Here is a 63,047-nt window from a genome sequence, read left to right on the forward strand (position 1 = left end):
GCCATCGGCCCAGCCCAGCCTTGTGGCCCAATTCGGCCTCAATCCAGCCCCAATCTCGGCCCAGTTCGGCCCTGTCCAGTCAACAGCCCATTTCGGCCCAGTCCGCCCATATCGGCCCAGTCCAGCCCATCGGCCCAGTCCGGCCCAATTCGGCCAATCACTCAGCAGCCCAATTCGTCCGAAATTTCTTCTATTTACGTAACTGCCCCCGTTCTTTTCCGGACTAGGTAAATTCTTGACTTAGTGGCATGATTAGGACTCCTTTCCTGAATATTAATGCTTGCCTGATGGATATAATGTGAAATGAGTGTTATTGGGTCGCGTGGGTGATCGAATTTGTCCCGAACTAGATTTTACGAACTTTCCATTTTGTCACATTTCAGTCCAGAGGACGCATTTTATTTTTTTCAGATCAGCCCCGAATTCTAAAAATTATTTTCAATCAAGTCTCGGTCATTTTTCTATTTTCCAATCAGTCCTTGGATTTTTCAGAATTTTCTAAGCATCCCAAAGAACTTTTCAAGTTGTTTCAGTTTAGTCCTGGGGCCATTTTTCACCCTTTTCAGATCTGCCCCGAATTTCAAAAATTCTTTTCAATAAAGTCCCAGTCATTCTTCTATTTTCCAATCAGCCCTGGAATTCCCATAATTTTTCAAGAATCCCTATGAACTTTCGAGTTGTTTCAGTTTAGTCCTGGGGCCATTTTTTGTTTTCAGATCAGTCCCGATTTTCAAATTCATTTCAAATAAGTCCTAGGACATTTTCAGTAATTTTTTTACACAGTCCCCATTTTTTTGAATTTTCAGACCAGTCCCCTATTTTTTAGAATTTTCAAATCAGTCCCCAATTTTTTCAGAACTTTCAAATCAGTCCCAGCTCTTTTAAAATCGTTCAATTCAGTCCCCTTGATATTTTCTAAAAATATCCGGCCCTTTTCTACTTGGATCACCCACCGACAATGTATGTGCCATATTTAAATATTTCATTTTTGTAATTATGTGACCATGTCGGAAATTAGAACTTATCGGGCGGTCAACTAATGGCCATCTCGACGGCTCGAAATTCGTAGACTAAAGTATTCGGTAAGTTTTTAATTAACCTAAAATTCTACATACGGGATAATCGAGACGTTAAATTTGGCTAAATTAAATCACTTGATTTCTTTAAATGGATTGCACGAATTGATTAATAATTTGTAATCGCGTCGACAGTTCAAGAACTGTTAGTCATGCCCTTTTCAAAATTCACAATTTTAAAAGCACCGAGATACGTACAACGTAATCTTGATTTTCATGCACACACATATTTACCGATTCAAGGGCATGATTACCGGTTCTTGTCCTGCCGTAATCCTAGTATATGTTTGTGTTCAGAACGGGTTAAAACATGAAAAACATATTAATCTCAAACTCGGCTTAAATCAAACATGGGCAATAGTCAATTAGAGGGTTAGGTTTTTGGGTTTTAGGTGAAAATACTTTTAATCTGTAAAAGCCATATTGTCACGATATAGAATGATCTAAAAACAACCCACACATTCGAGACTTGACTATGAACATCACGTATGTCGGGTCCGTTAAAATAATGTCAAATGCTACATACCCTATCCATCACCCCTTTTGTTTGTTTTAGGGTAGGATTTGTATGCCAAGATACCCCGGATGATAATTGATTAACTCACGTAAATTCGGCAATAACAAAATCTCATTGTTTGTTTATTTGCGCTTACTTGTTACATTTTTACACTTATTTGTTATGCGGGTCGAGCCCGATCCTTTAGGATACGATTCACATGGGATCCAACGCCATAATCGTAGATTACGGGATCTAATCCCCTAAACACCGAGTGCGCACCTTAATTTCAATTTCAGTCTTTTCAAATCACACGGTGAGCACGAGTGGGATAATGACCGAACGCGAACCGACTGGGATTCAGTTGTTGTAATTTGTATTTTATTTATTTGAGAGGACAATGTAAGGATTTATGTTGTACGTTTATTCATGTAAGAATCCCGGTCGGAGAGCGGACGGTCGGAGTGTTTCTTCGAATTTATGGTGTTAAAACGCGTAAGATGAGCGGAACTTAATTAAGCGGTAATTAAATAAAAAAAGGCAAGCCTAGACAAGGTAGAGTACCAATAAGGCATGCGGGATATAGGCTCCCATGTAACAGAACTCCCGAATTCGGAATCTCGGGTTTCGCAGACCATATGTCTTAGCAATTAGGTGTACCCCGTACCCCTAGACCCGGGCAACTCACCGGCCCTCGACCTTCGGGTCGTAAACAGGTAGTGGCGACTCCTTCTCACGTGCGTCCGTCGCGCGTCCCTGGAAAGGTGGACACTCCCAAGCCGCGTTGCATTTAGGCGCGCGCATGCGTGCCCCGACGAGACGAAATTCGGGTGCGCACAGCTTGGCGACTCCACTGGGGACACTTAGAGGGTTTGAGCTCGTTCTCGCTTGCTTTGTTTGCTTGTTTATATATCGCTTTTTGCAATTTTCCGCTTATCTACTTTACGCATTTTTATTTCTCGCACACACATTGCATATCATACTAGCTTCAGGTACCTACGGGTCGCGTCCCACGACCGATTTTAGAAAACACAGGTTAGATAAGGGTTCCGAGTAAGGGTACGTTGCACGGTTGGACCATCGATTAGGCCCCCAAAGATTCCCGCTCGATTTCAAGGAATTGACACCCTTGAGTCGGGAGCCCCCATCCTTACGTAGCATGGTCCCTGTAGTACTAAAACCATGTATTCTGCAGGAGCTCCACGCCATCCTCCAACCCGACTCCAACAACAGTCCTTGAGTCGGCTTGCGCGCCAATTTGAATCTTTTCTGTTCTTGAGAGAGATGTGCGATGTATACTATTCATTAAGCCGTGGGCATTTTTTATTTTTTACATGCATGCATCATCCAATTTCAAAATTAGGGTGTCATTTGTATTGACTAGCGTTAAGTCGATTTTCTTTTCATCTTGGTAAGGGATGTCACGCCCGGTCTCCTGCCTGCGCCTCGACAGAGTCACACCACCGCTCAAGGAGATTACCCGTATATGGAGAGCATTACGCCCAGTCAACTGCCGTTACATCTCTGCGTTCGTAGGGTATATCCCTTTGCTGGCTACCCGGCACGTTGATTGGAATTTCCTCGAAGCCGCCATCGCATTCTGGAACCCAAGTCACGCCGTCTTCGACATACAGGGTACTGAGCTCACGCCAACCATCGAGGAGTACCGATCACTCATCGGTCGAACCGCAGTTGTCCACGGCATTGTAGAACCCAATTTCCACACCGCCCGACCAACCCTAGTCTCACGCCTACTTGGGGTTCCTACGACTCGTTTAAATGCTGAACTCGCATACTCCGGCAGCACGGAGATTGCAATCGAGAAACTCCTCTTTTTTATTGAGTCCCGAGTGCATAGGGTCCAGGGGGATTTTCTTCGAAAGGATTTATGTCATGCTGTTCTATTGCTAATCTTTGGGACCCTCTTATTCCCTCGCTCGCATAGTCTCATCGATGCGGCCTTGGCCAGTGTTGTCCTCCAAGTGGTCGGAGGGCGTGGTTATGAGGTAGCCCTTGTTGTTGAGACCATCTGGTCCCTTGACCGCGTCTTGAGAACATGCGACCGAAGGATAAGAGGATCCCCTATGCATTTACAAATTTGGCTCCAAAGTCACGCAAACCCTCTGCGTCTGGTGCGCTCGATTATGTATTTTAATGGTCCAGAGTCAATTATTTCTCGATTGCTACCCCTCCTGCGTGTGGAAGAACGCAAGGTCTCTGAGTGGATCAAAATTTTTCGTGAAATAGTACCTAGGGGCTTCAAGTGGTGTGCCGTGTGGATGCCACCCGGACCCATGGCCGTTAGGTGTCCTGATTTTTATAGAGTCCCACTCATGAGTCATGCGGGGTCCACCACTTATTTTCAGGCGCTAGTAGTGAGGCAGCTCGGTGGCTTACAGACGGTCCCCGAGGACACGGCGCGAACTAGATTTGAACATACTTGGCGGGAAGATCAGACACCCGCAGATCGCCAAAGTAACGTCGAACAGATCCTGGATGCGTGGCGAACTGTGATTACCGAGCTTCCATACTTCCCCGAGCATCCGACCCTTGATGAGAGAGATTTCCAGGCTACAGAAGAATACATCCTTCGCTTCTACCGATGGGGTACAGCAGCACACGAGGATCTCGTCAACTCTCCACGAGTCGGAGATGGCGGGTCACCCGGCGCAACTCCCACTCCGAATATGGCCATCCAAGCCGAGCTCACTAATCTCAGAGCCGAAAGAGATCGTCTTCATCGAGAAGTCGCAGAGAGGGACGAGCAACTTGTTGATCAGCGCCAACTACATAAAGAGCTCGCCCAGACTCGTGTTGAGCTACAGAGGCGCGATCAGGAATTGGCATGAGCAAACGCCGCTTTGGAGAGATCCAGGAAAAGGGCCCGCGGGGGTCCATAGACACCCTAGGATAGACACCCCTGCCAGACCCTCGAACTAGGACTTTCCATGGTGATGGTTGCTTGCTCCCCGAGCGCAATGGAAAATCGACTTAGGACTTCAATTTCAAAACTTGCATTGTACTTTGAACCGTCCTAGTCAATATGAATGACCGCATTAGTATTTTCAAAACTCATGCATCGCATGTATTCTGTTTATTTATTATTTTGCAGCTACCACGCAATCCCACATGACAGGTGAGTCGTGCCAAATTTCGCTGGTAGACAACTTACAGTCTTTACCATTCCTCTACGCCTCCACGTGTTCCAACACGTTTCTTGGCCTGTCCTGTGCACCTCCCTCAATGCAACAGATCGCGTCACTAGGCGTCGTGCGAGCACATCTCTCCCTGCCCGTGCCGAATCTTCAGCATACGTCCCTCGATGCGCTCGCACGACGCCCACCAGGCCAGTTCGCTTCCCTACACTCTTGCATTGAAATCCTGAACAGTTTATGCTCTTTCATTGTTTTCTTTTCCCATTGCAGGAAATTCCGAACAAGAAGACAGCCTGAATACTGAGCGATCACAATTGAGACAACAAACGTCTCTCATCCAGCTCCTTGGGATTTCAACACTAAGTCCCCATCCTTGCTCCACAAAGCAAGACCGCAAGAAAAATCAGAGTCACCGCTTTGCAGTGCCCTGCACTTTTCCTCAGCATTGACCTTTGCTTTTGCATCTCTTGCACTTTCTTATCGAGCATGCATTTACTGCATTGGGCTTCGGCCCCGCATCGGCCTCCGGCCCCGCATTTACTGCATCGGGTTTCGGGCCCGCTTTTGGGTTTTGGCCCTGCATCGGGCTTCGGCCCCACTTTTGGGCTTCGGCCCCACCTTTGAGCTTCGGCCCCGTATCGGGCCTTGGTCCTGCATTTACTGCTTTCGGGCCCCGGCCCAGCATTTACTGCTTTTGGGCTCCAGCCTAGCATTTATTACATTCAGGTTTTGATACCTCGCATTTACTGCTTTCAGGCTCATCTGAAATCCAAAATTGACTTGGATTCAAATTCATCCAAGCGATACTCCGAGGAGCAAGTCTAATCCTTTCGCTGTAAAAATCGGAAGTGACAGCTCCACAAGCAGAGCATGACCCAACTCTTGATCGCAGGAGATACCAGCAAGATCATGCCTCTGATCAAAGAATGGATCTCATCCACCACTGTTGTGGTCGCCGATTGAATACGGGGGCAATATGCACAGTCTTCTTTAAACTCTCTTTTGCTTTAATGCATTCCCACAAATAGGCTCTCGACATGATCAAATCCTTCAATGGAGCATTAGGACAGTCTTTGCGACACCTTATTAGTTCTGTTGGACCTGTTCGACTCGCCTGTCCTTATGGGACCCGACTCCTCGAGCCTTCCCTAGGACGACTGCGCATGCTTACTCGCAACTAGGGAAAATATGCTTATGTGACCTTTAGTCACGGTCTAACCACTCCGGAGTAGTGATGACTAGATTCCCAGAAACAAATGCCACCTACACGTGGCACCCCATGGGTCGCGCGCGGGATGAAAAGGGATTTTCCTATGGGACCACCTCATATTTCTTACCACATATTCCCCGCATAATCGCCTAATGCATTGTCTTCTTTGTCATCCTTCATAGGGGCACATTGACCACAGGCGAAGAGCGATGCACGAGTTCACGCTTCCTTGAGAACTTGTCTCGGACCCTTTCCTTATACTTTGACGAGGGAAGTGTCCGACGATGAGGTACCCCCCTATAAAGTCGAAAACAAGGACAATCGAGCGAATCACTCAGCATTGATGCAACCGTCTTCCTCGAACATCCAGTGGCTTCAATAGCGTGCACTCTCCAAGAGGCATGCGCTGGAAAGAACAACAAGAGGTGGTCGGAGACATTACACCATACGCCTACCACGGGCCACTTCAATAAGGGAAGACCGGGGCATCCCCGTTCAACATTCGCGTCGAGACAACCTCGGTTCCCTATTCCACATGGGGCAATATTTTCTTTTCTTAGACAACAGGGGAAATTCACATGTAATACTTGCAAGGGCAAATGACACGGAGTTCGACTTCCGAGTGCACGAGAGTCAAACCTCCAAGAAAGCCGGTCCTCACAAAACAAGGCTAGTAACACACAACAAGTCTCCACGAGGCGAAGTACACCAAAGCGGCCTCGGCGATGTAAATCGTGGAGTTTCAAACAAAGACATGGGGCACAAAACAAACCCCAGCTGCAAGGAAAAAAACATAGCAAAAAGAAGCGGGAAAAACCCGCCAATGAAGAGAGAGAAAAGACGCGGAAAAAAATCGCCAATGAATAAAACAAGGCACCGCCGAGATTGGAAACTCCGGCTTTGCCAATCTTGAAAAATCAACAAACCCCGACAAAAGGGGAGCAGCAGACACAACTCATCGACGGAGATAGAAAACAATGCACTCGGAGGTTGAATCCTTCGAAACCTTCGCCCTTGCAAACTCGAGAGATAAAAGAATCGAGCCCGCTAGGTCGAAAACCCCTTTTGGGGCGGCCTAGGCAAAAGTTAGGGTAAAAGAGAGGCATAACCGGAAACCCTTTGGGGCGGTCGTGGCAAAAGGAGAGCTCTTCCCCTTTAGGTTGAGAGGTGCGGTCCCGAGGTGGGTGACCGTAACAAAAGGAGAGCAAAATGAGAGATAGATAAAATTGACCCCCTAGTCTCACACACATCGTGCGAACTAGGGATCCTCAACGAAAGTGGTCAGATTATCTACTCCAACATGATCCTCGATCAGCCCTCCAACACAGCTCAACCGTCCAGCGTGGATTCCTCCTCAAGTACAGTGGGCAAATCGAGCATGCTATCCAAGCAATTTGATACAGCCTACACAACAGAAGAACAAAGGAAAAAGGGTACATCTCGCTACAGGCGTGAACTCGTGTATCCTTTTAACCTGGGGCAACGCGATCCCCCCAAGCTTTCTCTTTTCTGTTCGTCTTTGCATAACTCCAGAATGGGTCACAGCCACCCTTCAACAGGCTACCACAAAGTCGAAATCCCAGACATTCCTTTCCGGGATCTAGTCATAGCATTCTGGAAATGGATAGACTGAGTCTGATCAAATCTAGGCAAAAAAATCCCCACGTGAGTCATAAGCGCAGCCGCCCTACGGTACCTTGACGAGAAGGATCCTAAGCCGACGGGCGCGTCGAATAATCGACAGAGCCGCTAGGGCATCATTAAGAATGTCTCGATATGCTCGTGCATGGCCAACAGGAGCCTTGGAGGCCTCACATTGAGGCATTCGAAAATGGGATCTCATTCGCATCGCCAAAGCAAAAACTCTCTCCGGGTCGCCCGGGCGACCCGAAACTGAAGAAAATACTTCGCGAACACATCCTTTTACCTGTGCTTATAAATTGCTAGTAATCCTATGATTTACTAATGATGTTAGGATCGCAGGTACAACAAACGCAAGAACTACGGCAGACTCTGATCCCCGGTCCAAGAGGGTACGTAGGCGCTCTCAGAGCTCGAGTCCCGCATCGCTAGACGCCGGTCCCTAGCAAATGAACAACCGCCTAACCAGCAACGAGCAACCGCCTCGCAAGCAAAAATCCCATTGGCGAGACCAGGGCATTCCCAGCAAGCAATCGCTTCAGCGGCGAGACCAGCTGCCAGTAAGAGTAATAAACAATTGATCCAACAGCAGGGTCGGCTTCTGGCAGATCAGACGCACAACCGCCCGAGGGGCAAAGCGGGCCTCCAGCAAAGCACAACCACCTCGGCGGCAATGCAAGCCACGCCTACCACTACACCATTCCAACAAAGCCACGACCCAATGCCAAGCGCCCCTCTTCGGCGCCCCGCGCCATTCCCTAACACTAGTCGCTGCTTCTACAGTCCCTGCATTTTCGCATCATGCCCACCTTTACTACTTTCTGGATTTCGGGTCCATCTTTACTGCTTTTCGGACTTCGCGTCCATCTTTACTGCTTTTCGGACTTCGCGTCCATCTTTACTGCTTTTTGGACGCGATCTTTACTGCTTTTCGGATTTCGCGTCCATCTTTACAGCTTTTCGGACTTCGCGTCTAGGACTTCGTGTCCATCTTTACCGCTTTTCGGACTTCGCGTCTAGGACATCGCGTCCGCATCTTTACTGCATTTTGGACTTCGTGTCCACATTCATTGCATTCCGGACTTCGTGTCCGTGTCTACTGCTTTCCGGACTTCGTGTTCTCATTTACTGCTTTTCGGACTTCGTGTCCGCATTCACTGCATTTTGGACTTTGCGTCCGCATCTACTGCATTTTGGACTTTGTGTCCACATTCATTGCATTCCGGACTTCGTGTCCGAGTCTGCTGCATTCCGGACTTCGGGTCCTCATTTATTGCTTTCCGGACTTCGTGTCCGCATTCACTGCATTTTGGACTTCGCGTCCGCATCTATTGCATTTTTGACTTCGTGTCCATATTCATTGCATTCCGGACTTCGTGTCCGAGTCTACTGCATTCCGGACTTCGTGTCCTCATTTACTACTTTCCAAACTTCGTGTCCGCATTTACAACATTTCGGACTTCGTGTCCTCATTTATTACTTTCCGGACTTCGTGTCCGCACCTACTGCATTTCGGACTTCGTGTCCACATTTACTGCTTTTCGGACTTCGTGTCCGCACCTACTGCATTTCGGACTTCGTGTCCTCATTTACTGATTTCCGTACTTCGTGTCATCATTCACTGTTCTTCGGACTTCGTGTCCTCATTTACTGCTTTCCAGACTTCGTGTCCGCATCTACTGCATATCGGACTTCGTGTCCGCATTCACTGTTTTTCGGACTTCGTGTCCGCACCTACTGCATTTCGGATTTCGTGTCCTCATTTACTGCTTTCCGGATTTCGTGTCCGCATTTACTGCATTTGGACTTCGTGTCCGCATTCACTGTTTTTTCGGATTTCGTGTCCTCATTTACTGTTTTCCAGACTTCGTGTCTGCATTCACTGCATCTCGGACCTCGTGTCCACATTTACGACTTTTCGGACTTCGTGTCCGCATATACTGCTTTCCGGACTTCGTGTCCGCATTTACAACTTTTCGGACTTCGTGTCCTCATTTGCTTCTTCCCGGACTTCGTGTCGATATCTACTGTTTTTCGGATTTCGTGTCCTCATTTACTGCTTTTAGGACTTCGTGTCCGCACCTACTTCGTTTCGGGCTTCATATCCTCATTTACTACGTTTCAGATTTCGTGCCCGCATTTACTGCATTTTGGACTTCGTGTCTACTTTTACTACTTTTCGGACTTCGTGTCCATATCGCTTTCTGGACTTCTTGTCCACATTTAATGTCTTTCAAGTATGCGTCCACATTTACCAACTTATGTTTTTTTGCTATTTTGCAACAGGCCAGACGATCGCCAGGACCAAACGAGGTGTTTCTCATAGTCTTTGGCTGCATCCTCTATCCGAGCACGCAACCAAAGAGGGACAAGCTGTCAGCACCCAATTTCGGTCCATCGGCTCCAGGGGGCAAAATTGTCATTTCCTAATTTATTACCTTTTTTTTTAAAAAAAAAAGGGTCAAGTCGGTCAGAACCGGTCAGAGCCGGTCTGATCGACAGGACGGATGGGCAGGGTCGGTCAGAGCTGGTCTGACCGACCGTTGCCCACACACAAAAAAGAAAAAGTCGGTCAAAACCGGTCAGAGCCGGTCTGACCGACAGGATGGACTTTTCATTTCTTTCCTTCCCGCCCACTTCTTTTCCTTTTCTTCCTCTTTCCTCCTTCCTTTTTCCTTCCTTTCATTTTGGTCCCTGCAATCGAAAAACCGGGATTTTCGTTCCTGCTTTCGCAAATTTCCGGCGAAAATCTTGCCCGATCTCGGTTCCGTTTCCTTCTTCTTCTTCCTGGTGAAACCTAACGAGGGGGGGGGGGACTCCGAAAAAAAAAAAAGACCGAGCTCTCTCTCTCTCTCTCTCTCTCTCTCCCGGGAGCTCGGATCCGAAAAAAGAAGGGTAGCTCAGCTCACGCTTCCCCTCACGACACTCTCCCTCAGTTGGTGCTCGTCCTTCAACTCAGGTTTCTCGGCCCCCAGCTCCCGTGGTCCCCCTAGCTCGGACGCCGCAATTTTTCCCGATTAAAGTCTCGGACCGAACCACAGGATTCGATTCCTCTCCTCGGCTCCTCCTTCACACAGATAGACCCGAGCCTCCCCTATCACGCAAGCCTCCAGTGGATCACAGAGCCGTCACAACCAGACCAGCTCTCCAGATCTCCTCGTTTTTTTTTCTTTCTTCTCTTTTTTCTCTGCTAATCGGGTCCAGATCTCCGGGTTGAACAGGCATGCCGCCAGCAGCCCAGCTCACACCATCGGCCCAGCCCAGCCTTGCGACCCAATTCGGCCTCAATCCAGCCCGAATCTCGGCCCAGTTCGGCCCGGTCCAGTCAACAACCCATTTCGGCCCAGTCCGCCCATATCGGCCCAGTCCAGCCCATCGGCCCAGTCCGGCCCAATTCGGCCAATCACTCAGCAGCCCAATTCGTCCGAAATTTCTTCTATATACATAACTGCCCCCGTTCTTTTTCGGACTAGGGAAATTCTCGACTTAGTGGCATGATTAGGACTCCTTTCCTGAATATTAATGCTTTCTTGATGGATATAATGTGAAATGAGTGTTCTTGGGTCGTGTGTGTGATCGGATTTGTCCCGAACTCGATTTTACGAACTTTCTGTTTTGTCACATTTCAGTCCAGAGGACGCATTTTATTTTTTTAAGAGCTGCCCCGAATTTCAAAATTATTTTCAATCAAGCCCCAGCCATTTTTATTATTTTCCAATCAGTCCTTGGATTTTTTAGAATTTTTCTAAGAATCCCAAAGAACTTTTCAAATTGTTTCAGTTTAGTCCCGGGACCATTTTTCACTCTTATCAGATCTGCCCCTAATTTCAAAAATTCTTTTCAATAAACTCCCAGTCATTTTACTATTTTCCATTCAGCCCTGGAATTCCTAGAATTTTTCAAGAATCCCTAGGAACTTTTCGAGTTGTTTCAGTTTAGTCCTGGGGCCATTTTTTTGTTTTCAGATCAGTCCCGATTTTCAAATTCATTTCAAATAAGTCCTAGGACATTTTCAGTAATTTTGTTACACAGTCCCCATTTTTTAGAATTTTCAGATCAGTCCCCAATTTTTTAGAATTTTCAAATCAGTCCCTGCTCTTTTAAAATCGTTCAATTCAGTCCCCTGGACATTTTCTAAAAATATCCGGCCCTTTTCTACTTGGATCACCCACCGACAATGTATGTGCCCTATTTAAATATTTCATTTTTGTAATTATGTGACCATGTCGGAAATTAGAGCTTATCGGGCGGTCAACTAATGGCTATCTCGACGGTTGGAAATCCGTAAACTAAAGCATTCGGCAAGTTTTTAATTAACCTAAAATTCTACATACGGGATAATCGGGACGTTAAATTTGGCTAAATTAAATCACTTGATTTCTTTAAATGGATTGCACGAATTGATTAATAATTTGTAATCGCGTCGACAGTTCAAAAACTGTTAGTCATGCCCTTTTCAAAATTCACAATTTCAAAAGCACCGATAATCTTGAATGCACACACATATTTACCGATTCAATGGCATGATTACCGGTTCTTGTCCTGCCGTAATCCTAGTATAGGTTTGTGTTTAGAACGGGTTAAAACATGAAAAACATATTAATCTCAAACTCGGCTTAAATCAAACATGGGCAATAGTCAATTAGAGGGTTAGGTTTTAGGATTTTAGGTGAAAATACTTTTAATCTGTAAAAGCCATATTGTCACGATATAGAATGATCTAAAAATAACCCACACATTCGAGACTTGACTATGGACATCACGTCTGTCGGGTCCGTTAAAATAATGTCAAATGCTACATACCCTATCCATCACCCCTTTTGTTTGTTTTATAGTAGGATTTGTATGCCAAGATACCCCGGATGATAATTGATTAACTCACGTAAATTCGGCAATAACAAAATCTCATTGTTTGTTTATTTGCGCTTACTTGTTACATTTTTACACTTATTTATTATGCGGGTCGAGCCCGATCCTTTAGGATACGATTCACATGGGTTCCAACTCCCCAATCGTAGATTACGGGATCTAATCCCCTAAACACCGAGTGCGCACCTTAATTTCAATTTCAGACTTTTCAAACCACACGGTGAGTACGAGTGGGATAATGACCGAACGCGAACCGACCGGGATTTAGTTGTTGTAATTTGTATTTTATTTATTTGAGAGGACAATGTAAGGATTTATGTTGTACGTTTATTCATGTAAGAATCCCGGTCGGAGAGCGGACGGTCGGAGTGTTTCTTCGAATTTACGGTGTCAAAACGCGTAAGATGAGCGGAACTTAATTAAGCGGTAATTAAATAAAAAATGGCAAGCCTAGACAAGCTAGAGTACCAATAGGGCATGTGGGATATAGGCTCGCATGTAACAGAACCCCCGAATTCGGAATCTCGGGTTTCGCAGACCATATGCCTTAGCAATTAGGTGTACCCCGGACCCCTAGACCCGGGCAACTCACCGGCCCTCGACCTTCGGGTCGTAAACAAGTAGTGGCGACTCCTTCTCACGTGCGTCCGTCGCGCGTCCCTGGGAAGGTGGACACTCTCAAGCCGCGTTGCATTTAGGCGCGTGCATGCGTGCCCCGACGAGACGAAATTCGGGTGCGCACAACACCAATACCACGAAACTTAAGATTCATTCATAATTGAAGAAGTACAAGAACGAGACAAGGTCTCATCGAATTTATGGAGCACGTAGGACATCATATAACTTCCTTATAACTTCACTTTGGAGTTATTCCCTACGTGAATCCAACATGATCTGGGGCTTCTTGATGATTTTCTACATACGTCTCATGGTCTCTAGATACTTGTCGGGTTGCTTCTAAATCTACGGTCCACGTTGGACAAGATTCAAATACCATGAAGCAGCTAGAAACATAAACATTTTTTTTTGGGTAAAGAAAAACATAAACATTATTTAACTTATAAGTTTGTAAATGAACTTTTTGCTCAGTGCACTCACAAGCAAAATGGCCTAGCTTGCCACATACGGAGCATTCAATCTAGGTCTTTCCCTTCTACCTTCGCGTCTAACTTTTTTTATTCGGGTAAGTGTGTGTTTGTTTCAACTTAATTTTAAGTACTAAAAATTAAGTGCTGAATTTTTAAGTGTTTAGTGAAGTGCTTATTCAATTCAGTTGATTTTATTTGGAGTGCTAAAAAATTTTACATTATTACATCCTAATTACATAGTGGCCACAATATTTTCCTTGTTTCAACTTTAGCCTCCGATTAACTTTTTTTAAAAAATAAATTAAAAAAAAAAAGAGTCAGGATAGTGGAGAAGTGGAATGGGGTGATGGGATTCCCAATCCCGGCCACCACCGTCCTAGACAAGGTCGCTGGCAACCTTTCGGGCAGCCGATGACCTTGTCTAGGGCAGTAGCGGCCGGGATCAGGGCCACCACCGCCCTCGATCTCCCAATCTCTTTGTTTTAGATCAAACTGAGAGATAGGGAGATCAGGGGTGGTGGTGGCCCCGATCTCGGCCACCACCGCCCAAGACGAGATAACAGGCTACCCGTGAGTTCGCCGGCGACTTTGTCTGTGGCGGTGGTGTTTGGGATTGGAACTATCCCCCCAAAAAAAAAAAACTATAAGAAAAGGGTTGAACCAAGACGAAATGGCTCATTGGCAGCACTGATTTGGCATGCAACATGCGACTATGATCCGCATGGTATACAGCAATTATTACTTTAGGCTTTACAGAACAAGTTTACTTACTGTTCTCAGAGGATAAAAGGAAAAAAGGCATTTCAAAGGCAAAATGGCATTTCAAAAGCCTATCTAAGAAAGGTGGTGGTAAAAGAAAGATTATGCCCTGCCTAAGACCTTAAAAATCGCAAGTATTAGCAGGACATATTCTAATCTAGCATGTCAGCATGTTAAATAAATATAGTAAGAATAGTAATTCTCTATTTCAATCTAGAGGCCCCATTACATTCTGTGGTTTTCAAATGGCCCTCAAGCATTTTACTTTGCTCAGGCCATTTGGTTCCCCAAAAATAGTTTTCTTAGTCTTAATGTTTTTAATGTTATCGCATATTAGTCGTTTTTTTCCTCCTTGAATGACGGGGCGGACTTTGGGTTTTCACACTTGGAACAGGCCTTTTTGTTTTTCCTCTGGTATTGCATACTCACAGAATCGGTACCTGTATATCCATGGCCTGTAAAACAGCCGGAGACAGAAACAAGGAAAAGAACCTGTGGATATAAAAGGACAAAGTAATCCAATACCGTCCCAGCATAGAAATCAGAATACTAGATCAATCCAATTAAGTATCTGGAACTCCAAAACGAGAAAAGGAAAAAAAAAGTTTAATCTTAAGATTGAATAAGTCATATTTTTCCCTCGAAAAAATTACACTACTACAATTATGCAAATATAGGTTCAACATTTAATTAGTAGATTGTTGGGGCATCACTTTCATCCATACTACAGGAGATGGTATGGCTCAACAAAGACTTTCCAGATGTCCAATTGATGGCTAACTGCAACAATTCCCCTTTCATTCCAAGAGGTAACAATAAATAGTCAAGCTATGTGATTATTTGCTTATCATTTTGTATATTTATTTAAGGTTCTATACAAATTTGTATAGAAACTCACCATAACCCTATATAATTCACCTCTCCATAACCCGCAATCCAAACAAACACTAAGAGTGAAATAAAAGGGAAATGCATCTACAAACTCGATTCCTACGCCAAAGCAATAGGCGTTATGGAGGGTATACCTTATACGGGAGGCTATCATTTTATCACAGTGCACTTAACCGTCAGTAACCATCTTGGATTTGCAGGCGTCGGCGGGAGCAAAGAAACTGTCATGGGCATTTTGCAGTGCACTTTATAGGCGTTAAGATTTGAATGCAAAAGAAAGAAAACGAACAGGGCCGACCCGGAGAAAGCAAAGCAAAGGGAGCCTCATGTTTTGGTGGATTTAACAAGCCGGTGGAGGCATGTGAAATTCCATAGTGGCACGACCGGACAACTGGATGCATGAGCTTTCGGGGGAGATGATCGATCGGATCGATGAGGGAGGACATAACTTCAAGGGCCAAAGGTGAAAGCTCTGCACTGTGGAGGTTGGAATATAAAATGGATTGATCTCTAAGAGCTATCCAAAAATTTCTATATATAGTGATTTGGTCAAGTTATAGAGGTTTGGCTCCATCAATGGAGTAAGCGGCAGGGGAAGAAAAAAAGAAGAGCACCCGCTAGGCGCTAAATTTCTTTTCCATTTATTGGATTGGGCTCAACCGGCCCACCATCGGTGGACCGGGCAAAAAATCAGCCCAATTAATGAACAGACCGAAGCAGACTATGCCCTAGGGATATGCATGGATGCCGGGTATATCCGGAACCGATCAAAACCTATAGGATCCAGGTAACTCGTATTGAAAATAGGGTAGGGTCTGGGTATTGGGGCCGTCTGGATTCAGAGTTAAAAATACTTTGATTTTGATTGTGGAAAATGGCAAATGAGATGTGATTATAAATTTGACTTGAAAAACGTGTGTTTTTGTTGTGTAGTGTGTTGAATTAAAGTTAAAGTTAAAATTTTTGAATTAGAAAACGTATATTTTTGTTATGTAGTGTGTTGAGTTAAAGTTAAAGTTAAAGTTAAAATCAGTTAACTTTCAATCCAAACGTGGCCGAAACCAATACCCGAATCCGGATAATAATTGTCCCCATTATATATATATATATAGTAATATTCAGATATTCCTATATTTAAAAAATATAGTCACTAATTTTAAAAAAATCTAAATCTATATCGACATACTATTTTGTATGATTACTGATTGTGGATGAAATATTTTCAGTTTTATTTTGCGAGACAAAAATTTACAAATTCCAACAAAGTACTCGAAACCTGTGGTATAATTAGATTCCGGGTAGGTTCCGGTTCCAATACTCAACAAGGTAGGATCCGATTCCAAAATTTTGGAACATGTTCTTTACAGGATAGGGTTCGGGTATCATGAAAAAAAACAGGGTACGCGGACCCGTACACTCCTACTATTTCCACTTCGAGTATGATGAATTACCAGCTACAAATAAATACGCGATTTATTATGTATTACCGAGAAGTCGAATATGATTACGGATCGATAACATGACATAGATGTTTTCTTATTCCGAGTTAGAGATTGAGAGTGCGTTTGGATTTAGAGTTGAGTTGAGTTGAGTTTTGGTTTTAATTGGTTTGTAATGATTGTATTGTTGAATTATGAGAAAAAGTGTGAAAAAGTAATAAATAATTAAGAGAAAGTAATGATTAAGTAATGATTGTGTTGTTGAATTATGAAAAATTAATGAATAGTTGAGAGAATTTAATATTAAAAATTAAATTGAATGGTTAAAAAAATTTAAAAAATGAAAAAAAGTAATGATTGTGATGTTGAATTGAAGATAAGTGGAGTTGAGTTGAGTTGAGTTGAAAAATTTTTAAAAAACAAATGCACCCTGAAAATCCGTGAAGCAAGGAGACCTGTAGAAGGAAGGAGACAATGTGGCATTTGGTGGCATTTGGACCCAGTCAACACAGTTGGCTGTGCCAGAAAAGCAGCCTCGCAACTCACCAGTACCCTCCATCTCCATCCAGCCTGTGATTTATTACTTGCAAATTAATATCTCAAAAAAACCTAATTTTTAATCTGAGAAACATTTCTCACTCATTTGCCTTTTATTTCTAATATATTCATTTTTTCCTCTAAAAAGTAAACTTAATAGAATAACCTGAATGAAGGGTCGTATAAACACCCCAATTGGACTATGACCGTTTATAGCTAATTTTAATATATAATGTCTGAAACAGTTAATCATATTACGTAACGTGTAATGTTTGACCTATCCAGTTTCCGCCATGAGTTGCCATGTGTGTAAGTTCCCATGTGAGTTCCCCCAACCGCATGTTGCCATTTGTTCAAGTGTCTTCTTAATTACAAAATTAAAATTATTTGATCGAAACTATATATAAGATCAAATGGAAAAAATTATTTTAATAAAACATATATCCTATCGAATTTAACTTTCAAATTAGTAGAATTGCAGTAATTTTAATATGAAAAAATACGCGTGGTAAAGTCATATAAGATTAAGCGGAAAATTTGCTTCAATAAAAAATATTTTCAATCAAATTTAACTTTGATTGGTAGAATTGTTGGAATTATAGCACCAAAATAATTGCTTTAATTTTATTGCGAATAGATATGCATAACTTTAATTAGCTGAAAAAATTATTTCAATTAAATTTAACATTCGAATTTGTAAAATTGGTACAAACTTAATTAAACAAAAAAAATTAATTTAATCGAATTGGTAGAATTGCATTGTAGATTGAAATTCATATAAGATCAATCGAATCTATATCTAAGATTTGATTTGGTAGAATGGCAGCGTTGTATACTGCGCCAAAACAATTATTTTAGTCAAATAAAAAACTATTTAATCGAATATATATATAAGATTAAACAGAGAAAATATTTCAGTAAAAATAATTTTGGCTAGAAAAGTTGATCAGGTTCCGCCATGTGTCGCTAAGCATCGCCCTATGTGCAAGTTCACATGTGGGTTCGACGAACCAAGTGTTTCCATATGTTACATATACGTAAAAACTTAATTAATTTAGACTAAAAAAATTATTGTAATATAGAAAATTTAAACTGAATAAATTATTTTAATCGAATTTAACATTTGAATTGGTGGAATTCTATGATTGCACATTGTAATTTTTTGTTAATAATTTCATGTATATCAATTTAATTAAGTAGGAAGAAATTATTTTAATCAAATTTAACATTCGAATTGGTAGAATTGCTGCAGTGTTTTATGAATACCAACTTTTATACGAATATGCATTTAATTAAACATAAAACAAATTATTTTAATCAAATGTAACATTTAATTGATAGAATTCCACTGCCGTACAAAGAATACCAATTTTTATATGAATATGTATGTATAAACTTAATTGAATGAAAAGATTATTTTAATCGAATCGTAGAATTACACTAATGTATATTGAATACCAATAAATTGCATATCTCTCTATATATAAAATTGTATCCCATGCAATAAATAAGTTAGAAAAGCAAACGTAAAGATTTTATAGGGTCACAAATGTAAATGTCTAAATAAGATTTAGGGTTAAATTAATGTAAATACTTATATAATTAATTCATATAAATAAAATTACATCTATTTCAATATATATACAGTTAATTATAATATGTAAATTCTACCCAACAAGTAGAATTATAAGTGTCTGCATAATTATTTAATATAAGCATATTTTACATTAATATATTTTAGCGTGATAAATAAATTATTTTAAACAAAAGCTACTACTACATTCATATAAATATAATTATATATTTCAATATATAACCAATTAATTATGCATATAATAATTTTACAGGATAAGTAGAATATATAGAATAATTGGTAAGTATATTAATTTCCAATATATAAATAAAATTTTCAAACAAAAATTACTACTTAAAATAAATAAAATATATCTTTAAAAACCATTTAAAATAACACATGTATTATACTCAAATTGAAAAGAAGTTTAGAGGGAATTCAAAGAGAAGTTTGTTCATCAAACTACAACTTATGTACATCAATTTTCAGTTTGCCATATAACGATCAAGTGTGACATACATGAATGGATATCTAAAAGTTCAATTTAATAAATTTATGATTTTATTTAAAATTGATTGAAAAAACTAAGAATTTCATAAATTTAACTTTGATCTTAGTTCCATGCTTTTTTATTTCATAATCAATTATAGAAATTGATTTCTAAAAGTGATACCTACATTATTACCATATATCACTACTCAAAAAATAATAAGGAACATTAATAAGAGGTGATAAATATCCTATTGAAATCTTTCCATATATATCGGTGATATGTACCATCACTCGGATTTGCACATACATATCTATATTGACGGTCATTACTCAAGACCAAAACGATGGTTCATATCCTTTGGGATTCTCTCCAAACTACTGATGGTAGTCATCTATAAAATGGAGATTACGATAATATGAGATAAAGATCACATGATGAGCATTCTCATCATCAATGCAAATGTGTTTTTCCTACTTTTTACTCTGAAAATCATGGATTTCATATACTATTCATATGCACGCATAAGTATAGCTCCTTTTTTCATGTTTGAATTTAGGTTGAGACCATCCTCTATGAAGGTAAGGTGCACATTATTTTGATTTTCTTATTGTCTAGATATAGATTTATATGTCGAACGTATGGACAACTGAAGCATCTTTTAATGTATAATATCAAATTCACTTACAATATTAGAAGAGCATATTGTAAATTAATCTCTTCTAAAGCATCCTTTTATCTATTTTGCCAATATTTATACGTTCAATTTTTTTTATTCTCCTTTTTTTGTGAAGTTATTTAAGAGAAAGATACTTTGTCAAATTCTGAATCAATTATTATATGTAAATCAGTGCTATAAGAAATAAAATTTCTTCTATATATAAACAATGGTTTCCTATATTATGAAGATTAATCCTAAAATGTAGGATATATAAAATTTTTTATGAATTTATTAGATTGTGTAGAAGAGTTCAAGCAAATATAAATTAGATATGAAATTGCTCCTATGAAACTAATTTATGATTTGGAAATGATATAAAATATAAATCACGCTACATAAACTTTAATGATTTTTTTATTTATATATTTTATTAGATATATTTCAAATATACTGTAGGAACGTATGATTTAATCTTACTAAGAGTTTAAAGTTATAACTTAAATAAATCTTTATATAGATTTTCTTAGAAGAGTTTATGTTTATGTCGAAAAGAGTAATGATATATGAAATTATACATTAGATAGAAAAACTCATAGAACTAAAACTATGAATTAACTTTTAACAATATTCAAATAAATTTTACCATTACAATTACTAAATATTAGAATGATTAATGCTATGATTTATGAGAGGTATCCAATTCCCCCGCCATAATAGAGATAGAGATCCTAAATTTTTGCTAAAATTATTACGTCCTCTTTTTTTACAGTTATTATATCATTTATTTTATTTAATTTCAAATATCGTTTTTCAGAATTAATTGATTTTAATGATAAATACGTATTTAATTTTACAACAATAAACAATCATGATCATAGCTGGCTTCACTAAGTTGTCGTTTCCAATTTTTAATACATGTAGGATATTAATTAACATACTAAGCAAACAATATTATTATTAATTAATTTTGAATCCAAACATATCATACATAATTTCCTTCTAATTTTTTTTCTAAAAACTTATTCAGAAAGTCACGTGCTATAATCACATTCTCGATTCATTTATTTAAAAATGAAAAGAATATAAATTAATTTTTAATAGTTAGTTTATAAAATAAATTTCATTTAATCAACCCGTGCAAAGCACAGGCAAATAATTAGTTTTAATTAAAACGCTCAGGAGCAAATGATACTGATAGTCCTTTTTTTTTTTTTAATTAGTGATGAATGATACTTTAGTGTCGCTATACGAGACAGGTGTTAATGGTAGCTGCTGGGAAGAATTGAAATCAAGGCCAATCCATAAATTGAATAGTCCAAACTCTGGATAGCTAGTCATCGCTGTTGACACATGATGTCATTCATTAGAAACACGTGCATGTGTGTATATCTAAACCTCATTTTTCGTATTGTCCCACGAAGGGACACTGCCTTATATGTTTTCAAACCTGATGCCACCGATTATGCCCTTTCGCTTGGGGATACTTCAGTCCATTATCGCCTGCCCTCAACCGCCTTCCCCTTATCGCCTATCGTCTTTTCTGCTTCCCGCCAACGGTGCTCTCCTCAAACGCCGTCTCCCTTCCCACTGTCTCCCATCACCGACTCCCTACCACCGCTCCTCCTCCTCCCATCTTTCTGCCACCATCTCATTCTGCTTTTAATAACAGCCTGCTCGTTCATACCCTCTCCTGTGCCAACTTCTCACAAGGACTGTTGCCTCTGGTCAGGGACGAAGCTAAAAATAATGTTCAGGGGGTAAATTAAAAATTTTGGGACAAAAGTCAAATAATAAAATAATTGAGGGGGGCATTGATATTTTCTTGGGGTAAAAGTTAAAATTTTTACAAATTTGTATGAGAAATCTTCAACAAATGGAAAAGTCAGGGGGGACAATTGCCCCCCTTGGAGCCTTAATGGCTCCGCCCCTACCTTTGATTTACTTGGTGTATTTGGTTTTAGAGTTAAGTAGATATGAATTTTGATTTTAATTGAGTTGTTGAATTATGAGAAAAAATGTGAAAAAATAATGAATAATCGAGAGAGAAAGTAATGATTATGTAGTTGAATTTTGAAAAAAAAGTAATAAATAGTCGAAAGAAAGTAATGATTGTATTGTTGAATCGAAGATAATTGGATTGTATTGTTGAATCGAAGATAATTGAAGTTAAGTGGAGTATAGTTAAACTAAAGTTAAAATACCAAATAAGGCATGAGGTTGCTCGCCTTGCATCAGCACCCTGTTTTCCTGGAAACCCATACGCCCAACCGCATAAATTTACAGGTAAATTATTGGCGCTACCCTGTGGTCCCGTCTGCACAGAAATGCCCAATCTAATTTTCCTTGTTAGTTGTCCTGCGATCCATGCTTAATTTGTTGTTCTGTCCACTGAATCCTGGTATGTGCACATTACATGTTCGATAGATTGCTTACGTTGACTGCCTGTTTAGAATTTCTACCTTCTGATCTCTTTTCGCCTTCAGAATATTGTCCATATTATCTCCGCTTATATTACTTTGTTGTTACTTGTTTGTTCTTATTACCATTCAGTTTCAATGTATTGTACAATGCCCATGACAATGTTGTCTTTGCATTTTCAGGCTTGAATCTATGCATAAAATATGCTACGGTGACAAACATGAAGTTTTAACTTAACTTGGCTAGTGATTAATCAAACTGATATAATATGACCTCTTTAAAAAATATGGGTTTTTGAACATTATACTAATGGTCTGCTTTCCGGGTCAAGTTTAAAAGAGAATGGTTATGAGCAATAATGGAAATGCTCCATAAGGACATTTATCAGTAAAATAAATTCATAATTAAAAATGGCGTTTTTACTAATGATTGTGTATTATGTTACAATTTTGCTCTGTTCAAAGTTGGATAGAATGGATACGTTTTACTTTAGGAGAAAGATCATACCACTAATGGATAGCAAATTAGCTCCATCTGCATGTTTATTCTTATCCTTAAATTTGCTTATTTTTCTTTAGCTTCTACATATTGTTTAGCATTAGTTTACTTATTGATCAATTTAGAGTGTATTTCTTTTTAAATTCTTCCACATTCTGCAGTGATGCCACTTTTAAAAGTTAGTTTAAGCTTGTTGGTTTTCTTCTCTATTATTTACAGTGGAAATAATTTTAGTGCATCACTCATCTTCTTCATAGTAATTTCCTTTTCTTTCAAGTATAATAATTTAAGATATAAACCATCCTTCTGGCACATTTATTTGCACTTTGAAGGAGATTGTCTTGTGTGCAGGATTGCGAGAGATAGATCTTATTTAATCGCTTTTTCTTGTATTTACTAAGGCAAGGTATCATCTATAACGAAGAAAGGTAATTCTAATTCAGAGATTGGGCATATGTTATATCTTACTTTCAATAGTACAATGACAACCTAACTACTCGATTTAAACACTTGTTTGGAGGATGACTTCAGATTTCAACACCATATCGCACCTGAAAGGTCTATTTGCAGAGCTGGAATTTGTTCATATCCTTTGTGAGGCGAACAACATCGTGGACGCACTCGCTAAGCAAGGAACGAGCAGGAAAACTGAGTTTGTCGCATGGATCGGTTCTCTAGATTGAGATGTCAGGTTTCTCTCCTCTTCAATCATTTTGCCCGTTGATGTCGTTTGTTACAGAAGTATATCTGAACTTTTTATCCCTGGCTTTATTTATTTACAGCTGGGGGAGTTTTTTGTGAGTTGATGTGCTTTCCTTAACAATAGCTTTGAGTTACAGATTGTTGGGATGATATCGGAGATAATCTTCATTGCATTTTTATACTTCTCTCCCTCTCTTGGTAATCATAATTCTCATCTCATAATAAAATCAACCCAGCGTATCAAAAAAAAAACTCTACTTGAAAAGATACAAAGGACTTTTTTGCTATCTAAATTACTTCAACATGTTTGGAAGAGACTTCCTATAGGTGGCAATTTGTAATAGTATGAATTCATAGAAGTGAAATTAGATATTGGTTTGCTTACAAATCTATTCCAGGTATTTCTTCAATTTACAGAGAAGGTTCTCTTTATTTCATAAATTATATGAGTACATGTTGCAATAGGAATGCGTGTGAATAGAATTACCATTTAAGGCAATTTCATTAATGCAACCAAATGTAGTAGAAATCGTGTCTGTGTTGTGCTGCTATTATGTACATGCACAATGTACAACATAGCTTATTAATCACGAACGCGTTTGTTCTATTACAATAAATTTCTTTCCACAGCCAGTCTTGCTCAATTAATAGACTTGGATTCGCCCTATAAATTTGTACCTTCAACAGTTTTTGTTTGCACACTTTCTTTCATGCTCTTCAAACTGCAGTGCTGCGTATGAGTTAATTTGGCCCATGTTTATTTACCAAATGTACTATTGAAGTGAACTATAGTTTTCAAGCTAAGAAATACTGAAGTAGAAATAATTATTTTAAGCCTATTTAAAGGAAATTGAAAAGTTGGACAACACCCGAAGATGCAAACCACGTGGAACTTTAGTTGTGTACTCAATGGAAGGCGAATGCAAAAACTATGGGAGTCTACGAACAAATTACGGCAACAAGCATCGATTTCAGTATTTTGGAGTGAGGAAAATGAATTTTGGTTGAATTTCAGTTGGAATTTGGTTGATGAAAGAAATCGATATGTAATTACATGCTTGATCACAACATTATAACTTTGACTTGTGATATATGCTACAGGAGATAAGATTTGCTTGTTGGTTAAATATTTTATGTAATAATTGCAAATTCTCCCAAATCCTTTTGTAACTAAGTATCTTTCTAAAACCAACTAAAAGCGGAGAGACTAGGTGATTTTGTTTCTTTCTTTTCTATATTTCATACTTGCACAGATATATTAGTGATGTCCATCTGCCAAATTTAAGTAATTGAGCAAAGCCAATTTCGATTATTTTCTATATGACTATAGGAACGCTTTTCTTTTGTAATAATCGTAGGATTATGCTTTATAATTGAACGCCAATGAACTCTTTTCTTTGGAGTCTGCAAGAGTACACCAAGCCATTGAAAGGGCAATCTCGATCTGCCTCATTGGTCTACATTGATCAACTCATTGGCCTGCATTGATCAGGTCGTATCATCCTTATATGAGAAAGGGATAATAAAGCCAATTTCAATTATTTTCTATATGATTATAGGAACCCTTTTCTTTTATGATAATTGTAGGATTCTGCTTTACAGTTGAACGCCAATGAACTCTTTTCTTTGGAGTCTGCAAGAGCACACCAAGCCATTCTTTGGAGTCTGCGAGAGCACACCAAGCCATTGAAAGGGCAATCTCGATCTGCCTCATTGATCTACATTGATCAACTCAATGGCCTGCATTGATCAGGTCGTATCATCCTTATATGAGAAAGGGATGATAAAGCCAATTTCGATTATTTTCTATATGATTATAGGAACCCTTTTCTTTTATGATAATTGTAGGATTCTGCTTTACAGTTGAACGCCAATGAACCCTTTTCTTTGGAGTCTGCAAGAGTACCTTTTTTGCACTAAGTCATTGAAAGGGTAATCTCGAATTGCCTCTTTGGTCTACATTGATCATCTCATTAGCCTATATTGATCAGGTCGAATCATCCCTTTATGAAGGTAAAGATCACAACCAGTTTGTCGTCAAGGCTCCATAAACTGTATACGGACTGTTAATGTCGATAAGTCATGTAATTTTTCCTGTGTATATCAACGTTGGATGCATGTGTCACTCTGTCGTTCCTAGATATCAACCAGTTTCCCCTCAACGCCAGGACAGTTCAATGCCACCAATTCATAGATCTTAAGGAGTATAAATACATATTCAAGCAAAAATTAGAGAACTGGGTGGTTATTATCCCCTTTTTTACTTTTAACTTTTCATGAGCCCGAACTAAAGAGAATAAATTCTTTCTGGTTGAATGATCAGTTTATTCTACCTCTACTGTAAGGGAACGTTCTTTTATGAAGGACACAGTTATGGATGTACTTTGTGAAAAAATTCTGTTCATTTAAGGTATGTTCCGGTGACATAGGCAAAGCAACTGCACCTTTAAATATTAATGGAAGTAATTGAGGTCTTTGGTCATAGTAGAAGTGCTGCACATTTATCTATAGTTGTATATTTGTATAAGAAGGTTCATATCCAGTCTTAGTTATCTAATCTGATTGAATTATTTGTATGCCTAATGAGGAGGAAGATAATGGATGCAAAGTTAGAACAACTACTTCCAATCCTGCTTGTGCCAGAAATGTAAATGCTTAGAAGAGTAAGGGAATTATGATCAGATATATGAAATATATATTCTCATTTATAACTTTTTATTCGTATTCTTTTTCACATCAGGTGTATCTCTTGGATTTTGAGGTAATTCTTCGAGAGAACTGATTCTCGATGTGTCTCCATGCAAAGTTCATACAATTTGATAAATCCTTACAGAGAAAATATCGACGCCCATTTCAGAGAAATCTAAATATCGACGATGTGTCTCATAATTTGCTTCAGATAACATCTCAGCAACTTTCATTTAATTGCAATTCAAAACTCAATCTTTAGAGATATATTAGCTATAATTTTGCAATGATCTAAACTTTATTCCAGGAGCTCCTTATTTTTTCTTTTGCCCCTTGAAGGACAAAGTTGGATATTTTGTTACATGTTCGTGTGAAGATTGTGAGAGTTCTTTGGTATAAAAGGTTAGTGTCATGCACCCTCAAGATGCCTTCCTATTAAATCGAAAGACCAAACAAAGACCTTAGCTACTCAAAGCGTTTTGTGTTTCTTAATCTTTGGTGGTTACTTTTAGCGGGAATAAATTTATATAAAATTATTATTTTTAAAGAAAATCATAACCATGGACAATTCATGGAGATGCAAATCACGTGCAATGCTCGTGGCATCAGACTAATATATATATATATATATATATGTATGTATATACATATATATTTATATATTTATATATATGAATATATATGTATAGCAGTGCAAATTGAATGCTCGCAGCATCAGACTAATATATATATATATATATATATATATATATATTTATATATATGTATAGCAGAGCAAATAGAATTTTTAAACAGAACTTACGCCAAATATTTTGTGCGAAAGACGGATCATCTTTTAATGTATATACGAATGAAGATGAAGAATACTAAAGACAAGATTAGTGTGGATCTTTCTCCATCAAAAGGAGCAATTTCACGTGATTAATTCTTAAAGTCCAAATTGAAAAGATCTTCCTTTCACTCTTCTAGAGTGCTTTCATCTTCCAAAATGGTGGCCGTTCCTCATTAAATCCAAGACTAGCTTCGATAAATCCAAGGCCAAAGCCCATAATGAGTCAAACTAACGTAACCCCAAAAAAGAATTAAAAAAAATAAAAAGAGAATATATACGGTTATGTTTCTTGCCGAATAGGAGTTTTTATTTTTTTTCAGGTTTTGTTGAGTTTTAAGGGATTTTGGTTGGGCTTTAAATGAGTTGTAAGACCATTATATAAAGGAATATTCCAATTACAATGAATTTTTCAATTTAGCTATAAGAGGCTCATGAACTTTGTGGGAAATAAGGACAGTGAAAACGAAGACAACAAGAGGAATTTCACTTATAAAAATCAAACTAAAAAAGGGCTCGATTTCATAAATTGAGCAAGCTATGAACAATATGAATAGATCATGTTGCGTAAGTGAGGTAACCTAATATCTTTTAAGCAGCAACAATACTTTTTTCGGTGTGTATCTTGGCATCATGAAGCCAAACGGGCTCCGACTAATCTAATTAGAGTCGTGTCGGCCTACTAAAAGGTAAAACTCTCATAGCATGAATTCTTTCCATTCATAAGACCCGAATCCGAGATCTTACTTAAGAGGGATAAATAACGAACCGCTTGAACTAACTCATATTGGTAAGCAGTAATAATATTTTAAAGCAAAGCACATTCTTTAGATTTATTATAAATTTTATTGCATTGAGAAAACTATTTTTCCCTTAAATTTTACGATGCAATCAACAAAAATAATTGCCTGATACTACCAAATAAATAAAACAGGATATGAAATTCGGTCCTATTATGGGACCAGAAGGCGAATGGGGACATTATCAGCCTTCTTTTAAATTCCATTTTTTAAAAATTTCCACATTTTCATTTAAATTTCCCTTTTATCTAATGCTTTTATTTTTAAACCCCACCCAAATAAGGTGGCAGGTAATCAGTTTGACCCATGGAGCCAAATGATCCAGTTACTATGGCTGGATCAATTATTTTTAGAATTACTTTTTTCTTCAACTTTCATCTAGAAAAATTAAAAGAAATTTCATATCGAAACGCGAAATATACAAATAAGATATATATTCAACTTTTTTTGAAATTTTAAATTTCCAGTGAAAAACCTTTTCTTACTCTATTGTTTCTCTTTCTTTTTTTTCCACTTTGTTTTCAATTTCCCCGTTCATCCGATTCCAATGTTTTTAAACTTGGTCCGATTGGTCCGATAATATAGTGAGTAACTTGACAAAGTATCTGATTGGACCTCACATGGGGGAGGCCCCCCCACCGCCCCCCCACCGGTGAGCCACAGCTGGCCCTCCCCCTCCTTCAATTGGGTTATTTCATTTTTTATTTTTTAGTTTTTGTAATTTTTTAAAAACTAGCCACGTCTGTAGATATGTTGGGTGACGACTCATAAGCTACCATTTCATCCAAGTTAAGTTAGGGATTTATTATCTTAAATTGTAGGAGGCATTTTATTAGCACGGAATGTACGTGGAATTTACCCTTTTGAATTTGATCAAATCTCGAATTATTGACCGACAACATCATGTGGGGCAATGGCTTTAGTTACTAAAATTTAAAAACAAATGATGTATTTTACTAAACAGCTAAGTAAATCTCTTTAAAAACTTGTAAGTTATTTTCGAAATTTGTGAACTTTTACTTCGAAATTTATGTAATTTACTTCTAATGTGTATAATTTTCTCAATTGATTAGTAATTTACTTGAAGTGATTGTACCATGAATTATTCTCCTTCTTTTAATTTTTGGCTTGCATTTTTGTATTTGAAAGCTCAATGGCTATCGATAAATCCAATTCGAGTTGAGTTAACTCATAAATGTGTAAAAGTCTCACATCGTGTATTTTCTCATTGTAAAAAATCTATGGGCTTAGTAAGTACATAGAAAAAGAAAAAAGAAAAAAAAAAGATATACAGAAGTTGTAGGAAAAATAGCCCAAAAATGCACAAAGTTTCAAATTTGTTTCAAATCTACATTTTTTTAAAAAAAATTTGACCGGAAAATTCAAAAAGTTTTATTCCGTTACCTCATCTACCAAATCGTTAATTGCTTTGTTAAATATGCTGACATGGCAGATAATGGTGTACGTGGCAGAAGATTTCTTATATGGTTCTCCTGGATGAAAGATAGCCTAAAAATTCACAAAATTTCGTGTTAGTTTCAAATCTACCAATCTTTTTTTTTAACTTGAAAATTCACAAAATTTCATTCAGTTACCACATATACTGAATTGTTAATTGCTCCGTTAAATATGCTTACATGGCCTCTCTCCTACACGAAAAAATAAATAAAATAACAAATAAAAAAAGGAATACCGATGAAAGGAAAAGAAGAAAGGAGGAAGGACATGAGAAAGGGAAATGGTGGTTGTGGTCTACTGCCTTCTCCGGTTGCGCGTCCACACTCCGATTTCCTCGTCGTCAAGTTGGCTGATCTGGTTGGTTTTTCTTGTTCCTACCTGGTAAATTTTGTTGGCATTGGCAATCATTGTAGGGAAGAGTTTTAGACGAGGACTTTATATGGGTTTATTCATTTTGTTCTGCAGCTTGTTATTGGTTTTGTCAATTTCGCAGTCGTTTCTCCTCCAATCATATTCAAGGGGAAATTTTTAAGTTAATACTTCTTCAGATATAGTTATCATATTCTAAAACATTTATATTTCCTCTGCAATTTTCTATTTCCTTTTTTGTTTTGGGCATCGAAGCTACTATATTAATCAGCAAGGTTTTACCATTTCAATTGCAAGAGGGAGAGAGACAAGCAGTGAGGTTGAGAGAGGGAGAGACCAGGCATTGAGATTGAGAAAGAGAGAGAATGATGAGAGAGAGAGAGGGGGGAGAAGGTGATTTAACTCGAGTTGGTGAAGCTGGGCTCGGCTACGAGTTAAAGAGGGAGAGGAGGAGGCAAAGTTGGAGCTAAGGGAAGTGCATGCGCCATCGGGCAGAGAAGGAGCTTGAGCTACCACTGCAATCCTCTTCTCCTTTCTCGATGCGGAGAAAGTCGACGGTGAGGCGATCAGAGCATGGATGGGCAACTGGAGAAGGCGGTAAACCATAGCCGCCACTGCCTTCCTCTTCTCCACCTCCTTTCCTCATGTTTTCCTTTTATTTTGTTTATTTTTTCGGCTTGGAGAGAGGTCATATAAGCATATTTAACGGAGCAATTAATGATTTGGTAGATGTGGTAGCAAAATGAAAATTTGTAAATTTTCAAGTCAAAATCCAAAAAGAATTGATAGATCTAAAACAAACATGAAACTCTGTAAATTTCAAGGTTATTTTTTATCTAGGAGATCGGCCATGTAGGAATCTGTCTGCCATGTGTACACCATTATCTGTCACGTCAACATATCTAACGGAGCAATTAACAATTTGGTAGATGTGATAACGGAATGAAACTATTTGAATTTTCAGGTCAAGATTTAAAAACTTGGTATATTTGTAATAAACTTAAAACTTTGTGAGTTTCTACGTTATTTTCCCGAAGTTTTAGTGATAATAATCGTTTCTTGAGAATCGTACTGCTTTCATGCTAAGAAATGCACAAAAGTACTCGCTATTACAAGCTGCCCATGTTGTAGCTCATTCCAACTGCAACTGCACTGATTTAAGATTCCTCGGTAACGTAGTTGATCATCAAGGTCGACATTGGTGCCACTTGATCGACATGCAACATGGCATCTGGCATTACTCATGACTTGACTGCCATAATCAAGTCTTGGGAGGACAAAAAAACCCAGCCGTTCAATTTATACACATACTTTATTTGAAGAAGATGAAGCTGCATTTTGTTGTTGTCTTTTTAGGTCCGGATCTCGGGTGGAATAAAATTTTGTATCGGATTGGATGTCCTTATTTTTGTTGAAGCCATCAACAAGCCCACCGTAATCCCATATGATTTTAGATTTTTTCTTTTATAATTTCTTTAAATAAGTGACTCCAACAAGGTTCACGTTTAAAGGAATTAAAACGAACAATATCATGTACTATCCAGACACGTATATACGTCCTATTCATATGCACTGATACTTAAAGGTGAATTTAGAAGTACAAATTCAATTTAGTCATACTTTCTTGTCAAAATTGCCTCCCGTATAAAGGTCATGTTTATTTTGTCCGTGAGTTCTTTCCATGAAATATTTTGCAATTGACTTAGGTCGAATGCCTTTTCCATTCTACGCATGATAGCTTTGCATAGATGGGCCACGAATCTTTTCTTTTTTCAGTAAAAAAAAATGAGCCTGACAAAGATACATAAAATTCAAATAAAGATACTGAAAATTCCACTAATAAAAATTAAACTTGAAATATCTTGATTTTAAGCGAAAGTGTATGTTACGTTACGCACCTCATTTTTTAATTTCTTTTAATATAATGAAACCGGTTTTTAGCTGAATATATAATGAAACCGGTTATTTAGTTATATGGGATAAAGAAGAAGTGCTACTTTTAGCGAAGATGAAGATATATTAACCGAATCTAATTTTATACCACAACGCATGACCTCGTACATGTGGAAAGTACCATTAACACATAAAAATGATTCTATTTCATTGACTTGTCATGGCTTGGAAACTTATTTTAAAATTATAGTATTATCAATTATGGTTGATTCAAGTACATCGATGTTTATTTCTCTTAAATAAAATTTTTGATTTGATTAGACTGCATTAGTCGAACTCAATTGACCTTCTAAATATCATGATTCACACAAAAAAAATCTTGATTTTAAGTCTTGTGAATGGAAAAAATCATTGATTGAAAGATGTTTACCTTCTAATGAATCGATCCAATTCAAATTAGATTAAACGGGGTCCATTAAAATTTCAAATATAATGATATACACTAAAAAAGAATTATGAAATTATATGATTTTTTTTGTTTTCTAATGGAGTAACAAAATGATTCCCCATCGCACACGCCATCTGAGGGTTCAAGACTCCCAAAGTCGTCGCTCAAAATACATAGCAATAAATAAATGATGTTAACAACCTTAGCATGCTCAATCTGGGACCCAGCTCCAACCCTTTATTCCTATTCTTTGCGGTAATTGCACTTCGCCCTCAAGGTTCACATTCCTTCTATCTATACCCGTTAAAACTTTTCTTTGTTTCTTTTTTTTTTCGGGAATCTTTACGTTAGAAACTATGAGAATTAACTTCTCGCCGAATATATATGTATGGTAATTGGTAAGTCAGGTACCTTTTTTTGATATTTTTTGGTGGAAAATAAATATGTATTCAAGTTAATTAAGCAAGTGTTTAAAAGTTACTAACGATTTAAACGGTTTGATACTTATTTTTTTCAGTGAGATCTAGGATTTAAGTCTTGTAAATAGAAAAAATTCTTGATTGTGAGAGTTTTACTCCTTAGTAGACTGATCCGGTTGAAATTGAATTAATCGAGACTCCATTGGACTTTTCGGATATCATGATATAGACTGAAAAGATTGTTGAAAAATTAATTAAAAGTTAATTATAATGAAAAATGAATGAGAGGAAGAAAAAAAATGAAAGATAAGAATCTAATCTATTCAAGTATTGAGTATAAAATAACTTAACAATTAATTTTTTTTATTACTTACTCATTAAGTGAATTTTCACTCAATAATTAAATAGATCAGACCCTTATCTTTCTTCTTTTCTTCTATTTCTTATTCATATTCTATTATAACTTATTTGTAAGAACTTTTTAAACCCTTTAGATCTCTTTTGGTTGTGAAGTCCGATTACACTCAATTTTATTCCGTTTAGTTCCCCAACGCAATTGCTACATCTGGACAAAAAAAATTAAACAACCTTTTTGACCGTTCAAAAGGCACGCTCTAACGAACAAACAAAACAATTCCCAAGTCAAGTTGTGATCTATCTTTTCTGTTAGTTATTTATGTTTTAGAATTTGCTTCTACTTTCACGTAGATTATTACTTCATGAAAACATAAAAGAGGAAAACTTATGAGGGCACAAGTAGAAGGAACAGAAAACTTCAGGGTAGCAAAGAGCAAATTCCCATATCCTCCTTTGACTCCACCATCGCCTCCGGTCAAGATCAGGAGCCCAAAAGGACCGAGAAACAGCAGACCGCCATAGATATACAAAATCACGGAGCAGAGCTCTAAGCTCCTCTTCCTCCTTCCAAAACCGAAAATGGGGTCGGAATACGACAGATCAAGGTCCTACTCTCACTCCAACGCCCGTGGAAGCCACAGCCACAGCTACAGCTACAGCTACAGCAACGGCAACGGATACAGCAGCAACAGCAACAACATGCAGCTGCAGCCCTACTACGGAGGCGGCCGCGGAGGAGGCCAGCCGCCTCGGCCGCAGCACGAGCTCCGGTGCTACAGCGCCTCCTACGCCCAGACCCAGGTGGGATATCCGTACAGCAACAACAATAACAACTCGGGGCCGGGGGGCAGCAAGGACATGAAGCTGAAGAAGGGGAAGAGCACGTCCGGGTCGGGCTCGAAGTCGTGGAGCCTCGGGGACCCGGAGTTCCAGAGGAAGAAGAGGGTGGCGAGCTACAAGATGTACGGCGTGGAGGGGAAGGCCAAGAGCACCTTCCGGAAGAGCCTCCGGTGGATCAAGGACCGCTACTCTCAGGTCGCCTATGGCTGGTGGTGACGATGATGTTCTCTTCGACTTCTCCTCACTCAATTGGGTATTCGATACCTCCATCCTCCTCCTCCTCCTTCTCCTTCTTGCTGCTGCTGCTTCTGGTTAAGTTTTCATCGGAGAATGTCGGATTTAGATAGTGATCAGGACGTCGAAGGAGAAATCGATCCGTGGTTCAACTTCTCGGGTTGCGACTGATTCCATGGACGACAGCACAGGACATGCCCTGTAAATTGTCGACACAAATTAAGTAATTCTTTTTCTTCTGTGCTGAAGAATTTTATCCATTATTAAGCTGCTGTTGTGAATAACATCCCCAATCCCATCTCTTTCTCTTATTAATTAAGCCCATTGTCTCTTCTTGTTGTGTATTGTCCTCATCGTGGACTTGTTGCTGTATCCACCCAGACTTGTCGTCCGCAACGATTTTCCATCATCGAACTTAGTAGTACTTAGCGGATGCTGCAGTCAATGACTTCTTCCTATGTTCCCATGTCTTGGCATTCTTTCTGTTTGCTTTCATTTGTTGCTGCAATTCTGTCCCAGTGCAGCAGTCGTCTCGCAAACCTCTCGTCAGACGAGTTTTCTATCGCGGACAACCACTCCCAATCGTGTTAGCTAGACATCATCATTGGAGAGCTCGCTCATGCTTGATGCATCAGTTGATTATGATTCACTTCGCCTGACCTGAGAATCTCAGATTCAGAAGCAGGAAGGGGAGAAAGAAACGAAAATGGATTCTCTGCTTCGGGGTTTCGATCATTTATGTTTATTGTTTCCGATCTCGACTGAAGGATGGATCGGATCGCAGAATTGGTGATATCTGTGGCAGTTTCATTCTCCGATGGCAGTGTTGTTTTTGTGCCCATGAGCGACTTGTGTTTGCAGTTGTAACCCAAGGAATCGATGATTCTGTGTATTTTTTCTCTGTTCCAACTTCCGATTCCTTGTCGTCGTCGTCTCGTCATCGACTGTCCTTGGTTTTTGGCAAGTTTGGTTGAGTGAAGGTTCGTAGAGGTAAATTAGGAAAAAAATAACATTAATCTCTCAATTCTCAAATGCGGATAAGGATTTGAAACCTATCAAATGTTATATCCGATCGACCAAACGCGGCCTTGTGCTTAAGCTTTTGTTTTGTGCTTGTAATAGTCGATGTTAGATGCTTCTTTCCCTCCGCTTCTCGCAAAATCATGCCTCAGCATCGAAAGGATTACCAGGCAATCCTGTTGTACTCACATTCCAAGCAGATGCGATCCATCTCGAAGATTATGAATGCGAGTGCATTGACAAACGTTCACTTCCATACGCTAGCCGGTTTACCTTTCGCATTCTGATAGCTGATTAATCGATTGAAATGCTACGAGGTCAGTTCTGGCGTCCCGGAGAAAACCTCGTCCTCAGACGCTCTTGAATTAGTCAACATTCGGGTAATTTCAGTGTCTATCACTATCTATTAGGACAGGATGTTCCACTTTCCATGTTAGACTTTTAAAATCAATGCTCATGTCCTAAGCCTGCCAATTGTTTTCCTTCCTTCGATATGGGAAATCAAATCGCAAGTACTATCATGAAACACATCTTCCATTTGAACAATGTTAATCTTTTTGAACAATTTTTGTTACCATTTGGGGGGAAAAAAAATTACACGGTATCAGAACGTTGATCAGTACTTTACACAGACATTTTCTATTTTCCCTTCGATTTGATTAACTTTATGTGAAGAGCCAGCAGCATTCATTTCGGACCCCGCAAGAGGGGAGCATCCCTACTACATCCAAAAGGCACAACCCCATTATTCACTTCAGTTTCGCTTTCCAAACCTTCCACATGCCATATCAATCCAAATTAATAGGGGCCACTAAAATAAAGGTTATTTCAATAATTAATTGTTACTCGATTGAGTACCAGCGATACCTGTGGTGTTTATAATTTTTTGTATTATTAAATTAATATGCCTATGAAAATTAGTATAATATATATTAAACTTTTTCAAATGTATGTAGAATTCCTTGTAGTATTTAAAAATGACATTCTAATTAAGATTTATGGATTGTGATAAATAATAAAGCAAAAGATGGGGAATCAAGCATCGATAACATAGATAAAACTGGTGATCGGAGCTCATCATTGTGTTTCTTGATTTTTTATAATTTTTATTTTGTCTTTGATGTATGTGGACACCTCTTATAATTACTAATTCTGCTCTCTCAATGTAATCTCTATTACATTCCGCTCGTTCAATGCAATCTCTGTTACATGTGAAAAAAATTTCAATCAATACCTCTTAATTTAATGATGTCTCTTCATCAAATATTTTTGTCTTCCGAGAGATTAAGTGACAATATTTTCCATAGTTCACTTTATTTTAATTATTTTAGAAAACAATAATATCTTTCGAAAACTGTATTTTTCTAATTTTTGACTCATACAATTTTTATTTAAATAATTAATATTTCCTTTTTTTCTTGCATAATATGTATTTAATTTAAGCTATATATTTTAAACTAGTAATACGCAATTGTATAGTGTATACGTTCACATGAAAGTTAGATGTACTGTATATATTTCAAGTAAGTTTAAGATATTAAATTTATCGAACTCATTATATATATATATATATTAATATAATCATTTGCAAATTTTAGAATTGAATCGTACATTAAATCTGCGGATGTGTAAAGTAATCCTAGAGTTCAACCAATCTTATTGGATCCAAAGATGCTTGAGAACCTAATATTAGATTTCATTTCAAATAAATAAACAAATATATTAACTTGATTAACTAGCCAATTACCCCCTCGTTGCGCAGGATTAATTATTATCAAAGAGTTATTTTCGTATATATTATACATATTATGCAACTTGTTGCCCAAAATTTGAAATTATCAATTAGTTTATGTGCCGGAATGCTTTTAAATAACGTCCAAGTGTTTCTATTTGCATAACTTAATTTAAACCATATTAATTTCATCATATTGACTTAGCTCAATTGAAATAAAATTTTGAAGAGGTTTGTTCAACATGATGCCTAGCCTGCAGGGGAGAGAGAGAGGACGGGAAATGTGAAAGAAGCTCTACTCTAGTCACAATAGGCAATTTCGGTGTAGATCAACAAGATATTAGATCCAAAAAAAGTAGGAAAAACTCATTATAGTTTGTGGGTTATTAATTTGAAGACCTATCTAATAATTATTCAGGTTGATATAATCCTAAGTGCAAGTATGTGAGGAGTGAAATAATGAGAAGCTAAGGATTTGAGATTTTAGAATATGTGGTGATTAATCGAGAATAGTTTCGCTATTATATATTATAAAACTTAAAATGTATCGAAAAGAAGGTTAGATTACTTAATTTTTATGTAGATTTGATTTGAAGTTAACATATTTTCAAAAATTCTTAATCGAATAATAAAATGATTAATTGCATGAGCAATAAAATATAAATGTCAACCAATTGAAAGAATCAGTGCATTTGGAGCTAAGTGTTTAAATATTACGGATACTATACATAGAGTCTTGTATTTTGTCATCTTACATATTCTATAGAATATATAGATATATAGATATTGTATAGAATATATAGATATATAGATATATCTTAGAGCCGATATCATGACAATCTTTAGTGGCTAATATTCATGTTCTGTCCATTTAACAACAGCACACACATAAAAAAATGGCTGAAATTAACAAAATAAAATTAAGTAATAGATAATAGTTAGTTATTATGAGAGAGTTATGCCAATAAAAATCCAAATAGAGGAAATCATGTTGAAATATAAAAGAAAATATATCAACCAAGAATTTGATGTTTGGTTGATGCCCTTAGCATAATGATAAATTTAATGTACATAGCTTATCATGATGAGTAAGTGCATTAATTAATTTAACATCAAAGAAATACTTGTTTGAATTGATAAAAAATTATAAATATAGTGTTTTCCCTCAATAATCCTTGAACGTGTTTTTTTTTAAATGCGTACAAGTTAAATTTTAGAGAAAAAAATGACGAATTGTAGTTGGCATTTTAGAATCCTTTTATGATATCTTACCTATTAACATTAGGACAACAATATGTATAATTTAGAAAAATCCATCCATACATTTATATTAAGAAATGGCTTCCGTCACATTTTTCAGCTTGTTGTCTTGGGAAATTTATTATTGCATACATATTTTTTGACATGTTTCATTAGTCTATTGCTAATTATGTTTTGTTCTTATTTTTGGAAAAGAACCCTCCTAATTATTGAGCTAATTAATTATATTTCATTCTCATTTTTCGTTCTGCTAATATGTTAATTCTCATTTTAAGGGTTTTATGTTTTTTTTTCTTTGGTGGAGGGTTCTATGTTTTTGCATCAAAAGACAAAACATCGCCTCCCCTAATTAATTATATTTCATTCTCATTTTTCATTTTGCTAATATGTTAATTCTCATTTTAAGGGTTTTATGTTTTTTTTTTCTTTGGTGGAGGGTTCTATGTTTTTGCATCAAAAGACAAAACATCGCCTCCCCCAACCAAAAACTCTTCAGTGATTAATTATTTTCATTAAAAGTTATAAAAAATATTAATGGATGAACGAACAAATGAATAACTAAGAAACGAAGAGAGGGAATTATAATAAAAAACAGAGAGATAGGATTGCCACAGATTCCATGTGAAGAGAGATTTTCAATTTCTCGAATTTTTCCAACTCATCTAATTCTCGATGTGTGAATTTAAAAATACTAACTTCTTAAATGGTTATTTCTTAGAATGAGGCTTCCTTATGAGTGAAGCCATGAAATAGAGAGCTAAGGGCTTGACACTGTACAATTTTATGAATTATAGGATGACACATGGCATAACCTCGTTGAAACTGCTTTTTGGTTTCGTATGATATATATATATAGATTCTATGAGAATAGATTGTAACTTACTAATTAATATGTATATGAATTAATTACAATTTCTCTTTTTATGTACATTTAACAGATGAGAACATCACTTTAGCCTAATTAAATAGTTTAGTTTATATAAAATAATAAAAAAAATTGAAAAATATACATTTAGTAAATTAAAATAAAAAGGAATATTTTCTGTTTCTTTTGTTAATAAACGAAACTCGGAAGATACTCCTATTTAGATTAGATGATGTAGTAAGTTAGCTGAAAGAGATGTCAGTTGTAATAGTACTCCGCCTCGAAATAAAATTTCAATTGACGTGCATTTATGTTTATCTCATCTTAAAAATAAGTTTTCAACAGAATGTGGTATGGTATTTAACAAATTAATACATATATTTGGGACTAACTTCGTAGATCTAATACAATGAAATAGAAATTCTAATAATTAATAAAGGGGCATGGGCAATCTCACTCAATATCGAACTTGGAACATCTTGTTTATCAAGATATCACTTGAGCCACTGCATTACACTCTCTTTTTACGTAACCGCCTTTATATTAGTCATCAATTGATAGGCTCTAATGGTTTACTTCCACTTCATGAATATTTTTATATGAGAATATCTTTTAATAATTGATTAACATAATTACATTTTTTACATGATTTTATTCAAGTTAAGCATTTTAAAACTTAGTTTTAGTTTTTTTTAATAGATTTCCAATATCTTATAGATGTTGATAAGTTACCATCTCTTTGAAAGTCGTTAAAAATTACATTATTTTTACAGTATATTATCTAATTGACTATTTATTAATATTAATATATTTAACTATTGGTGATCCTATTTAATACGGTTATGTATTGTTTTAATTTTCTATATTCTTCATAAAAGAGGGGCTCTCACATGTAATATACTTGAATTTATACTAGCAATAAAAAAAGTCGGGTAACGTTACATGGAAGTGCCACATCACCACTTTTTTGAAAAGTTCAGCTCTGATTGATTGTCTTTTCTTGGTTATTTAGAGAATTTAATATCATTAATGAAATTATGATTATTCTTAATTATTATACAGTATAATAAAAATCTTCTCAATTCTCAAATTAATATTAAATATTTGAAGAAATAATTTTTTTTACCAATTTATGAGTAAATTTTAGAAAAAAAAGCTGTAAAAAATTTCTCAATATATTAAAAATTTTCTTCATAAATGTCAATAAGATTAAATTTAGCTAATTTTCTCATGCACTAACATGAAATGTGGGGCTGCACCTACGTAACTGCAAAATGGAGAAGGAGACTTAATATCGTCGCTCCAATTTCCTCATTTCTGCTTCTCAAGTAAGTGGGATGGAGCATGCCTTGCTTAATAGGAGCAAGTCAATCTAGTTCAAAAGTGAGAAGTAGCTCTAGTACCCTAACTACCTGTACAATTTTCCTAGTTCCTGCTTCTCATATAAACAAAAAAGAAATTTAAGTAAGTGGGAAGATTGCTTTGCTTATTAGTCCATAGTTCAATCTAATCTAATAGTTGAAAATAGCTCTGGTCAATTGACCATTTAGCTTGTTGAATTTTTTTTTTCCTTAAGCATGATAATGGCCTAGAATAGGAAATGTAATAGTCTCCATTATGCTAAAACAAAATACAATAATAGTACTAAAAAATTAAATAAAAAGCACACTGACTTACTTGAATTTTTTCTTTTTATTTATGTGGGATGTAGGAGCTATGAAAAATTCTATTGGTGAGGATAACAGAGTAACTTCCCTTCGGTAGATTGGATGGATTTGCATTATACTAAGCAAGTCAGGCTCCATCCCACTCTCTTTTTTCTTTTTTTTCTTTTTTTTTACTTAGGACGCAGGAACTGGGAAATTTTTTTTACTAGTAGCTACGACAACTACTTTCTATCATTGCATTTTATTGACATGCCCCCTATTAAGCAATACAAACTCCATCTAGTAACTGAGGATTGTCATGGACAGAATCATGCAAAGCTTATTTAAAAAGTACAAATGATTCAAGGATTGAATATTTATAAAATCGACCTAAACTAATTTTTCAATTTCAAGTAACACTAATTAATAAATACACCTAGAAGCAAATATTCCTAAAAAATAAAAAATCTCATAATTAAAAGGGATAAATTGGTTTATTATAAAAATAAAAATGATAGACTTTGGAAAACTTGAAGTTTGTGATTTTATGGGAAAAAAAAGAATGTCAGTTCAAATTCCGTTTGTCATGCTAGCACCATTATTGTCCTCTTCGACATTTTTAACGAAAGAATTGATGTCTTGATAGATGCTGGAACAAAGTGAAGTTTTGTGAATTTACATGTTAAAATAAAAAAAATTGGTAAATCCGAGAATTTAAGGAAAGGATATATATTTTTAGGTTATTACCCCTATAAGTAAATACATAAAGTTACTAATTTAACTTCAATTTTCAACTCATGTAATGACTCTTAATTTATTAAATCATTTGATAATGGATATATTTAGAACTTAAAAAATAGAAAAAAAATTCTTCGCCTTCTATAAGAGAATAGATGTATATAGAGATGTAATATAGATAATAATGCCCGCTACTTATGGGTTCCTCTTCTAATTCAAAAGATTTATCCACCTGGTAATTTCTCCCTTTCTACGCCCCCTTCTCTCCCGTTTTACTTAAATCAGCTGTTTCCTTCAAAATTTCACTGTTATAATCTTGAAATATATCCATGATGTTTTCAAAGTCTTTCTCCGATGCTTCATTAACATGGGCTCCAAGATATTTGGTTTTCAAGTTGGTCCCATCAGTGTGACCGAATGATGCACCATGACAGTTCGTGCAATACATCAAGAAATCTTGGGTTGCTTGGACCGTCGTGTAATTTCATACAAGATTAGGCTTCTTACGAGATTTCACTCACACATTTGTCGTTGCTTCCACATGCATTAAAGCATGTATTAACTTTTGCATAAAGCAAGAAGAATGAACTTTTACACCTTCCAAGTCCAAATCACGGCGATTAGTTGATAATCAGGTCGCAAAGCATGAGAACTCATAATTAACTCCAGCTTCAGGATTTTACTTTTTGAAATTGTGCTGTAAAAAGTTAAAACAGGAAACTATTTCCCATTTTCCTTTTCATTTGACAAAACTTTTCGTTTAACTGGTGACCAGAGAAACAACATTATTAGCCAGTAAAAGAAACTGCTAGAGATTATACAGTTAACTCTCATATAGTCCAATGGCATGGCTTATAATCATCATTTCGAGAAATGAAGACGGAGTAAACACCAAGTGCAAGGAATGTGAACAAGTTATCACCGACCGGGAGATGGACTTCTTGAGTGCGAGAAATGCACTCGATTAGTGATCTTGAGTGTGAAGACATGCAGATTTCTATTTTCTGGACTCCCGAATATTCTTTTCTTTCATTTGTAAAGTTCATTTTTTGCCGAAGCCACTCCCTCCTCCAGTTATGAAACCAAATATGTTTCCCCGAATAACTCTAAGCAGAAAGATGATTAGAAAAAGAGCTCACCCCACTTGACAGAGGACCATATGTCTGATGGAAGCGGACCAGATTCTAAGCCCAAAAGGCTGTTAAGGCAATGGACCCCCTCACATGATGGAGAATTGCCTCTGCAGCAATTGTCTACCCTCGCATCCCGACCCTGGACCTGTCCCAGTGGCTCCTGCACCGCCCAATTTATTCCTGATCACACATCTCACAGTTCCCAGAAAGAGACCCCAGTGGCCCTGGGAAAAAGCTGTGAACAGTTGGTGGCTTTTCAGGTTGCTGCAGAAACCTTCCCGGGAAGGTCGACAAGAGAACAGTTGAGTGAGGAGTTGAAAGGGACCCAGAAGGTCCACTTGATAGAGAGCTGGATGGGCACTCCATTTAAACAAACCAAGACTTCATTTAAACCGAAACTACCGGGCCAGTGTAGAATTTGCTAAATGAAAATGACAAAGAGCGGGACGGAAAGGGAATCATAGTAAATAATAAAGGTTGATTTTATATTATAAGAAACACGGAGGGAGAGTTTCAAACAGATCAGACTGTTGAGGTTGGTTAGTAGACAAGATGATCTGATATCATAGCCCATGTATGCTCTATATAGACAAGTTAAACTTTCCGAGTCCAAGTAGAGGCAACTTGCTTTCAGGTCTTCGTACTTCCATTGCATTATACTAGAAGGATAACATGGCTGATCGATTAAAAAATGACTGGATATTGGAAAATTAGCTCCCTGTAGCATATCCAAAAGTAGATTTCTTTTCCCATCTCCAAAGTCTACGGGTATAAACCTATTGGAACCCCCGGCAAATGCAAAACTATAGAAGGGAAAAGTACTTGTAGCTGATCTAACTACACTGATCAACCTGCGCCAAAGTGTCCATAAAAGTAGTTTCCCAGATGTGTAATTGTCTTGAATGGCATCAAAAGTGGACTATGGTCGCTCTGTCTCTATCAGAAAGGAAGAAATTCCAAAGTTATAATTCCACCGAAAAGACAATCTAACTAGAACCTTTTTCACATCCAAGGTTACTTCCTTTCCTTCTTTAAGCAAGTGCTACCTTGAGATGTTTTGCCAACACTCGGTAAGAATCTTCAACAGAAGAATCTTTCAAGTTCACAGACCCCATGATGGAGTCAATTAAAGTCTCTGAAGATGTGATAGCTTCAAAGCCAAAAGCCATCGCGTGGGCCTACCAAAATACGCGCTCAATGGCACTAAAGTTGAAGTTAGAACAGCTCTCTATGTCCCAGATTTTCAAAAGGAAAATAATTCTCAATCAAATGAGTAGTAACAAATAGCTATAATGGCAAATAGTTCTTCAGTTGACCATAAAGCAAACTCATATTGTAAAACAGCGAGGATGAACATGAGAGAGTATCTGCATGACTTAAAAGAACCACAGAAATTGTCATACTGATAAGCAATATATGCAGCTCCATCAGAATAAGTGCTGATGCACAATTCCAGTAATTGAGGCACCACTGTTCTAAAAAAACATGCCTACCTTAGCTGTAAATCTTGGCGTCCCACTTCTTATTTCCTCGAATAGTCTCCGAGTTTCTCCACTTTCCAACTCTCATGAGGAGCAACATGTTTGTGCAATGGGGTGTAATTCTGTGAGAGATGAGATCAGGAATCAGGGTCTAATAACCTGCAGAAGATTATCCAGTTTCCAAGCAAATGCCTAAATTATTTTTTTTTCTTGGAATAACAAGGGTGTCCGGACTTCACCGGACTAGTCCCACAGTTCATGTGAACACGCTGCAAGCCCAAGGGACGGGTCAGTCCGGCGACAAGCTGTGCAAGTGGCCCAACATCTAGGACTTCCCCAAGGAAGTCACAACCTTTAATCACCATGCCAACTCTATTGGTTAAACTTTATGAAAGATCAGATACAAGTTCTAGTGTGTGATTGTGGTTTTTCTTTATTGTCTATCACAAAAACACATGAATACTTCAATAGCCCATGAATACTGCAATAGCCCTAGACTAGTTTATAGAAAAGAAAGATCTCGTAGAGTTCAATCAAACTACCTCCATCTTCTCCAAGAGTTCTTGAGCCGTTGGCGCAGAGAGAACTATTTCCCGGGCACTGGGCTTGATGAAACCTTCTTTAACGCCGTCGTCAAACAGACCAAGTAAACTGTTGTAGTAGCCATCCACATTCAGCAGACCAACCTGCGCCAAAGAATAATTGTCAATGGGATCAACTTGGAGTTAAATGGAACTGTTTCGCATTCTCATGCACTAATTTTGATGTATTACCGGTTTCTTATGAATACCGAGCTGGGACCATGTTATCATTTCCATCAGCTCTTCCATGGTTCCGTATCCTCCTAATGAAATCAGACACATGGCCTTCAGTTTCAAGCAATTTCCAAAAACAGAACATGGTAAGGCGTAGGTTTGATGCAGATGCTAATTCAAGAACTAACCAGGGAGAGCGATGAAGGCATCGGCTTCTCGAGCCATTACTGCTTTTCTCTCGTGCATATTTAAGACAATCTGCACTTCTCCAACAGTCTCACCAGATATCTAGAAATGCAAGGCAAATTCAATCATATCTTGAATAAGTCCCTGGAGAAATGTTCTTTGTGAAGAAAACTTTTCCAGTATTCCATTTAAGTTAGTACAAACACTTATTCCTTTTCTTTTTTGCATTTTCTGGGCTTGTTTTCGATCTGTAAGTATCATGAAAATAGAGAACTGGGAAAGTCTGCGGGTTACCGAGCACCAAAAGTTACATGGCTCAGTCTTTGAAAGAAGTGAAAGAATAACTTACCTCAAGAGGCATGAGGGCTTTCGGAATGACCCTGCATTGTAAAAAAGGTACACATCAAGAGACAGTCTTTCTTTAATTAACAGAATTCTTATTAACGAGGCAGACACCAGTTGATGAATGTTCAATGGCGCCTCACCCCAAAACATGGCACCCTCCATCGTACACTTTCTGGGATATCAAGCCCATCAAGCCCACACTTCCTCCGCCATAAACCAAATCGATCTTCCGCTTCACCTGTGAAGTAACATTCACAAAAGTGACCCACGCTGCACAGCAACAACTCCTCTAACCCGACCCCAGGTCAAAAAGTCCAACGCATTTGACCACTAATAAAGCAAAATCAGTTTGAATATAAGACATATCACTGAAATAAGCTTGTACAGTAATCTGGTCAGTTTCAACCAGAATTGCCTATTCAGAACTCCATGAAAATCCTAGTACAGCAAACACGTGAAGTGAATGTGAACAAGGTTGTAATGCCAAAAACAGCCAAGGAGCCAAATTATATAAGAAACTGACATAACCCGAGCTCAATCGAAACAGAGAGTCGGAAGCACCGAGAAGAGCAGACCAGTTCATCGCCCAGTTCGAGAGCAGCATCACTGAAGACTTTCCGGTTCCCCGACTGGCTTCCGCAGAAGACACAGACCCTCTTGAACTTGCTTCTCATATCGTCTCCTTCTTCCATATCCCAGTTTGCCCACAAAATCTGTTATTCTGTTTCTAGTTTATTTGGCAGTTTCAATCCAAGAACATCGAAACAACAAGATAGCAGCCACACCCACCACCCATAAAAGGATAAAAAGGGCCGAGAATGCTTAAAGGGACAACCTTGTTCCTGGTTTTGAATCGGTAACAAAAGGTTGGGACCGACCGAACAATCAAGAATTCAGAATCACAAAGCGTCTGGTCTCATGCACACTCCATTGCCTTTTCCAACTCTGTCGGGTCTCCAAGATTTTTAATTGAATCAAAGGAAATTAAGAGGGCCTTAACTTACGCAATCGAGAGGTGAATAAGAATCGGTTTTTTATGGTAGAAAAAAAGGGCAAAAAAAAAAATTCAATGAATCAAAGAGAGGAGCTTTGAGCTTTTATGAGAAAGAAAAGGAGCGGAGAGAAGACAAGCAAGGAGCAGAGTGGGGCTCGGCAGGCTTGCCTTCCCGGCGGCTTCCCCGCTTTATTTATACGGAGTTTCAAAACATCGGTACTGCTGGGACTTCATGCTATCCAATCAGAAGCTGCCATGTCTTCGCCATTAAAGGTCATTTTTCTCCTCTCTTATTAATATAAACTAGTTGTGAAACTTGTACGCAGCATAGGATTGAACGTAATATTTTTTTTCATTATTTTTATTGTATAAAATATGCGCTATAAGTTTTTAAAAATAATAATTTACAATCAATAAAAGTATATTATTAGCCATATAAGATTAACGATAATTTAATCTCATAAATAAGCTAAGCAAAAGAATTATATAAAAGAAGATAACTTAATATAAGTCTTAAAAAATCCAACATCGTCAAGATTATGCATAAAAAATTAAAAAGAAAAGTTCCAATCATGGCAAGATGAATTTTTATTTTCAACTTTACCAAAATCAAAATTTAACACTTCAACTACACACACAAAATTGAAGAATCCTAAATTCTACAAAAGTTTATGTGTAAAGAAAAAATAAAAAGTTAAAGAACTCATCTTCAAAAGCCTAATTGTGAAGGTGCCTAAATTAACCTGCATGCGTTCAGAAAATATAAGAAATATAATGATAGCAATATTTTTCGGAGTTAGATTGGTCACGTTTATATGTGGTATATCCACTATTTACAACATCATACATAATATAATAAAGATAGTACATCATATCTTTATCTATAAAAAGATCTGATTTGTTTTTTGAAGAACAAATATATAGCACATCTTATCTTAACAAAATAATTCTATATATGTTTATTTTTTAAAAAGTTAAAATTCGTTTCTAGAAAAAGCTCATAATCCGGAGAAAATAATGATCGATCCCAAAAATTTGTATATATATGTATTAAAAATAAAAATAGAATTCGTTTTTCTAAAAAATTTAAAAACAAAGAAAATAATGATTGGTCCCACAAAATCTATATTTATTTGTTTCAAAAATAAAAAAAAATAAAAAGATTAACGAAAATTGAAAATTTGAGAAAATAATAAACGGTCTCACAAATTTATAACTATATATTTATAAAAATTTGAACATTAATTTTTTAGAAAAAGTTCAAAAAATCGAGAAGATTTCATTCGGAAACGGAGTATTCTGAGACTATTTGCACTATAAAAAGTTTGGGATTTATTAGAAGTACTTTGTAATTATAACATGTTTCACGGGCAACAAAAATGAGTCTACGTTTTTTTTTTAATCTACACAACCTGATAATCACAAATTTCATGATTTTAACTATTTGGCCTGGCTCACTTTATTTGCACAATAAAAGTTTGGGATTTATTAGAAGTACTTTGTAATTATAACATGTTTCTCGGGCAACAAAAATGAGTCTACGTTTTTTTTTTAATCTACACAACCTGATAATCACAAATTTCATGATTTTAACTAGTTCAAGTTCAAGCAAAGTGGGGCTTCCGATGGGATCAAACTCTCTTTCCCAATTCTGAATTTTCTCCATTCACAAATTAGAATATGAAAATGTGCTTAAAGGAAACACCATTGAATCACCTGAATCAACCCAAATGTGGTAGAAAATCAAGGATTTTAATGCAATGAAACTTGCTCATAGAAGTTGTTCCTCTATCAATTTTTTCACATTTTCTCTTATTTTCACCTAGACCCCTCTGATAACTTAAAAATTAAGTCTAATCTTAAATTCCTTTTTTTCCATGAGAGTTAGTATTTCTTTTTCAGTTCTTAAATGCTATAGATGTTGAGATCTAATTGTTTCACGTCAGAAAGATATAAAGAAAAACCTAAGAAAATAAAGAGTGTGTCCATCACACTATCTTTTTTTCACAAATAAAAAGAAGGGTAGCAGTGATGCCAATCTTGCAGCTCCCGCTGCGCAATATTCGGACTATTGTATTCAATCGCGAACATATTAGACGAACTGAACGACTAATACAAGCATTGGCCCCATCAGCATAACACAACCAAAGGCATACTATAATTCACAGAAACCGGCGTCTCCCTGGTCCAAGAAAAGAGTGCACTTCTAATAAATGTTTTGACACAAATTTATAGAGGGAATTTTAAACCGGGACATTGGAGTTGCCAAACAACATGGGACGAAGCTTCGAATTACTAGACCATTGGTGGTTGTCCATCCACTATTAGCTTAAAATTTTGGATTAGACATGGGTCTAATCATTTGTATTGCGTAATGCATATTTTATATAGTATTATAGTTGTTTTCACGGCTCATGATCATTTGTTGAGAAATGGTGTTTAAGGGGCAGGTTGCATTTGTTGATAAGTATGAAAAACCTTATATTATCACGTGAATGTGAGTGTAAAGACTTAAGCCTACATAAAATAAATGAATAAAAATAAAACTGGAAATACAAGAAGATTTAAATCTCCATTTTATCAGTTAGAAATTTTGGATTGAATACAATCCAATTGCGTGTAAGTTCAATGCATTTTCTACATTAACTTTCTTGGCCTAGAAAATTGCCATAAACTTATCGACATTAATTTCAATATACTGCAATGAAGTTATCAGTGAAATACGGTTGATGAAAGCATAAATTTTTTTTTATCAAAAATGAACTAAACAGAATAATAATAGAGCAAGGTGGTCGCTATCGCAACTACATCAGAATAAATAGTAATGACAGCTTCAAGTCATTAGGAATTGGAAGGAGACGTGTCGTTTGCCAAATTTGCCCCCTCCTCTTGTACTTTGATGTTGATGGACTGTACCGAATAAACATGGGAGAGAAATGAAGCATTTGATCTAAGTAATAGATCATATAATAATCATTTTAAAAGTGAACTGGATGCTTTCAGAATTTTGAATCAATGGAATACTGTTTTTATCTAAGTAGTACTGCCAAAGAAATTCAAGAAATGCAAATTTTCAGTATCTTCTCGTTATAGTTTCATATATAAATGATAACTAGATATTACCTCGCGAATATATTATTTCGTATGTTCTACATTATTCAATATCTTGTAAAAATATAAATAATTCGATAATTACTAAGAATTGCTATAGCACGGTGAAAGTTGATATAAGAAAATCTATTTGGCAAATATAAAATGAGAAATATAGTTCACATGAAAAAAAAAAGTTGAAATTCGTCTAAGTACAATGAAAGGATAAAAATCTATATCGCGAGGCCGGTATGCGTCTATATTTACATTATATAAGGGTGTAAATATGAAAATTCAAGAAATATTCATCCAAAAAAATTGGGAAATATTATATAGATGGTGGATTTGTCCACTCCTAGGTAATTAAATATATCTATTGATTAGTAATTAATTATGTCACATAGGTCACCAACTGGTATCATATTCTTTGGTAGCTTTCATTAGTTGTGTCAACTAATGTAGGACGAAGAAACTTGGCAATAGTTTTAATAGAAAAGGACCTTGGTTCAATTAAGGACTGCCTAACACATGTTTTTACCTATTCTATCAGAAAATATACGGAAAATAATAGACTAGTTAAACTTAAAACACAAGGAGAAAATCCAAGCAAAATTTCAAGAACATTTTTGTTTGTGTCCCAAATTAAAAGATAAAAAACTGAAACTCTGGCTTAACTCATATTTTTGTTACGGCGACATTTATTTTATCGTGACAGTTGCGATACTTGGGAAAACATTATAACGATCGAGTTTAGATGAGCCAATACATGATACATATTGGGTCTCGGATTGGCTTGGAAAGGGACCAAATTACAACTTCTTCATGGATGTCATGCGATATATACACATATATATGAAAACCTGAAGTAGGTAGCAAGGCCGAAGGTAGCACATCTTAGCTTCTGTAGGAGGTGGTAGCATGAGCCATTCGCTTCATTGTCGTATAAGAACATAGAAATGAGATCTACATGTTACTCCTGCATATAAAAAAATAGCTAATGGTCCTATAACTGCTTTAATTATAAAGATATATATATATATATATATATATATATATTTCGCCATGTAATTAACCTGAGTACATATATTTGTACCAACTAATATCTCAAATACCTCTAGATTGGACAGGGATCCATGTACTCGTGGTTTCGGCGCGACTTAACCCGACTTGTCAGATTCATTTTACTTAATTTGAACGTGTCCTATTGCTCAATATGATGTTAGTCCAAATTTGAATTAAATATTTTCCTTGGCCTGCAAGAATTATATAGCCAAGATATATCATTAATCTTTTTGTCGAGAGATGATCAAACATCATCACATATGTCACTCAACTTTTTCATAATGTTGTCCAAGTCAAGAGGATCCACTAATAAAGCCAGCAAAGAGGGTTTCTTGCACGGGCAAGCTTTCATTTTCATTATAGGACTAATAAGAACAAATGTTTTTCTTCCAAAACAATGTGCGGATTAGCCACGCATTAGAATAATATATATATATATATATAGGGGACTTTGTTTTGGACCTCTTTGGTAAAGATTAATCAATAATCGTTTTCGCAGACTCTATATAATTAATTTTACGAATACACGAGGCACGTTAATCCTATGTATGGATCGAAGAAAATTGAGGTAAAGGGAGAAGTGGGGAGAGGATTTTGTATGGGAAAAAATTCCATATGACTTTCCCTCTCTTCCCTTGCCTTTTCCTCCATTTCCTTCACATTCGAACAAGCTATTAGTTCAAAATATAAATAATAATAATAATAATAAAGAGACATTGGTAGTTCATTTGAATATCGAACCCGAAATCTCTTGATTACCAAATAAGGGCATATGTCTGTATTAGTGTTTAATTTGAGGCATCTGAAAGTGGCAACACAGCGCAATACGTTAAGATGAATTCAACTCGACTAATGAGCAGTAGGTAGGGTACCATTCCTAACCATTATCAATAAAATCAAAGATTTTCCTTTTACGCTGAAGTTGATGGAATGAATGTTTGACATTTATAGAAAAATATATAGTAAACAAATGATCTGCTTTACACATGTCCGTGGAATGTCCCAGTCAAAATCTTCTTTCTATCCCCCTAGCAAAAAGGAATTGAAATTGACGTCCGGAATACCTATCGAGTACGCATATACTCTTTTTCGGTTACAAGAGAGCTCTATGAGTTTAGTACAATAAAATAAAATTTTAATATGCATATACTCTTTGAATAGATTATATATAGCAAATGAAAAGAAATCTTAATAAGAAAAAGAACAAAAAGAATATACATAAAATCAACGTGGATTGGTTTAAACGATTCGACGTTTGTTCCGCTTAAACAAGGTTTCGAGTTCGAGTCCTTATGATTTGAAAGATTTTTACTCCTTAATGGACCGACCTGACTCGACTGGATTAGTCGAGGGTCCGATTAGACTTCTAAATATCAATATTCACACCAAAAAAGAAAAGAATATATATAAATTCTAGATGTTTCATAATCTGAATGTTATATGCTCTTCACCTCTTGTTTTATTTCTTAGAGGTATTATAGCATATGCATTTGGCATAAAAACGTCCTAGGATTTTCCAAGGGGACGAAATTTTTTTCGAGATTATTGAAGTAATGAAATGCTAAAACAGAAGCGATCGGACGGACAAACAAATCTTTTGAGCTGAGGTATTGTTCAATTCTATGAATAACTACTGCACTCTTCTTCTTTTCTTTTCTTTTTTTTTTTTATCTTGGGAATCCAAACCTAATTCAATATTTTTTCCGCGCTCACCCTTGTATATCTAGAGGTTCAATGAAACCTAACTAATTTAGTTTGAATTAGATCAATTCATTAAGGGATCAATATCTCACAATATGAATTTCTTCACTCATACAAGACTTGAACCCGATACTTTATTTAAGGGAAATAAGCGTCGAACTATTTGAACCAACCAGCGTTTATATAATCTAATTCTTTTTTTTTTTGGGTTCCAATGGAGGCCCGTGGGCTTAAATAATATAGAAATCATAATAGCTAATATAGAGGTGTGGATAGTCTTACTGAGTATCGAATTTATAATATTTTAATTACCGGACGGGAGTGGCGTCACTACTCTACACCCCATTTGATTAATCTATTTCTTTTGGCCCCATAGTATTGAAATTGAAATATATATATATATATATATATGTAATTCTTTCTTTCTTTCTTTGACCACGCATGAGAAATAGTATGGATAAGAATTTATTTTTTTTGGTGTATACCCTGGTATCCAGAAGTCCAATGGGTTCTGACTAATCCAGTCGGGAGATCGAATATTAAAGGTTATTTTTCCTCCCAAGAAGTGCGCTTCCCGAGATTCGAACTTGTGTTCTCCTCTTTACGGGGATGAGCTGCTTACCACTTAACCAACACTTTTATTGGTTATGGGTAAGAAATTTTACATGGATAAGAAAGTTTACATGAACCAAAAAGATAGATTGGAGAAAATCATAACAAATTAAGACGATCCTCAAAAAGGAAAATGAAAAGCAGAGTTGGAATTGAAGAAACAACCTAATATTACATAGACATATATATATATATATATATATAGATATGATAGATATGTATATTATAAATATTCTCAAATCCTTTACAACCAAGCCACAAAATCGGAAGACTCTATTCGCTTAATGATATATATATATATATATATATACGCACACGTAATTCATTTACTTTGCCTTGACATAAGATCCATTAAATATGCCTCTTGTTCGTATAAAAAATTTCTTCATCGAAGTCCTTAAGCCAGATGACCCTTAAGATGGTTCAATCATGCAGCCGCACATCAAAACTACCAAGGACATGTGATGAGGGGGGGAAAAACAATAGAATCATATCCTCCCATTGAGATTCTTTGTTCCCTTGAGCAAAGCGCAGTCGACATTAATAATCACCTAGAAAAAGGAATAAAATCTGGAAAATTGAATGAAAAGAAAAGGAATTTATGATTGATTTGACTTAATTTTAATTACTCCATGTGATTGTCATAAAGAACTGATTTACAAAATATTGGCATGTGGTCGTGCGGAAGTAAGAGAACCATGAATAATCTTGGAGATGGGATCTATCCCTTTTAAAAAAAAAAAAAGAACCCAAAAATGAAATTAAATATAACTTGTGGTAGCACGATTGTGCAAGATTTTATAATTCGAAGAAGTCAATCAATCGGTTAGTCGGCTCATCATATAGTACTTTTTATATGATTCAGATTGTCGGTGCGTGTTCATTTCTTGTTATCCGTAAAGCCTGTGAAGACCAAGTCGTAAATTGGAGATATCGACAAGAAACATTATCAGTACAATTACTTTGACCAACTAATACTGTTCAAGGAGATGATAAGGTGTCTATGTTCTTAATCAGTGCTATACATAATTAGAATAAGAAATCAAAGGTGCTAAAAATAGAAACATGCGGTTGTCAATTCCAAAAGTTTCCATCTTCTTTCTTCATTCCTTGTTTATAGCAATGCCTTACGCATATGTTTTCGGACAGCATCTCAAGAAACCCAAAAAGAAAAAAGAAAAAAAATCAGTTCAAATCTATCTCTTGTCCATCCTAATGACGTACTTTGCTACCATTTGATCCCTAATTACAATGTGTGGAAGTTGTAGACGTTTGTTGTCATGATTTGACGAGTAACAAAATTCGGTTTCTGGATGTTAGGCAAGGAGAATTCTTCCCATTAACTGTTAGGCAAATTAAATGGGAAGAAGCATCCCTGCAGGTGACACCCCGTTTACGAACCGAGCATTGTCGTATTCGTTCTTTGTGGCGTGGATCGCTGCGACGTTCGCTATAATCGTTGCTATGTGTGGGGTCGGATTCCTGAGGAGAAAACCAACTCCTCCTCCCTCTCATGATGGATCTAACAAAAAGAGGGCAGAGGAAACTGGACAGGCACCGATAAATACGACTGCTCCCATGACGCCTTCATCTCCAGAGGCGGCAGTGGTCTTAGACACGGAGGATGCCACGACCCCGAAACCCGGGACGGTGAGCCAGGAATTGCCTCTTCCACCGGGGATGAAGCTATTCAAAGAAAGCCATTCTTATAATAACCCATCAAAGTCGACTTCCACGGGAAAGAAGATAAAAACCAGTTTGAGCATGAAAATGCCGAGCATCAGGATGCCGAGCATGTCCATGTCGAGGCGGGAAGATGGGAGCTGGGCAGGCAAGTCTGGACAGCAGTTTAAGAGGGAGGATTCCATTTGGACGAAGACGATCATACTAGGAGAAAAATGTCAGGTGCCGGACGAAGACGAAGACGACGGGATTATTTATGACCACAAGGGAAAACGGATCTCGACGTATCATCCTAAAAACCAGAGGTCGCTACCTGTCTCGAGATCGAACTCGTTTATCGATCGTGATGCAATTCCGAAAAAACTGTAGAAAGAAGTAGAAAAGCTTCGCAAACTTTTTTGTTTTTATTCTCTTTTGATTGATATAGGATTGATTTTGGCTCGTGAATGCAGTTCATCATTTTTATTTGGGCCACATGAGGAATCTTACGTTTGACATTTCTTTAGTTTTTCCATCAAATTCAAGGTCTTGCAGATTCTGCATGATCCTCGGACCTTTCGTTAAGTAAAAATGTTTGTACGATCAGAGTTGGCTACGAATTCGAGCGAGACGACCTAAATTGAGACAGTGATGAAAACTTACATAAGAATAAGAAATCTCACTAACGAAAATTGAATGTAGAAAATCCATTAGTTTTAGGACGAAAGTTTGACGCTGCACCGAACCCTTTGATTTAGTTTTAAGTTCGGTACTTGTCTTTACTAGGGAACAGCCATTCTTTGCATATATTCTATTCAATGATTCCCCAATCTAGCTATGGGAGTAAACTCCAATAGATGATGCATTAGTTTATATGTGGGATCCATTCCTAATCTAGTGAGGGACATGTAAAAAGAAATTCGTTTTCATCAACGACATGTAAAAAGAAATTCTTTTAAGCTAAACCGGTCATGCCAAATTTTTTAGTCCAGTCACGCACCCCTTGAGCGCTATTTTGTCTTTTCTAGACGTGTCATATTTCTATTTTACTCTAATTCATTTATATCGTACTTCGAAAAATAAACTCTTCAGACAGTCGAATGTATGTGCATACTGTCAGCTGCATTATGTTGTTTTGCACGCAAAACAACCGACAGTACGCTTATGCAGTCGACTATTTGAAGAGTTTATGAATTGAAGTACGGCATAAAAGAACTGGAGTACAACACGCTCATAAAATGCAAAATAGGGTTGGAGGGTCTGTGACTGAACTGAAAATTTTCCAACCGGTCATGCCTATCCCGACCCACCATATAAGGTACAACTCAGACTTTCTTTATTATTATTGGGAGCAAATATGAATCAAATGGGATGCTGAGAGCACAGTTTATCCACGAAATTTATAGAACTTTTCATAAAATCTTACATATATTCTCTCAATTTTATATCGAATTTCTCATATTTGTCCCTCAAATATCTTGCCCCCTTTTACTCGAAATCCTGGGGCCATATTTGGTTGCTCATATCAAAATTATTTTCGCTTCTTTCAATATAGTAGACGTTGCTCATGATTAATTTACGTGATTAAAATGAAAATTTATGTAATAATATGCATGTCTTTTAGGCCTTATAAATATATATAACAAAATAAATTTTTACACTTATAAGAAGGTTCTATACTCCATGCTACGTTGATCTATGAATCTCAAGAAAATTTTCCATTTGTGCAACAGGGGCCTTCCACATAAGTATATCGGACAAGTCCTCAACTCATGGTCGTTCGTCTTTTCGAGTCTCCCCATTAATATTTACTTAGACTTTTTTCAAATTTTTTTTAGGTTTTCATAATTTTTTAATGAATTTATTGGATGTTTCAAGAAAAAATTTATTATTTATTTAAAGATATTAATTAGTGAAATTACTCCCAATATATCAACTAATAAACATATAAAAATGTAAACACTAGCACAATGAGCGAGTTATATGACTAGTTTTAAAGTTATAAAGCACGAGTTGATGTTAAAAGGACCCAAACTCACATCTCTTGATTCCGCAATTTAGGGTAAATTTTCTGAACGATATAATTTCATTCCTTAATTAAATTATATACGTTGGAAAGAAATTGTTATATGTCTTCTCTTTTCTTCTTTTTTTCCTTCTCTTTTGGGGGGTGAATAATTAATTGTTATATATGTCTTTGTTGGATCGATTCTTTCCTTGGGCCAAGCCGCTCACCCAACTAAGAGACGTCTTTGGGCCAAATCTTTTCACTGTGCCTGAGCCAGTCAGGATCTAGACAACAGTGGTCGGGGGGAAATGGCTTTCAAGTAACCCAGAAACTGAAGGATTACAAGCAAAATAGTTAATAGATACAAAACAATTGAAATAATTAAAATAAAATCTTGTCGGCAACATCGATATATATATGATATACGGCAAGTTGCTATAAAGCAATGTACATAATGACTATAGAATATAACACAGTTGAAGAATCTCGAAACGCTCAAATTTAAGTGCAAGTTTGTTTCCCAAGTTAAGAGCTTCTCCCCATGTAAGGATCTTGTGTCGAATGGCACTTGCCTTCAACTTGAAATTAAATGGCTTTGCATTTGATTATCATCCCTCAAATTTTCGTGCCCCTAATATTCTAATCGAAAAACAAAATGTTACTCTTCATCTATAAAAGTGAATTATTTCAATCATATATCATCCACTCTTATCAATAAATAGTTTTACTGTAAATTACACTGGATGCATATATGTGTTATGCGTGAAGATAATGATTTGATATTTCTTAAGAATTCAAATCTAACAATATTTAAAAATAAAAAAGAAACTCTTATTTATCCTCTAATTTCATGTAAACATGTTAATTTTATATATTCAAAATTATTCAATGCATAAAATTTTGAGGTAATAAACATAGAGAGGTGACCGGCGCCCAAGAGATCGGAAGGTAGAGTAAAAGACAATAATCTATCTATATATTATGTAATGCAATGTACTCCGATGAGAGTTTCTCAGAGCTTTCCTTTGAATCGACGAGAGTCTTCTATTTGGATCGATGGGGACATGCCACTTCAGCGTCCTTAACTCCTTGTGGAATGTCTCTTCATGTTCCTGCATTAAACATGCACATACATTTAATTAATGCAATATGCGAAAAATTTAAAAAATCATATTCCACTAAAATTCTAAATTATATCTCACAAAAAAATTAAATAAAACACATAAATGAAATCGTTTGCGCAACGCGCAGGCAAGAAGACTAGTTAGATGAGTAAATTAGTAGCTATCAATTGCATTTACAATTTCAATCATTTCGATCGCAATTTTTGTTAGTTAGAGTTTGCAATAGCTTTTTCGAAAAGTAAAAATGCCATCAAAAGGGTTCACCGAAAAAAAAAAGCAACCTATTATTGAAAAACAAAATACAACAAAAGGGAGCCTAATCCTTTATAATTGTAAAAGATATAAGATATGGGATGTTTTTTGGGTGATACGTAAGATACAAGATCTTACTTTTGTCTCAAATTTTATAGATAAGTAATGTTCCTTATTTATAGGTGAGTATGGGATAAGATTATAACAGTTGGTTACTTATTCCTTTTGGGCCACCTTTTCTTATGAGTCAGGTTGGAAGCGCGTAATCCTTCTTAAGTAGTTGAATAGGCCTTTGATATTTACTATTTAATAGAGGAGGCAGATGCGCATACCGCACGCATTTTATTGTTTTTTTTTTCACACAAGTGAATACAATTCAAATAAATGAAAAATATAGATGTTAAAAGAGGGGTGAAACAGTACACCAAAAAAAAAACAAAGCTTGCTAAAGGGGAAAGGAGAGAGAGGGTAAACACTAAAAATTGGGGAAAAAAGAGTGGATTAGGAGTTAATGGATAGTTGTGATTATGAAATTTACTATTTTAACCTCAATTTTATGGTTATTATTTATCAAATTATATGTAATATGGTTAATTTTAGAAAGTATATGTTACACCAAAGGGGTCTTCTCCTTTTATAATAACACTAGTGCGCCCTGCCCCGCGTAATGCCACGGGAACATATGCCAATTGTCTACGTTCAATACTTATGGCATAATTTGATATATATTCAAGTCCGTTTACGATAATATATCATAAATATATAACTATACTAAAATCATATAAAATGATTTATTGAAGCATTAGATGTTATTGAGTTTAATTTATCAATTTGCTCTTACTATTTGAGCTTTTTCTTTTTTTTAGAGGTGAAAAAATATTGAGAAAATGGAGTGAGTGAAAAAATAACGGCAACAACGTCAAATAAAAAGAAGACACTCACTTTAATATCAAATTAAAAAAAGAGAGAACACCATAAATGTGAAAATTAATAAAGGATGCATTGTAAATAGGAAGATACAAAATTTTTGTTAAGACGGGTGAGTTCCTAGGAAGGGCAAATAAGAAGGTCAATATTCAAAATTAGTAGGGTGTATATATTTATCAAAAATCAAACAAAATAAATATGGAAACTCATATACGGGAATAAAGTAAACTACATATATATTTCAATTATATATCTGAATACATATATTTACACGTTCATCGAAGAAAAAGTATTTTCGAATATTAAACCTTATCCGAACATAAATTAATCGGGGAATAATATATTTTTATTTAAATTTAATAAAAATTATAAATCACAAATAATATTTTTTGGATGGGTGGTGATTGTATTTTTGAGAATTTCTTTGAAAAAAAGAGAGCAAAAATCTACTAAATGGACAAGTGTCCCAAATGTGCAAAAGTTTTACTTTATTTAAGGATATATATATATATATTTTTGCAATCAATTAACATATTTTTAATGATTGATTTTTTTTTCCACAATCATTTTAGGTAAGAAAACTTCATATAATTTTTATCAATTTTAATCTCAATATCTATCTATCCATTTATCTATCTATTTATTTATACTACTATAAAGGAACAACTTGGTACCACATGGAGCTACGGATATATTAAAAGGTCTATTATGCCCCTACTTTGACTCTACAATTAGAGCAATTCAATAAAATCATTCAAATAGTATCGATAAATTTGTCCATTAATCCCATCTCTCTCTTCTCTCACCCTACAATCTCCCCACGTTTTCTCTCTCCTTTCAACCCCAACCCAACCACCCCCCCCCCTCGGGGCCCAATCTCCCCACGTTTTCTCTCTCCTTTCAACCCCACCCCATCCACACCCCCCCGGGGGCCCGAGCAAACCGCAAACCACCTCTTCAATTTTTATGTTTTTGTTTCCCCCTTTCCATGCTTTAACTTTTCAACTTTTTTTTTTAAAACAGTCAAATGAGAAAAAAATTTATAACAAAAAATAGTATTGATAGAACCGAGCATACGCGCGGGTGGATGCTCTAATATCCCTTAAATTTACTGTGAGCGCTTCAACCAATTTATGAGCGATTTCATTTTCGTGTCGTAAGGAGTTCACATGATCGGTTAACAACCTTTTGACTTTATTATTTATATCTATAATAAAAAATGCGAACTTCATTTAATTATTTTCTCACTAACGGACTTTGTCCGAACATTACTTTATGGGTAATTTTACTTCTGAAACTAAGCACTTTTTATAGTATGGGCTCAATCTCAGTCTTATTGAGTGCTCAAGAGGTGACCTTTAATGACTAGCTTCAAGACTAAAAAAAGGTGAGTTTGTCAAGAGGAATCCCGTCTTCCTCCAACTTGTTAGTTTCAAACTGATTAAGAGAAATAATTCTCACCCTCAATTTCACAGGAAAAAAGAAAAAGATAGAAATAGAATTCAACCACTATACATTGACTTGTTCTTCCCAATGAACTTGGAGACTAGGGTGACAACGCATTAAACCTAGAGATAGGTTGGGTTCCCATAAGTTACAGTACCACATCACGGGTCTTAATCCTAGTGCATTTGTTGTTTCAACAATCATGCTCTTCTAGGAACTTTCGTCAAAGGATCGGCAAAATTTTGCTTCGACTTCACATCTTGGACTGTCCTGGCTCCATTGCAAATAAGACCTCTCACATGATCATGCCTCAAGCAAATGGATATGAATTTTCCTTTAAAAATCTCGCTATAGGCCTTAAGCATAGTAACTTGATTATCACAATATGCTAATATAACCAGCACCAACTTATTCCATATTGATATATCAACCAATATATTTCTCAGCCATTTGGCTTTCTCTTCAGTGGAGGAAAGAGCTATAAGCTCAGATTCCATGGTGGAGTGGGCAATACATGTCTGTTTCTTGGATTTCTAAGCAACTGTTCCACCAACCATTGTGAATATCCATCCACTGACAGAAGTATTGTCATTAATAGATGCACTCTAGGATGCATCATTGTATTCTTCTAACACAACAAGATATTTCCTATACGTAATCTCATAATGCAAGGTACTACCTTTCAAATACCTTAGCACTCTCATTAATGCTTTCCAATGTATTTCTCTAGGATTACTATTATACCTGCTCAAATGCCCAACAACATAGGCAATATCAGGTCGAGTGCAATGCATGACATACATGAGACTACCAATAATTTGAGAATATCTCAACTAAGAAATCCACTCGCCTTCATTTCTCTTTAGTTTCACGGTGGAATCATAAGGAGTTAGGGCAGCACAACAATCAAAATATTCAAATTTTCTCATAACCTTTTCAATATAATATGATTGTGTAAGCACAATCCTGTCATCATTTTTGAAAATTTTGATTTCGAGAATTACATTGGCCTCACCCAAATCCTTCATGTTGAAATTCGACGAAGGAAATCTTTTAGTGTTCACAACACTGTCAACGTCTGTCCCAAAAATAAGCATGTCATCAACATATAAGCAAATGATGATGCCAACTTTACCTTCGAACTTACTGTAAATATAAATATCCACACCATTGATCATGAAACCATTCTTTAATAGAACAGTTTTGAATTTCTCATGCCATTGCTTTGGTGCCTGCTTTAAACCATATAAAAATTTGTTAAGTTTTCATACATTATGCTCATTGTCTGGTAAAACAAACCCTTTTGGCTGAGCCATGTAATTTTCTTCTTGAAGGTCTCCATTCAAGACAGCGGTTTTGACATCGATCTGATGAACAACAAGAAAATGAATTGCAGCTAATGAAAGTAGTAATCTTATAGTTAAAATTCTTGCAACTAGAGCATAAGTATCAATATAATCAAATCCATCGCGTTGCTTGAATCCTTTGGCTACCGGCCTTGCTTTATACGTGTTTAACAATCCGTCAGGCCTGAACTTCTTTTTGAAGATCCACTTGCATCCAAGTGTTTTACATCCTACTAGTAGATCAATCAAAATCTAAGTATTGTTCGATATAATAGGATGAATTTTATCATCAATCGCTTCCTTCCAGAGAACTGCATTAGGAGATATCATAACATCTTGATATGTTAAAAGATCATTCTCGACGATGCAAATAATCTGATATGGATTATAAAAATGAGGACCAAAATCCTTAAGAATAGGTTTTCTTTTACTTTTCCGAAGTTCAACACTCTCTGGAATGTCTGCAGCTTTTCTTTTAAATTTAACTCCAAGGAGATTATCCTCCGCCACAAATTCAAGAGTCCATTTAATAGGAAAAATATGTTCAAAAAAATCAGCATGTATAGGCTCAACAATAGTATATTGAGGTGACGATTCCTTGTATAAGAAATGATATGCCTTACTATTCAAAGAATGTACAATGAACATGCAATCCATACCTCGAGGCCCAACTTTAGAAACTCACAAGTTCGGTAATTTCATCTGAGCGATGCAACCCCAAACTTTGAAATATTCGAGATTGGCTTCCTCCCTTTCCAAATTTCATATGGAAAGATATCCATTTTTCTCTTCGGAACTCAATTAACGATATAAAAAGCAAACAAAAGAGCTTCTCCCCATAAATTATCAAGAGATCTAAAACTAACAAGCATAGTATTCACCATTTTTTACTAAAGTTCTGTTTTTTTCTTTCAGCAATTCCATTTTGTTCTGGAGTTCTTGAAAATTCATGTTGAATTCCATTTTCTTGAAAATATGTAGTGAACGCCACATTTTGAAATTCACCACCACGATCTGATTGAAAAACTTTTAATTTGTGTCAAATAAAACTTCAACATCAGCCTTATATATTTAATAAAAAGCTTCATCCTTTTTTTGAGAAGATAAACATAAATGTATTAAGATGCATCATCAATGAAACTGATAAAATAGTGTTTTCCTCCTCTTGATAAGACACTAGGAATTTCACAAATATCACTATGCACTAGGTCAAGAATTTTGGAAGATCTTTGCACATTTTTGAAAGATAACCTCGTGCTCTTACATGTACTACATGAAATGCACTAATTATGTTCTGTTTTATTTTCATATGAGATTAGTCCAAGTTTATTCATATGATTTATGGTATTGTAATTAATATGACCAAGCCACCCATGCTAAATATCAACAAATGACACAATGTAAGCATAAGTGTTTCCATTTCCAGTATTGAGTTTAAACATTCAAGGCATAGCATAGCCTTTCCAACAAATACTCCATTCTTACTCAAGATAAATTCGTTTGACTCAAAGACTATTTTGAATTTGTGCTTATTCAGCAAGCACATAATAAGAGATTCTTCATGATGTCAGGAACATGTAGGACATCTCTAAGAACTAGTTATTTCCCAGATGTAAAACTTAGTTCCACATAGGCCTTTCCTACAAACGGGCTCGAAGATCAATCATATATATTTTTTATGATCCTTTCGTTATAGTACTGTAACAAATGATTGAGTAAAAAAAATAAATAAGTGGATGGTTAAGAACACCACACATATAAATGATTAGTGATGGAGAGGAATATGATGAATTTCTCATAAATATGTGCATATCACCCTTTACT

General features: G+C 36.5%; 2 protein-coding genes and 1 long non-coding RNA gene across 9 annotated transcripts; 2 read left to right on the forward strand and 1 right to left on the reverse strand.

Annotated features, from left to right (window-relative positions):
- The first annotated feature begins 21,199 nt into the window (after positions 1-21,199).
- On the forward strand, positions 21,200-25,825 carry LOC116215078. 5 transcript variants are annotated; one of them, XR_004158434.1, is made up of 4 exons: positions 21,200-22,168; positions 23,153-23,229; positions 23,333-24,995; positions 25,106-25,825. It is a non-coding gene; the product is annotated as an uncharacterized LOC116215078 (long non-coding RNA). The 5 variants fall into 5 exon arrangements; XR_004158418.1 differs by having other exon boundaries at positions 22,486-23,229; positions 23,333-25,462; XR_004158407.1 differs by having other exon boundaries at positions 21,212-22,168; positions 23,333-25,462.
- A 7,440-nt stretch (positions 25,826-33,265) lies between these two features.
- LOC116193153 lies at positions 33,266-34,286 on the forward strand. Its single transcript, XM_031521937.1, has one exon. The coding sequence runs from the start codon at positions 33,344-33,346 to the stop codon at positions 33,818-33,820; it is 477 nt and encodes a 158-aa protein (XP_031377797.1). The 5' UTR covers positions 33,266-33,343; the 3' UTR covers positions 33,821-34,286.
- A 9,389-nt stretch (positions 34,287-43,675) lies between these two features.
- Positions 43,676-46,173, reverse strand: LOC116192199 (cytokinin riboside 5'-monophosphate phosphoribohydrolase LOG8). 3 transcript variants are annotated; one of them, XM_031520671.1, is made up of 8 exons: positions 45,835-46,173; positions 45,575-45,712; positions 45,140-45,237; positions 45,004-45,034; positions 44,657-44,756; positions 44,487-44,557; positions 44,256-44,399; positions 43,676-43,835 (listed from the first exon to the last, which is right to left on the reverse strand). In XM_031520671.1, exons 2-8 carry the CDS (start codon positions 45,689-45,691, stop codon positions 43,755-43,757), a joined length of 642 nt encoding a protein of 213 aa, XP_031376531.1. In that variant the 5' UTR covers positions 45,692-45,712; positions 45,835-46,173; the 3' UTR covers positions 43,676-43,754. The 3 variants fall into 3 exon arrangements, with proteins under 3 accessions (XP_031376531.1, XP_031376532.1, XP_031376530.1); XM_031520672.1 differs by having other exon boundaries at positions 45,789-46,173; XM_031520670.1 differs by having other exon boundaries at positions 45,575-46,173.
- Between the last annotated feature and the right edge of the window lie 16,874 nt (positions 46,174-63,047).

The sequence above is a fragment of the Punica granatum genome, chromosome 1, assembly GCF_007655135.1.
Source record: "Punica granatum isolate Tunisia-2019 chromosome 1, ASM765513v2, whole genome shotgun sequence".
Lineage (NCBI taxonomy): Eukaryota > Viridiplantae > Streptophyta > Magnoliopsida > Myrtales > Lythraceae > Punica > Punica granatum.

Coding starts and splice junctions, on each gene's coding strand:
- LOC116193153 (XM_031521937.1), top strand. CDS start 33,344: ATGGGGTCGGAATACGACAGATCAAGGTCCTACTCTCACTCCAACGCC.
- LOC116192199 (XM_031520671.1), bottom strand. CDS start 45,691: ATGGAAGAAGGAGACGATATGAGAAGCAAGTTCAAGAGGGTCTGTGTC. Junction 44,757..45,003: donor AAGCCCTCATGCCTCTTGAG/GTAAGTTATTCT, acceptor TTGCATTTCTAG/ATATCTGGTGAGACTGTTGG. Junction 44,400..44,486: donor TCGGTATTCATAAGAAACCG/GTAATACATCAA, acceptor TCTTTGGCGCAG/GTTGGTCTGCTGAATGTGGA.